This window comes from Delphinapterus leucas, chromosome 1 (assembly GCF_059928025.1).
Source record: "Delphinapterus leucas isolate spDelLeu-1000000601 "Yukka" chromosome 1, BTC_Dleu_Yukka2, whole genome shotgun sequence".
Taxonomy (NCBI): domain Eukaryota; kingdom Metazoa; phylum Chordata; class Mammalia; order Artiodactyla; family Monodontidae; genus Delphinapterus; species Delphinapterus leucas.
This window is the reverse complement of record NC_143129.1, coordinates 85341571-85413046: the sequence shown is the minus strand read 5'-3', so window position 1 is coordinate 85413046 and position 71476 is coordinate 85341571. Positions and strand designations below refer to the sequence as shown.

At 45.6% G+C, this 71476-nt stretch overlaps 2 protein-coding genes across 2 annotated transcripts; both read left to right on the top strand.

The window, feature by feature from the left end:
• Positions 1 to 26636: 26636 nt before the first annotated feature.
• On the top strand, positions 26637 to 41976 carry HAO2 (hydroxyacid oxidase 2). The gene is made up of 7 exons (XM_022583943.2): positions 26637 to 26775; positions 28494 to 28645; positions 30359 to 30642; positions 31873 to 32082; positions 36362 to 36520; positions 36892 to 36961; positions 40859 to 41976. The coding sequence occupies exons 1-7, from the start codon at positions 26645 to 26647 to the stop codon at positions 40912 to 40914; spliced, it is 1062 nt and encodes a 353-aa protein (XP_022439651.1). The 5' UTR covers positions 26637 to 26644; the 3' UTR covers positions 40915 to 41976.
• Positions 41977 to 51814: 9838 nt separating this feature from the next.
• Positions 51815 to 59848, top strand: LOC111179902 (3 beta-hydroxysteroid dehydrogenase/Delta 5-->4-isomerase). The gene is made up of 3 exons (XM_089917008.1): positions 51815 to 52614; positions 56248 to 56478; positions 58815 to 59848. The coding sequence occupies exons 1-3, from the start codon at positions 52470 to 52472 to the stop codon at positions 59624 to 59626; spliced, it is 1188 nt and encodes a 395-aa protein (XP_089773134.1). The 5' UTR covers positions 51815 to 52469; the 3' UTR covers positions 59627 to 59848.
• The last annotated feature ends 11628 nt before the right edge of the window (positions 59849 to 71476 follow it).

Genomic DNA, 71476 nt, shown 5'->3' with positions numbered 1-71476 from the left:
GTAAGATGGGCTTCTTGTGACTGACGTTATCCATGAGCCCTCCTGAAGTTACAGATGGAAAATGGAGAGGCCAGAGTGAGGAGCTATCTGACCCTAGAGCAAAAAAGCTTGAAAGTGCACCATTTCTCTTCTCTACAAAATACAGAGACTTTTAGGGTTATCCCCCCACCACCACCTAATTGGGTTCCCCGTTGGGATATAGGAAGAGCAGGAGCAGATACAGCTGAGAATTCTGCCCATCATCCAGGTCACCTTTCACCCTCCATGCCACCATGTTTGATCAGTTCCCTGACCATCCAGGATTCTCCCAGGACTGCTGCCTGACTGGGATTGGATGAAGCCCGTGTGGGGAACTAGGGTCTCAGCCGGCAGTGAAAGGGACCCTCTCCATGTCAGCAACCTCTTGAGGAGTGAGTTGACAACCTGGATGCCGCAAGTAAACAGATGCTGTCAAAGAAAGACAAATATCACATGATATCACTTATATGTGGAATCTTAAAAAATGGTACAAATGAACTCATTTACAAAACAGAAATAGACTCACAGATGTAGAAAACAAACTTACGGTTACCAGGGTGGAAAGCGGAGGCAGGGGGTATAAACTGGGAGATTGGGATTGACATATACACACCACTATATATAAAGTAAATAACTAATAAGGACCTACTGTATAGCACAGGGAACTCTACTCAATACTCTGTAGTGACCTATATGAGAGAAGAATCTTAAAAAGAGTGGGTATATGTATATTTAAAACTGATTCACTTTGCTGTACAAGCAGAAACTAACACAACATTGTAAATCAACTCTACTCCAATAAAAATTTAAAACACAAAACAAAAACAGATACTGTCTTCTCACTAAGCTCTGCACAAGGGGATTTGTTTACGTGATCTGAAACAAGCTAGAAATCTTTTTCTCAAAACAAGATGGACTCGAGATTGAGGACATTTTTCACCAGAATTCTGGGCAGAAGCTAAGACAGAGTGGGAGAGAAAGCCTGAGGAGTAGCAGACTGTCCCAGCAAGACCTCTCCCCATGAGAAATGATGCAGCCAGAGAGCAGGAAATGGACGGCACTTTCCAGGGTTGTGGTGTTAGGAGCAGGGTCAAGTGGAAAAAGTGTTGGAGTCCAAAAAGTCCAGGGAATGTGGTGGAGACTTGGCGGGGTGGGGGCAGGGGAGGTGAGTGGGTGCCATTGACTTGATGTAAAATTTCAGTAGAATGACCCACTTCTGAAAAGGCTAAGTATGGTTGGATTTCTTGGAAATATGGATCTGATATGGGGTTCTTGGAGGGGAATCAAGAGGGTCAGGAAAAGAAAACAGTAAGAATGTAAGGACAAGAAGCAAGGAAATTCTATGGAGAGATCAAGATTACTCAGTTCTGGAATTGAGGTATAAGCCACATTTTACTTAAATCTCCAAAGAGCGTGGAGGCTCAAGTGACACATGTGTTATCTGCTTATAATAGTGCCGACCTGGGGAATTCCCTGGTGGTCCAGCAGTTGAGACTGTGCACTTTCACTGCAGGGGGCACAGGTTCAATCCCTGGTTGGGGAACTGGGATCCCCCGTGCTGCGCAGCACAGCCAAAAAATAATAATAATTTAAAAAAATAATAAAAATAAATCATGCTGACCTGGCAGGATAGTGGTGAGGATCAAATCAGCTCTCATTCACTCATTCATTCATTCACTCATTCATGCCTTCACTCATTCTCTCATTCATGCATTCACTCATTCATGCCTTCACTCATTCTCTCATTCATGCATTCACTCATTCATGCCTTCACTCATTCTCTCATTCATGCATTCAGCAGTGATAGTTAACACTTACTGAGTGCTCACTCTGCGTCACACTCTTCAAATCACTTGACATGCCTTCCCCCAGCATCCTGATGAGATAGATGGTTGTTGTCATTTTCCCCAGTTGATAGACACCTCAGAGAGGTGGAAGGACTCACCAATGTCACATATCTAGTGGGCTTTGTATCCAGACCTGTCCTAGTTCACTTTTTTTTTTACATCTTTATTGGAGTATAATTGCTTTACAATGGTGTGTTCATTTCTGCTTTATAACAAAGTGAATCAGTTATACATATACATATGTTCCCATATCTCCTCCCTCTTGTGTCTCCCTCCCTCCCACCCTCTCTATCCCACCCCTCTAGGTGGTCACAAAGCACCGAGCTGATCTCCCTGTGCTATGCGGCTGCTTCCCATTAGCTATCTATTCTACGTTTGGTAGTGTATATATGTCCATGCCTCTCTCTCGCTTTGTCACAGCTTACCCTTCCCCCTCCCCATATCCTCAAGTCCATTCTCTAGTAGGTCTGTGTCTTTATTCCTGTCTCACCCCTAGGTTGTTCATGACATTTTTTTTCTTAGATTCCATATATATGTGTTAGCATACGGTGTTTGTCTTTCTCTTTCTGACGTACTTCACTCTGTATGACAGACTCTAGGTCCATCCACCTCACTACAAATAACTCAATTTCGTTTCTTTTTATACCTGTCCTAGTTCACTTTTAACCACTGTGTGTGTCTGACACTGGGCCAGTCACTAGAGATGCAACAGTGAAAACAATAGACATGGGGTTTGCCCTAAGGCACTCACAGTCAGAAGGGAGCAGAGTGTAGGAAGCTTCTGCAAACAGTACCCATTTACCAACAACAGGGATTATCTCTTTAAAAGAGAATGTGCTATCAACATGGTGGTCACAAGAGATGATACTCAAAATCTTTCATAACCATTAAGGTACAAACCTCAACCAATCAGATTGAAGCCAAATCTTCAGGTGTGTCCAGGCTCACCATGATGAAACCAGGGACAGCCCATCACTGTCACCGTCCCAGGCAGCTAGTCTGACAATGAAATGCTTCCTCCTTAGGCCTGAAGGGGCTTCCCTGGAAAGGAAGAGGGAATGTATATTCCTAGATACATAGCCCATGTCTGGTGGTGGCGGGATGGTTAGGCTGAGGGGAAGCAGGGAGATTTAAGGGGATAGGAAGACTGGAGAATGTTAGGAACTTGGAAGCAAGACCAGCTTGCCAAAAAGCAATTCACAAAAACCAATCGGCTGAAAACAAATTAACCAAAAATGCAGCTTTGTAAAATCATTGATTTGTTAAATGATCAATTTGCCAAAAAGCAGGTACCAAATTCTCGTTTCTGTTAGCTACTGGTAGGGTTTATAGCCATTCATGTTGCTTGTGATAGTCCCAACAGACTTCATGGAATTTCCCTCAGTTTCATTTCCCGGAGGCTTTGCCACAGCCAGAGCCACTTGGTGTGATAAAAGAATTCTGCGTGTGAGACCCTTGTACGTGTACACCCTTGATAGAAGAGTGGTCTCCTGCTCTCTGGGATGTTTGCACAGGTTTGGAGGGCTGCCTGTGAAGCAGTGAGGGATGGCCATGTAGCCAGCTAGCAATACCAGCTCAGCCAGGATCGTGTGTACAGGGACAGACGTGGCTGCCCTCACAGGCAGAATGAGGCTAGATATAGAAGAACCTTAAATGTCAAGTTCGTGAATCTGAAATTCTGAAATTCCCAGGAGGTCCTGAGGAACCACTGAGCCCTGGAGTGACCAGAGTATGGATGACACCCGCAACAGTGCCTGGCACACATGAGGCATTCACTAGATACCTGTCGGGTGAATAGCCCACCTTACCATTCTCCTTGTTTCTTTGCTTCACCTTCAGTGATAAGGCTGTAAGCAACTTCCTCGTTAAAGCAAAAGCCAAGTACACACAACAGCTTTTCTGCTTTGGTTCGGTAGAGGCCACAGCTGCACCTGTCTAATCAGGATGTAGGCCTGTCAAAGGTTATGTTATTATTAGTTAAATATCATCATTATTAGTATTTGATAAGTAGCCATGCTGCAGAATGGAGCATGGAACGTGCGGGCCTTCCACTCAGATTGATGGCTCAAAACTACCCTCTGCTACAAACACTTGAAACCTGGGGCTATTTAGTACCTAAAAGGTAAGGTATTCAAGGGATTATTAAAAAAACAATGTCTTCACAATATTCTTTGCCCATCATCTGTCTGTTTGGTTATTACAAACAAGAGTATGAACGTGTTCAGAATGTGTTTAATTCCATTGAATTTGAACACTAGACACGAAGTGCTAAGATCTCGGTGTAAAAGTGAGGTCTGCCTCTCTCTTCCTAACGGATGACGCAAGTAAGCCCCTTATCTTTTCAGAACCTCGGTTTCCTCGGCTGTAAAACCCATAATACCAACCACAAAATGTTGATCTGGAGATCAAGTAACACAATGCATGTGACATTTGATTGAGCTGTCCTCCTCTGATCACACCGAAGGATTCTCTCCCAGAGCACCTTAGATACAATTTGGAAGAGGTGCGACCCAAATGCCTTGCTTACCCTCTTAATAAAAATTATTTAAGTAAGTAAAAATTAAAAGGAAATTGCATGGGAGAAGTATTAAACCAGCAGATTTCAATGGTCTTTGAAAATTCCTCTGGCTATCCAGGTATCATCGTGCTCACTGGCTTCCAAGCTGCATGCCTTTCTTCTCACTCATGAGCCAGAGGAGTGGACACCTTCATGCTGCAGCTTCCACGGGTGTCTGTGCCAGCGATCCTGGCTCCCAGCCACTCGCGCCGCACCCGCCTCCCACCAGGCTGAAGAAGTTCCTCTTCCTTTCCTGGACTGACCCCCACCAGGTCTTTTGCAGGGTGCTTGCCCCTCCCCTTCCTGATGGAGAGAAAGGGCCTTGATAACCTCCATAGTCTTCCCTTGGTCACCCTCCTTTCATTACTACTTTGGCACTTACACCTTGACTTCTTCGTCTTGGTGGAAAGGGACTCCTTTTCACCTCTTTGTCTTAGAAAACCTCTGGCCCCAATCAGTTGGCTCATCTTATTCTCTTATGGCAAGTTCTCCCCTTTGTCCACTCATCCTTTCCCAAAAACAACAGCCTCTAGTTCCACGTCCAACCTCAACTACCTCTCTGAGATTGTTACTCATTTACATATATTTAAATTACATGTAATCACACCTGTGTTATGCATCTGTGTGAGTTATCTATGTATCATACACATATACACATCTAGTGCAGGGCTTGACACTCTGGAGGCCTTTGATTAATGCCTTTGTCTCGTATTCTCTATCTACCAGTTCAGTTCAGTAGCCACTAGTCCTATATGTCTATTTAAATTTAAATTTTAACTAATTAATATCAGGTAAGACTTAAAATTCACTTCCTAATCGCACATTTCAGGTGCTCTGTAGCCGCATGTGACTGGTGGCTACTGTATTCTGTAGGAACATCACTAAAGCGCCACAGGGCGGCGCTCCCCTATATCATTTGCCAGTGTCTTCCTGTGTCTCTACATGTTATCATCAGATCCTTGCGAATTCAGAGGAGACATAGTTTTCCTTCGAGAGAGTGCTCATTTGTTTTCAAGTCTGTTCAGCAAAACCCAAGACCAAGATAGTTCTCAGCACAGACAGAGCCTTATCCTGGGTTCTCAGGGCAGAGTGCAGAGCACTGTTTTCCAGGGGTTGGAAAATCACAGGTTCGCTCTTTCCAATCTTGAGCTCCAGCCCCCCTGGCTTCTGTGCTGGTGCTCTTGAGACTAAGTGACTGGCAGTGATGACATGTTTAATGAAAGGTCAATATTTACGGTCAGTCTCCAGCAGATGTACTCTGTGGGTGGGTGGGTGGGTGGGTGGGTCAGAGAGGCCCTTAGCACAGGAGCTGGGATCTCATCCGTGGTTACGCTCTGGATCTCACCTGGTACGTTGTTATGTGCCTACACTTGACCTGTTGTTGTTCTGAAATCAGAGCAGGTAGGGAACCAAGTGATCAAGATGCCATCAGCAGCCCTCCGGCTCCAGGAGGGCTGCAGTGCACTTGGAGCCACTTTGCTTGTGCTGTTTTGTAAACTCCCATGGAGGCACAGCACAGCCAGCCAGTCTCCTGGGACACTGCTGGCATCTAGTGGAAAGACAGGGCAGTGGCTGGCATACAAATACTGTATGGGTCTCACAGACAAAGAGAGGATCCCAAGCAGACCCCACTCTGTACTGCAGGGTTTGCATCCAATAGCCCCTGCTCTAACAAGAGTGGTGCCTGCAAAAAGAGAAGCCATGGGAATGAAAAGATGACGCTCCAATTCACCCACAACATAGGTTCTCAACACCATCAGACCCAACGCCCTCTTTGTATTATATTAGTTTTTGCCCCCTTTACTACTCTAAAATTAAATTCATTGACAATAAAATCAGCTATGCACATTATTATGAAAATCAATATAATGTCCTAACTGTAATATAGAGGTGAAAACGGTGATTGTTTACTTTTTATTTTTATCTCCATTGATTTTTAATTAATTTATTATTTTTTAATTATTATTTTTTAACATCTTTATTGGAGTATAATTGCTTTACAATGGTGTGCTAGTTTCTGCTGTATAACAAAGTGAATCAGCTATATGTATACATATATCCCCATATCTCCTCCCTCTTGCGTCTCCCTCCCACCCTCCCTATCCCACCCCTCGAGGTGGTCACAAAGCACCGAGCTGATCTCCCCGTGCTATGTGGCTGCTTCTCACTAGCTATCTATTTTACATTTGGTAGTGTATATATGTCCATGCCACTCTTTCACTTCATCCCAGCTTACCCTTCCCCCTCCTCATGTCCTCAAGTCCATTGTCTACGTCTGCATCTTTATTCCTGTCCTGCCCCTAGGTTCATCAGAACCTTTTTTTTTTTTTTAGATTCCATATATATGTGTTAGCATACTGTATTTGTTTTTCTCTTTCTGACTTACTTCACTCTGTGTGACAGGCTCTAGGTCCATCCACCTCACTACAAATAACTCAATTTCGTTTCTTTTTATGGCTGAGTAATATTCCATTGTATATATGTGCCACATCTTTATCCATTCATCTGTCGATGGGCACCTAGGTTGCTTCCATGTCCTGGCTATTGTAAATAGTGCTGCAGTGAACATTTTGGTACATGACTTTTTTTGAATTATGGTTTTCTCAGGGTATATGCCCAGTAGTGGGATTGCTGGGTCGTATAGCAGTTCTATTTGTAGTTTTTTAAGGAACCTCCATACTGTTCTCCATAGTGGCTCTATCAATTTACATTCCCACCAACAGTGCAAGAGCGTTCCCTTTTCTCCACACCCTCTCCAGCATTTACTGTTTGTAGACTTTTTGATGATGGCCATTCTGACCGGTGTGAGGTGATACCTCATTGTAGTTTTGATTTGCATTTCTCTAGTGATTAGTGATGTTGAGCATCCTTTCATGTGTTTGTTGGCCATCTGTATGTCTTCTTTGGAGAAGTGTCTGTTTAGGTCTTCTGCCCATTTTTGGATTGGGTTGTTTGTTTTTTTGATATTGAGCTGCATGAGCTGCTTATAAATTTTGGAGATTAATCCTTTGTCAGTTGCTTCATTTGCAAATATTTTCTCCCATTCTGAGGGTTGTCTTTTCATTTTGTTTATGGTTTCCTCTGCTGTGCAAAAGCTTTTAAATTTCATCAGGTCCCATTTGTTTATTTTTGTCTTTATTTCCATTTCTCTGGGAGATAGGTCAAAAAGGATCTTGCTGTGATTTATGTCATAGAGGGTTCTGCCTATGTTTTCCTCTAAGAGTTTGATAGTGTCTGGCCTTACATTTAGGTCTTTAATCCATTTTGAGTTTATTTTTGTGTATGGTGTTAGGGAGTGTTCTCATTTCATTCTTTTTTTTTTTTTTTTTTTTTTTTTTTTAGTACGTGGGCCTCTCACTGTTGTGGCCTCTCCCGTTGTGGAGCACAGGCTCCGGACGCGCAGGCTCAGCGGCCATGGCTCACGGGCCTAGCCTCTCCGCGGCAGGTGGGATCTTCCCAGACCGGGGCACGAACCCGTGTCCCCTGCATCGGCAGGCGGACTCTCAACCACTGCGCCACCAGGGAAGTCCTCATTTCATTCTTTTACATGTAGCTGTCCAGTTTTCCCAGCACCACTTATTGAAGAGGCTGTCTTTTCTCCATTGTATATTCTTGCCTCCTTTATTAAAAAGTAAGGTGACCATATGTGCATGGATTTATCTCTGGGCTTTCTTTCCTGTTCCATTGATCTATCTTTAAAACAGTGATTTTTTTAAATGTGTTTCAATATGTATATATTCGCACATGAACAAAGTAGAACAGGTAATTGGGTCACATGTTTGCACTTACACAAAATGATTGTGTGAATTTAAGAAAAGTAAAACTATCAGAAAGCCACTCTATACAAGTAGTGCAGAAATGTAAAAGCACAGGTAGAGACTAGAATAAACCCTTTTATTCAGATAAGTAATAACAGACCACCCTGATTATTTGTATATGATACAAGATAAGAGGAAATGACCTTAATGAAAGAGAAAAGATGTGTTTTACATTTGGGTCAATGAAGAATAAAAAAAAAGGGAAACAGCTGAAACTGGGTTACAAATCACAGCCCAGGTACTATTGCTGTCACTGTGTGAGCTTTATCAGCAGGACGTGGTGCCTAGTTCAACAAAGGTTGATTGGCAAATGAGTAAATCTGCCATTTGATTGAGAAAACTGCCATCTGGTTGATGTACAACTTAAACAAGTAGTCTGCTTACCAATAGGTGCTTTATGTACATTACCTAATTCTTATAACAACTCTGTGAGGGATTGATTTATCAAATTCACTTTACAGGGATGAAACCCCAGATTTGGGAAGTTAAATACGTAACACAGTCAAGCTTTTGGTAGGATGTGGCAGGGCCAGGATTCAAATGCAGCTGTATCTCATTTGAATCTCAAACCCACACCTACCAGGTAGGTGGGTAGAAATAGGAATTGTTTCCACTTTGCTTTTGAGGGAACTGAAGCCAACAGAAGTGACGTGACTTGCTAAATACTCTGCATCTGGAGTGCAATGCCCCTGTCCTTGCTGCAAATCCATATCTTCTATAGCTTTTACATCGTATCTTGGGATATTTACTTCATATCTTGTTTAGGGATCTTAGAAATCAGTTGCAATCTTAAGCAAATCCAATTAAACTCTACTGGCAGGATATAAGCATGGTAATTTATCAGCTGTTTCATAATGGAGACCAGAAATTTAAACGTCACTTTGGCATTTAGTTGAGATCTGGGCTCAGTATGGGAACAATTAGCTAACAGCTTACAAATAAATTCTCTGATTATTCAGGGATGGGATAGTAACTTGTTACAAAGATCACTCTTGGAGATGAGGGTGATCTGGCTTGAACATCTGTCATCAGGTTGATTGTTGGGTTGATCCTGCATGGTGGGCTGAGCTATATTACCTTCCCCTTTCACTGCTCCTTGAGCATCCTTCCTAAGTTTGCGTGCTGGGTCTAAGGTCCCAATGAGTGGAAGACCTTTTTCTTATCGAGGGTATTCAAGTTCTTGGGAACAGAACACTCTCTGAAATCTGTTTGTAAGAACCAGTGTTATGGTTCTTTGACCTGTTTCTCTGTGTAGTGACTACAAGCTAATAGAATGAAGACTAGGTGGTAACCAAAACTCTCATATCTGGCGGTGGGAGTGTGAAATGGCATGACCACTCTGGAGAACTTTTTCTTACAAAGTTAAAAATGCACCCACTCTGTTATTCAGCAATTTTACTCCTGGGCATCTTTCCAAGAGAAATGAAAACATGTTCACAAAAAAGAATTGTAAAAGAACATTGTCAGCAATTCTATTCATAATAATCCCACAAACTGGGAGCAGCTCGAATGCCCCCCAACAGGTGAATGGATAAGCAAATTTGTATTATATTAATACAAAAGAGCAATACTTGGCAGTAAAAAAAAAGAATAAGCTACTCATACAAGCAACAACATAAATGTATCTCAACAGCACTTTGTTGGGTAAGAGAAGCTATCCATACGTAAACAACCATTTAATTGATTCCGATAATTTAAAGTTCTAGAACAGGCAGAACTAAGCTACAGTGATAGAAATAAGAGCAGTGACCTCTGCTGTGGGCGAGAGGGCATTGACTGGGGAGAAACAAGGACATTTTCTGTGGTGATGAAAACGTTCAATATCTTGACACTGGCAGTGGCTACACCAGTTGTGTCAAAACCCATCAAACTGTACACTTAAAACGAGTTTGTTTTATTGTGTGTAAGTTATATTCTAACTTTTAAAAAAAGATGAAACCTAAGATTAGTTCAGCTACTGGGAGACCAGAGCTGTGTTCTGTTTCCACTCCTGCCTTCTCTTCCACGTCTTTTTTTTTTTTTATGCCTTAGGTCTTAAATCATCAAGAATCATACAGTCAATCCTTAGTAGAAATAATTGGGGGGGACGCTGGGACAATGGGGTCAGCTGTAGTCTAGCGGTTAAAGGGATAGTCAACCCATGGTTCTAGGAAGTAGATTCAGTAGCTTGTGGATCTGAATTTTTTACTGGAGTAGAGTTAATTTATAATGTTGTGTTGGTTTCAGGTGTGAAACAAAGTGATTCAGTTATATATATACATATATACACACACACACACACATATATGTATATATTTTTTTTCAGATTCTTTTCCCTTATAAGTTACTACAAAATATTAAGTATAGCGCTATACAGTAGGTCCTTGTTGGTTATCTACTTTATACATAGTAGTTTGTATCTGCTAATCCCAAACTCCTAATTTATCCCTCCCCCCACTTTCCCCTTTGATAACCATAAGTTTGTTTTCTATGTCTGTGAGTCTCTTTCTGTTTTGTAAATAAGTTCACTTGTATCATTTTTTTTGACTTTACATATAAGGGATATCATGATATTTGTCTTTGTCTCTGGCTTACTTCACTTAGTATGATCATCTCAAGGTCCATCCATGTTGCTGCAAACGGCATTATTTCATTCTTTTTTGTGGCTGAGTCATATTCCATTGTATATATGTACCACATCGTCTTTATCCATTCAAAGATCAGGTATTTTTGAAGCACAGCAAGTGATTGCTGCCACCTCCCAGCAAAATATAAGAACAACCAGGCAGCCCATTCATGGAACCTGAATATGCCTGTCCTGAATATGCCTTGTTCAAGGAATGAGTCCTGAGCACCTGCAGAAGACTTTCAGGGAAGGAGAACCTACAAATTCAGTGTACGAAGGGGGAAGGAGAAGGGCAGATTCAGGCTGCTGCTTTCAGAGGCTCTAGGGACTCCTCTTACCCATAGTGACATAGCAGGCTAGTTAGTCCGTTTGGACCTGGTGCAGCTCATTCGGCAACCAAAACGTTGGGCTCTAACGGGAGTCAGCGGTACTGTGTGTGGGCAAGGGGCTGGAGGGCTGATCAGAATCTTAGGACCTCATAAAGCTACCACCTCATGAAGCCGGTTGTCCCAACATAACCCAGGGTGTTCACGTGGAGTTTGGCCCTAGATCTACTGAGGTCATTGCAGGTTCAGAAATGTGAACGTCAGTCAACAGTCCAGGAACGAAAGTTGTCCTGACCTTTGCATTAAATTGGCCGTGCTCTTCCGGTAAGACAGATGATGGAAAGGAGAGAGGAGGGGGACACTGGGTAGAGATGGGAAGGGATGATGCTGACTGCATTCTATACCTGCTTCTCTGTCTGAGATCGCAGGTTTTAATATCAATATCTGTTCTCTGATTCTACAACAAATACTAGTCATGTGCCTACTAGGCGCCAGGCTCTGCTGGGCAGTGGGTTTCAAGAATGGATACAACACGGTTCCTGGCCTCAAGGAACTGCAAGTCCTGCAAAAGCCACCACCATAATGGACCAACAGGAATACAGTGGGACGTGTTTCTCACACACACACACACACACTCACTGCCAGCTCTGCCTGACAGCACCGGGGGAGGCTTCAGGGTTGGGAAGACACAGCAACTGAATCATAAGGACAAGTCAGGAGTGATAAGAATATTCCAGGAAGAAGGAACAGCAAGTACAGGCAGAGGCATGAAAACATCGTGTTTTGGTGCAAGCAGGGGCAAAGGTCAGCCTGTGAGCTGTGAAGGCACAGACACTCCCTAGGAGTCCCTCATTAGCTGGCCCACTGGCTCTGGGTTCAGCAAGTCTGGGGCCTCAGCTGAATACCCTACCCCCGTCCATGTAGGAACAGGACCTGTGGGCTGAATTTCAGACCCAAGGACTGGGTTTGAGGGCAGAAAATAGAGTTGAATTTATGCTGAAGGACCAGCTGAAACAGCTGTATATTCAGGTCCCCCACTTCCTTGGTCACCCCAATCTCTTCCTCCTCTGGTCTCCTATAAGCTGCTCTCTGAAGTGTGAATTAACAGTATAATAATTAACAGTGTAGACTCTGGGGCCAGATTGTCTGCCTTTGAATCCTGGCTCTGCTGGTGGCCATCTGTGTGATCTTGGACAAGTTGCTTTTCCTCTGTGCGCCTCAGTTTCCTTATCTGTAAAACGGGGATAAAGATGATCCCTACCTCATGAGTTAATATATGCAAAGCCCTTAGAACACTGCTTGGCATATAGTAGATGTCCTCTAAATGTTATTGTTTATTGTTGAGGATAATACTGACTACCATTTATTGAGCATTTACTGCTCCTGAGCACAGCGAGAGGGCCTTTACACACCTTATCACAGGGCAGCTGTAACGAACCCTGGTGTCTGAGCAAAGCTATGTCATGAATAAGGTGTCTTTAGGGAGGACATTACTGATTTCTCTCCTGTGCCAACCGTCCCTCCCTTGTCACCTAACTCATATATAAGCTATGTTTGATCCTGGATCAACATAAACCTTCTGAAGAATACAAATTGTCCCCAAGATGCCAGTGGCTCTCATATCAATGGGCTGTTGGATCCCACATCATGTCCCATGTGGAGAGCCATGCTGGTGACCCCAGACACCCAGCAGATTCTGGGATCCTGAACTCTTGTCTGTACCCAGGGCCCGACTTTCTCCATGATCTTGGTAAGGTTCATAATCCCAGCTCTTGCTACCTAGCTCACCTCCATACCCAGAAGCTCCGTCTACTTCCAATCAGATCTGATCTATGTAGCAAACTCAGCAGCTGGAGAGAGAATTTTCCTTCTTACTTCAGACCCTATAAAACAAGGACAAACAATACAGCCCCACGAAAAAAGTCATTGGCCTATAACCACACTCTCCAGCAAGCCCTTCTTCGGGTCTTGTCCCTGTCCCTCCCTGTGACTCACTGCACAAGGGCTCCCACCGAGGGAGGCAGCCACACCGCTGGGCTCATAGTCTATAAGAGGCTCCGACGCTGCAGAAAGATGCAAACTGCCCCTCAGTTTGCCTTAGCCTCGCGCACGACTGGTTGGCTTCAGGCATCAACAATTCAAGGTTAATATTAACCTGACTGCAGCTCCAAAGGGTCAGGCACACTGGTGGGCTTGAGCCCAGACCTCAAAGTCCCAGGTTTGTCCAACTTCTGGAATCAGCTCAAGCATGACAGATGGCTGAATGGCACAGCAGGGACCGGGAGGGCCTGGATGCCTCCCATCATGATGAATTGCGGGGGATGCCTTTCTGCTCGCAGAACTACGTATGCTGTCTAAGAAACTGGGCCATGACTGCTCATGAATGACCCGTCATTTCTCTTCACCCCAGTTAAGCAGGAATATTGTTCAATAGGTACCCTGTAGCCACCTAAAACAAAACAAACAAAAAAAAAACCCCAACATCTCTTTACAACTTCATCTTGAAATGTGCTCCAAACCCACTGGCACTGCCCTGTCGAACCCAGTGTCAGATCCGAGGTTGGGCCCGTCATGAACACATTCTCTGGAATTCGAGGGATGTTGCAAAAGCACCTCAAATAGCTCTGCTTGTGCTCCTCTGTGCCCCCATGGGGATTAACTCACTTAGGCTACAGCAGTGAAGGCTGATATTAAAGAAGAGAAAAATGTTCCTTAGCCCAGTGAGTTCCTTAGCTTAGCTCAAAAGGCCCCCAGGACTTCATATTAGATTCAAACTTGAGAATCTAGTTTGAACTTGATTCAAACTATGAATCTAGCTATGAGAGCTATAGGAGAACCTCCACTGTTCTACCTACTACCAGAACCTTATAGATATTAACTCATTTACTTCTCATGAAAGTGTAGGGGATGTTGTGAGGAAACTGAGGCACGGAGCAATTAAGTACCATGTGGATGTTAGTAAGCGGCTGCAGGTTGGCGCTCAGGCACGAAGCTCCAGCATCTGTGTTCCTGCCCATAACACTGTAATGTCTCCTGGAAGGAAGGGACGCTGTCCAGGATTGGAAAATGGCAATGGAAAGTCTGGATCAGAGGACAGTGAGAAGGCCAGGTGATGTGAAAGCTGACTGTGGGCGTGGCCTAGAGGCTGATTGCGTGGGCCTGAAAACCACTGTGGATAAGGAATTTCCAGATCCCGGAGTCTGGCCACTTTGCAAGGGATTTCTGGGGTGATACTGCCATCTAGTGGTAAGACAACAGGTAGCAATTACCCTCCAAGCAAACGCAGAATGAGTCTTGAGCAGGGAAGGTATGACAAATCACCAGGAAAAGTTATTTTTCACTCCAACTACAGATTCTAAAAGACGGGCAAATCCCACTGCCATGATCCTTGAAATAGCCTAGAGTTTTCACATGCCACTGAATGGTGGCTACAAGCTAGATTCAAATCCCAACTCTGTGTGCCTGGAGATTACTCCTAACTCAGGAAAGCCTGTGAGATGACATTCCAAAAGGTGCTCCTCCCATCTTCTTTCATGTAAATATTGAGAGTCCGCCTGCTGATGCAGGGGACACGGGTTCGTGCCCCGGTCCGGGAAGATCCCACATGCCGCGGAGCGGCTGGGCCCGTGAGCCATGGCCGCTGAGCCTGCGCGTCCGGAGCCTGTACTCCACAACGAGAGAGGCCACAACAGAGAGAGGCCCGCGTACCGCAAAAAAAAAAAAAAAAAAAAAAAGTCCCATGTAAATAATTACAGGTTTCTTCCTCCTGAGGTCCTGAAAGAAGTTCCCTGTGGGGCAAAGTCCCTGGAGGGTGATCCAAGCCTGGCTTTGTTGATGTGAACTTGTACTTTAAAAGCCATCCTCTATCAATCATGTCAGGCGCTGGGACACGCTAGTGAGCAATTATTTCTCTATACCAAGAGAAAAACCAATAGCCACGCTCAAGAGTTGAATTGAGCTCAATAGTCTGGGCTTTCACAGTGGAGGAGGGAGGGTTCTGTCTATGCTTGTCTTCACTGAGGACCAGTGGAAAACTAATGGGTTGAAAAGGCAGTACGCGTCCCGTGGGCTGGGCGTTGCTGAGCCGTGGCTCCTTTAAAAAGTAAGGTCAGGCCTTCCCTGGTGGCGCAGTGGTTGAGAGTCCGCCTGCCGATGCAAGGGACACGGGTTCGTGCCCCGGTCCGGGAAGGTCCCACATGCCGCAGAGCGGCTGGGCCCGTGAGCCATGGCCGCTGAGCCTGCGCGTCCGGAGCCTGTGTTCCGCAACGGGAGAGGCCACAACAGTGAGAGGCCCGCGTACTGCAAAAAAAAAAAAAAAAAAGTAAGGTCAGCTTGCTCTTGTGGAGTATGTTAGATGTGCTCACAGAGGGAGCTGGGCTTTGGATAAAGTCTTGTGTTCCTTTCCTCCTTGGGCACCTCAGGACAAGCTAATGAAAGGGCAAGTTGCCATACCAGGGACGAGAAAGAAAAAAAAAAACCAACTCTGCTCATTACTGATGAAATCTTGGGCTAGTTAATTTTCATTTTCTCTTCTGAAAAATGGGGAAAGTAATATCTACCCATATGGTTGCTGTGAAGATCAAGTGAAATAATGCATGCAATGTGTCAGGTCTATTGTCAGCACTTAATAGCCGTTTATTATCGCAGTATGAGGACGTGGCAAGGCTGGCACAGAAGCACAGAGGGAAGGACCCAGACGAATTGGACATTAATTAGTGGCCTTTAGCGAACCCCACAGGACTGCCCTTGGGGAATTCTTTGTTTTTCACATGTACTCTTGTGTTGGCTTCTGCCTGATTACTGAGTCATTTTTCCACTCAAAAATATTAGTGGTTCTCCCTGCCTCTCATATTCCTCTCTGGTCAGGCCTGGAGGGCTCCACACAGCGCGGCCCTCAGTCCATCCCGGCTGGGTCCCCGCTGCTCCTTGCTCCCGGCTCCCAGGCTGTGACCGCTCTTCACCCATCCCCTCGCCACCTCCCCAGACAAGCCTTTCCTTTACAACACGGGGCTTTCGTAATTCTCCACCTGAAATCACCCACTCCCTTCCTCTAACCATCTTGGAAGAATTGGGAAAATATATGGTTTGGGAGAAAAAAAGCGAGTCTTTTATTTTGAGGTTGAATTTGGCAGTGAACGTCCCTTAAATGTGAGGTAACTTGGCAAAGCTCGCCAAGTTCGTTTCATGGTTAACCTTGCTCTGGCCCACTTGCTCACTGGCTTCCAAGCCAGTGATGTTGTTCCCATTAAAGATTAACTTGTAGCCTTGAAACTTCTCTGTCCTCAGGGGGCTGTGGGTAGGGAACTGCTATTCCCACCACAGCCAGCCGTGAGCCAGGAGTGGCGTGGCGACCCCTGGACACCGCTTTCCCCAAGTACTGGGAGAGGCTAATACCAGGTGTGTTGCTGCGTGTCTTCTGTGTGCTTGGAACTGGGGAGGGGGATGAGCTGGCAGGTGGGGCGAGAAGAAAGGCCAGAGATTTCGGGAGGCATCGGAGGTGCTCACTGTGAGTCTGTAAGGGAGAGTTGTGGCAGAAAAGGGTAACGTGGAGGCAGGTAGTAGGACACTGAAGGACCTGGCAAAGGGAGGCTTTGCTTCAAAGACACTACAGCTAGAGAAGGCTATGTCTAGAGAAGTTAAGTCTCAGAACCACCTGGAGGAGTATTTATTGGTGTCCTCAGGAAGGAAAATAGCTCGAAAGATGTCCACTTGCAAAAGATCTGGAAAATCTAAAAGGCACAGTTCCTGCCCTCGAGATATGCTTTGTAACTTGATCACTGCTTCCTGGCCATGGGCAGAGGAAAACAGTGACACTGGGACTGCTTCTAAAAGGCAAAGAAGTTAATGTTTCTCAAACAATCGGGCTGGTGTAGTTTCTTTGGGGAATAAGCTTGCTTGGAACGAGGTACCAATTCCCTCCAATGTAGAGCCTCCCGAGACTGTGATTGGGTCAAGTTGAATCTATAGATCAATCTGGGAAGAACTTTCCCCAAACAGTGATCAAGACAGGGTGGTATTGGTAGAAAGAAAGCCAGACAGATCAATGGATTTTAACAGAGAGTCTGGAAACAGGATCAAGGGAGAAATTGCTTTTTGTGATTTTCTACCTCATAACAGGAAACAAAACTCCCAAAGTATTTACTCTTAATCATTAGGCTATTCTGCATTTTACAAGCTCCTTTGATTCTCACAAGATCTCTGTGAGCTAGACGGCCGTATTCTAATTTTATAGATAGATGGGAATTGGAGCTTGTCTAGAATAGACGGAGCGGAACATCATTTATGGGATACCCTTTGAGAAACAATGGGAATATTCCCAAATTCCTGGGTAACTCTCCCTAGAAAAGGAATTCTGTTATACTCTATATCATATCGACTAACAGAGAATCAGCTACTGAAATCTGTCTTCTCCTTCGACTGTGAGCTTCTTGAAGGTGGATGTTGATATCATCTGAGTTTTTAAAAATGTCTAGTGTTTAGCGTGATGCCTAAATATATTAGTGAGGTTAGGTTTGGCTATGCTGTAGTAGAGGATAAACTCTGAATTCTTAGTGGTTAAACAGGCAAATATTTATCTGTTTCTCACGCAAAGTCAGCTGATCTCCAAGGCCGCTCCTTTCCAAGTGGTGATTCAGGGATCCAGGCTGTCTTTATCCTACCGCTATGCCTCTGGTGGATACGGCCTCCGGAATGTTGTAACAGAAGAAAAGGAAGATAGAGGGTCACATATCAGCACTTAAATTCTTGGCCCCAGAATGAACACATGCCACTTCCACTCATAGCCCATTGACCAGAACGGGTCATATAAACCCTGCCTACCTGTAAGCAACCAGGAAACGTCAGGGAGCACGTGCTGAGCAGTGGCTGCCTCTGCCTTCCTGCCTGAGAGCATGTACTCAATAAGCCTCGTGAGATGAACTAATGAATAAATCCAATGCAGGGTTTAAATGATACCACCATGGAATTACTCAAATCTGGAAGCCACTGTCAACCTCCAGAGCCTCCCAGGAGAATGCCATCAACAAGAGAAATAATGCAAACGGTTCTACCATTTATGGATGGTCTAGTCTATATAAGGCACTGCTCTAGAAACGTTACACGGGTTATAGTGTTTAGTCCTCATGAAGGCCCTATGGGATAGGCATTAACTGTCTTCTTCCACGAATAGCTTGTTCATGGTGAGCAAGTAGCAGAGCTGAGTTTGAGCCCATGTTTGCCAAGTTACAAAGCTTATGAGACTCTGTCATCCTGACTGAATGGACTACCTCAGCTACTAACGTTTCATGGAGTAACGTTAACAGCTGAATGCAGTGGCCTTCAGAAATGCAATCTGGATAGACACCGTGGTGAGAGATGCTAGAGGAAGGCAGAGAGACGTCTGCTCCATCTCCGACCTGGTGTGGTCCATCCCCACTGCTCTGCCTTCTCATCCCTCTCCTGCTGCCTCCCAGCGGCTGCCACTCCTACACATAGCTATGCCTATGAGACCTCAAGTCAGAAGTGAAAAGAGTAGAGTTCAGAGCTTGTTCTGACCCTTTGTGTAGTTTCTGACACTCTGCCCTTTCTGAGCAAATGAAGATGCAGGGCAACGATCTCCACACAGGACACCTTTCCCAGTGGCCTAGATTTTGTGGGAACTGACCAAGCTCACTTTATGCAGCTCTTCTGACCCTACAGAACAGAGACCTGAATGTATCCTAGCGAAACCACTAACAACCCGTACTGGCCAAGTAAAGAATATCTAGAGCAAGTCAGAGGGATTCCTGGTCAGGCCCTGCCAGTCTCATCATGTGGCTATAGATAATTCACTGGAACTCTCTGAGTTTTAATTTTTTCATATATAAAATGGGACTCTTGTACCTCTACTCTGTGATCGCCCTTTATCTCACTGGGTTATTATAAGCATCAAATGGGATAAAATATGGAAGAGTGCTTTGGAGACCATTAAGATTCATTTAAACTTGCCAGGGTATTTTTTATGACCAGCTAAATGACGAAGTTTTCTGATCAAGTTATGATTTTGTCAAGGGAAGGAAGCGAAGCTGCATCTGCCCAGGCCGTTTTCAATGCCAGCTCTCACCCTGCAAACCACACTTGGCTACATATATTTGCTTCTTTTCATGATGTTTAAGAGACAAGCTATGGTAGTCAGCCCGTCTGACTAGATGTGTGATGTTGGGCAAAGCATTTTAATCTCTCTGAACGTCAGGTTTTTCATCTGAAATGGGGATAATAATATTTGTGTTTGGGAATTACACATTAATGCACATGAAACAATTTACACAGTGCATGACGCATCATGAAGCACTCCATAAATGGTTGTAGTTTTATTGTCATTATTATTATTATTAAGGAGCCATCACGCTGTCTCCAAGGGTCTTTGTGTAACCAAATTATTCCACTGCTCAACAGAAGAAGAAAATTCCAATCTTCCCAAACACCCTATGAACCCTTGGGTCAGTGTCTCCCAGTTTGCCCTAAACGATCGCCAACACCCCACGGAAAGCACGCCATTCACAACGCGGCTGTGCTCCAAAACTGCAAACCTTGGAAGCCATTTGTTTGGAACTCAGCCCATATTTTCCCATAGAAAGAAGGCTAATAAAATAGTGGTTGGAGTCCTAGGTGACTGAAAATCCCTGCTTGATTTGCCAAGTAGCAGAAATTTGGCATATTTGCAATGAAAATGAGTGTAAAGTCATGTATTGTTAGTCTTAGGCTAAAACTGAAAACTAAGAAAATTGTGTAATAGTTTCTTTGGCGTTCATAAATGCTAACGATGAGGAAAAGAGGCTTAATTAGAGGAAGAAAGAGTTCAGTGGCAACGGAAGTAAATGGAATCTCAACGTGCCTCTGAGGATATTTTCAAAGGCTTTGGAGGTTCTTTACCCAAATCTAACGTGACTTCAAAACTTGTTTACTTTTTTGTTCTTAATCCAAGGGACTCTACAGCACTAATCTCATCCACGCGCGAGGGGGTTATTTTGGGTTTGCAAATGGAAAAGGGAAGGAGACAGGAGAGACTAGGGAAAGGGAAGAAGAGTGAGAAAGATTTCCTGAAAAAATCAACCAGTGGTTTGGAGAAATCAGCGAAAGAGGAAGCGGCATACATATGTAGGATGAGGGATTACCTGCTCGGCCAACAGGGAACCCAGGTTGGGTGAGAGCCCTCCTCCAAAAGGGAAATGGCGCCCTGACAGGCAGAGAAGCTCCGCTGAAGCCATCAGGTGGCGCCACAGGGCCAGAACAGCTGGTTAAAAAGGGAGCCTCGAGGCCGGTGAGGAAGAAAGAAGAAAGGCTGTGAGCTGCCAGCTATTTGGTGTTAGGAACCAGCCCAAATGATGGGCTAGTTTCCTGTTCTGTACTTTATCGCCACAAAGTGCTGAACGAGAATGCTAACGTGATCCATCTAAAGAGAGGTCTTTGCGTTTTTATGGGCAGGGGAAACACAGAATATGAGGGCCTGATGGACAACAGCCCAACCTTTCATTTCTGGTAGCTTCAAATCTGGTAGAGGGGCTTCCCTGGTGGCACAGTGGTTGGGAGTCCGCCTGCCGATGCAGGGGACGCAGGTTCGTGCCCCGGTCCGGGAGGATCCCACATGCCACGGAGCGGCTGGGCCCGTGGGCCATGGCCGCTGGGCCTGCACGTCCAGAGCCTGTGCTCCGCAACGGGAGAGGCCACGACAGTGAGAGGCCCGTGTACCGCAAAAAAAAATCTGGTAGAGATTATTCCAAAATATATAAAACTTTTAGTTTTTCCAATGAGGAGCTGAGGTCCTGAGAGAGGAGGTCACTTGCCTCTGCTCATAGAGCTAAGTGTCAGTAACCTTCCCTGAAGCAGGCTGCCTCTCAGACCCTCACAAGCACTGGTCCACTGACTACACAAGCAAGAGCTTATTCTGTTCCTCCAGTTTCAGCCCTTTTCGCCGATATTGGCTAACCAAGCAGGATCAGAGAGAATAGAGGAGGCGTTAGTGTGATGAAATCCAGTGTAGATAAGTCTCTAGAAACCTTAGGTCTATGCTGAGAAGCTAATTCCCAAATAAGGAGAATCCAATTCCAGGTTATTTTGCGAGGCTAGTCAGAGAAATTCTGAGAGTCACATACTATGTCAGAAAGACACAACATGGAGACAGGAAACCCGGGTTCGTTTTTAAATTCTGCTTCAGTGTAAACTTGTCCATATCTATCCATCTCTCTAAAGTCGCTCTCAGCTCCATCAAGCACAACTGTTTGTCTTCTCATCCTCGCCAGGCAGGATTGGCAGTCATCACGGCTTGTGGAGGTGGCACAGTGGGTCACTAATGACCTACTTAGGTCACGACAGCTGCAGAATGAACATTAATATAAATGTGCCTCCCCCACATTTAAGGAGTTTAAAAACTCCTTAAACCGAGCTCCTAGAGTAAAACAAAGACATTCCCCACAGCTACTGCAGAATTGGTTCTGAAGAACCCACATGTACTGCTCTTCGTAGTAGAACGTGCCTACAGGTCACCAGGGGAGCTTTAATGCCTGGGAAGGAAAACGGGCTAATGAGAGTGGGTGGTGAGGCAGTGGCTGGAGAGGACAGATTATTAGTTCACAAAACAGAATAAATTGAAAACATGGCCATCATGTCCTGGAAGGGGCCCTGAGTCCTCAGTTCAGTGTGGGAGGGCTCAGGGAAAAGGCCAGAACTGATCCTGGGCTGGTAGGACCCTGGGTCCGTTCTTGCGGCATTTGACTACTCGCGCCTGTCAGACCGACACTGGGCCCTCCGTCCCCTCATTCCTATACAGATGTCATCCTTGGTTCCTCAGACCACTCCAGTGTTAGGGACATTCCGGTCTCATCTTTACTCTGATATCTGACCTGATGTTCCTGGGAATCTAAGCCCTTTACTTTGACCTTGCTCGGGGGCTCCCTGGGGGCTCATCTGCCTCAGTCACGGGTGTTGCAGATTCCTGTCTTCCTGGTCCCAGCACTGTCTGTGGCTCCAGTAGCCCCAGGCCCCCTCCTTGCCCTGCCCCCATGCCTTCCACTACCAGGGCCTCCTCCTGCAGTAGCTTCTCCTGGGCCAATGCCACCGTTGCTATGGCGATGGCTCCAGGCTTTGCAGCCACTCTCCTTGAGATTGTCACCCACAAAGAGATTAAAGCACTTTCAGACAACCTTGAACAGGGTAATCTCTCAAACAAGGCCCCCAAAGTGTAGCCTTGGCATTATCTCTACCGCTCCATTGGGAAACTTGACATAAGTTCCCAGGGGACCAGGCCAAAGGGTCCTAAAGTAGACCAACCACCTGCCCCTGAGATTCCCCCTTGAATCTCAGTGACCTGCCCCATGATGTCCCCCTGAGATTTCTTACAGAACGCCTAGGTGTTTTTCATACAAGCGGAAGTGTTCCTAAAGTGACATCAACATGAATCATATGCGCCATATGAAACTTCAAAGGAAGACAGGTTGTTATCTAGACTAACTGCGTTTGATCAAACAGTAATACTGAAGAAAGCAAAATCCGCCTTGAAGTTCCAGCCAGCGCCAGTCTATGTCCCTCCCCCTTCCCTCACTCCAGGAAAACAATTTGAACTTCAGATCGTTAGCAACAGGTAGCACTGAGTGCCCTTGCTCTTAGATTTTAGCTTCCTTATCACTGGTATACAAGTTGCACCTCATCATTTTTTACCCTAGACAAAAAGGCTAAACAGATTAAGTGAGCTAAGTTCCTGGTCAGTGAGCAAGAGATTTTCATCCTTTTCTCCCCTTTCTCTTCCTCTCTCACAGTTGGAGTAGAAGATAAAAGAAGAAAAAATACTGGAATGGAGATCAAATAAAATGGGAATACAAAAAACACTTACACGTTAGACAACTTGCACCCTCCCTTTAATTTCTGGTGGCTTTAAAGCCTGTATGGATCAAACTGAAATACATAAAAACATATAGTGCTTAGTTTCACTCCCAAATAGGAAAAACTTTGAACAACACAGTTGTCCTTCCCTTCAGTTATAAGCCTTGTATTGGACTGCTAGTAAAAATAATGGGCTCAGGACTCTACTAGGCTTTAAATATGCTATGAAATATTAATAGATATTAATACAAATATTCATGCAACAATTATGTTGCATTTTTCTTTATGAAAAGGAAAAATGCGACATAATTGTATTTTCACCCTACAAAATTCTTTTTGTTTTTACGCTTTGGCCACGCCACATGTGGGGTCTTAGTTCCCCGACCAGGGATCGAACCCGTGCCCCCTGAAGTGGAAGGGTGGAGTCCTGATCACTGGACCACCAGGGAAATCCCTTTTTTTTTTTAATGCTAACTTTTTTTTTTTTTTGGCCTCACCACGTGGCATGTGGGATCTTAGTTACCTGACCAGGGATTGAACCCACGGCCTCTGCATTGAAAGCATGGAGTCCTAACCACTGGACCACCAGGGAAGTCCCTACAAAATTCTTTTAAATTCAATATAACAAGTAATTTAGGTGAACCAACTACTTTGGTCTGCACCATGAAATTGAAAATGGAGAATGTTTACCTTTAGAAGCTACCAGAAGATATGATTCTGAGCCTTCCTCTGTAATAATTTACTGCCTGATCTTTCACAAGTTATCTTGCTTCCTAGGCCCCGTTCTCTTCAAATGCAAAATGGAAAGACTAATACCTTCTCTGTCTACTTCACAGGGAATCGAAAAGGAAATAGTAGGTGGAAGAGGAAATAGTAGATAGAAATTGATAAAACTGTGTTTGGTATATATATAAATATGCTGGGTTATTTATTTATTTCCAAGCAGCTTTCAGATGATATAATTCACCCTGTTCCAGGCAAGTAATTCTGAGTGAAGCTGTGTCATTTCCCTTGGATTAGAAATAAACATTGTTGAGTTTTGTGGGGGGTTTTGGTTTTTTTTTTTGTTTTCTTTGCGATACCCAGGCCTCTCACTGTTGTGGCCTCTCCCGTCGCGGAGCACAGGCTCCGGACGCGCAGGCTCAGCGGCCATGGCTCACGGGCCCAGCCGCTCGGCAGCATGTGGGATCTTCCCAGACCGGGGCACGAACCCGTGTCCCTTGCATCGGCAAGCAGACTCTCAACCACTGCGCCACCAGGGAAGCCCCCACTGTTGAGTTTTTATGCTAGAAATCTGCAGAAGAACATTTCTGTGAGTGTGTGATGTTTAGGATATGGGGATTTGTTGAGACATCGGGAGTTGAAACTGGATGGAGTATTCTCATCGCACAAGGCAGAGGGATGACACACAGGGGAATGTTAAATTCAAGTAATGAATATTTATGAACAGCAACTCAGTGTCCCACACTGTCCTACTGCCTGGAGATGCAAGGTGTGCTGGGGCGGGGAGGGTCTCAGGTTCAGTGATTCACGAGGAAGACCTAAAGGACACAGCGGAGAGTTGAGGCTATGATTTATTACAGTGAAAGAACGCAAAGCAAAACCAGCAAAGGGAAAATGCTCATGGGGCAAAATCTAGAGGAAACCAAGTATAAGCTCCCAAGAGTCCTCTCCCAGTAGAACTACACAGGCTGCACTTAATTCCTCCAGCAATGAGTTGTGACGACACGTGTGAAATGTTGTCTCCCAGGGAAGCTCGTTTCAGAGCCTTGGTGCCCAAGGTTTTTTGCTGGGGGTTGGTCATATGGACAGGCTCTGCCAAACCCATACCAAAATTCTAGACTCTCAGAGGGAAAGCAGATGTTCAGCATAGAGCACATTGTTTGTACAAATAGTTTAGACACAGAGAGACATTCTTATCAGAACACGGTGGGAACTCTCCTGAAATCCAAGGTCCCAGACTCCAGCCAAGGGCCAACCTTGTATGCAGGCCTTTTGAAGACTAGCATTCTCAGGCCTGCTATATTAACTCTTTTATGCACACAGAGGTTTAAATAACTGATTGCAATACAGTTGGATAATTACAATGATTAATTCGTTCGATTAAAGTTACTGAGCCTTTGAAGGGTCAGATAGGAATGAGATAAGTTAGACATTGTTGCTGTATTTTGTCAAACTCAACTCAGCACCTCAGCTGCTCCCTGCCCACCCACTGACAAGGTGTGCTGCTATAAAAAGCTCTGTGGCTGTGCTCCAAAGTCCACCTCCCGGCCTCCTCTCAGAATCCATGGCGCATCCTGGGGGCTGTTTCTCGTCTGTCATATAACTTCTTTCTGCTTAGCCCTTTAGGTGGGTATTTGGGACTACTTTCCTGTATGACTTAACTAGATTCTGGCACAGCCATACCCCTATCAAGATTCCCAGCACCCCACATTTCATCTGGCCTCCTTGGCCCCCTCGTTCATTAGAGGAGCTGCCCCATTCGTATTTGAAGCCCTAGTCTAGTCCCTGGGGCTTATCCCTATTCCTCAGACAATAACCTGGAAATCACTCAGTTTCTACTCAGAGCCTTTGGCTAATTCTTACCCCATTGCCAACTGCTGGGAAGACACGCAGCACTGTGAACTACAGATTTCCTCACCCTTCCTAGAGGAATCCTCTTACACAGAAGCTCTACAAGCTGAGACTGACTGTTACCAGTGCCTTCAGCATCTCTGTAGCTACTGTGTTCCCTCTGCCCTTGTCCCTACTGGAAGGATGTACCCCACAACACTGCCCTCTTCCCTCTCTCAGGGGCAGTGGTAGCAGAAGCTCCAGGTTTACGGGATTCAGACTGGGATGGCAATGAATGGAGGGAGCATATGTTGTTTTCTTGGTCTCAAAATTAGCCATGTTGAATGACCCAACCAGGGAGTTGCAAAAGTCAGCCTCATCCCTGATACTCAGCTACAGCCCCGTATTCACACATCTGGAGATTCCTGAGAACTTCCAGGTATTAGTATCTGTTCAGACCCAGTTTTCTCACCCTGATGGATGTCCTTCCAAAAGAGCACAAAAATATGAAATAAATCTCCGGTATGCTCAGGAAATGCTCATAGTGACCCAAAAGACAAGGAAAAGCCACAAAGAAATGAAGATGGTGAGCAGAAACCAGGTCCTGGAAGGCTGTGAATGCCATGCCATGGGCACTTGAAAGACATGAGCCATGATCAGACTTGCATTTTTAGAAAGATCCCGGGCAGCTGGAGGGAAACAAGATGGAGAGTGAATCTGAAGGCTAAGAGACAAAGATAAGAAATTTTTGTAATAATCTTATACGAGGTGGCAGGGCCTCACCTAGATCTGAGGCAGTGGGCCTAGAGATGAGGGGACAGACCTGAGGGATATTTAAAAGACCCAATAACCAGGATTGGGAGAGGGGCTTGGGACAGTGGAGGGGTGCAGCATGACTACCTGCTTTGGGGCTTGGAATCAGCATCTTTGGCAGCACCTCCTTTGAGATAAAGGTTACAGGGGGTTCATGTGGAATCCAAACAGCTTCATGCTGTAGTCCACCCTGCCGCCACCCTCTCCTCTATATCAGAAGTATTCTTATTGGGTTTTGTTTGGTCAGTTTTGGCTTTTCCTTTAAAGGTCCAGAAATGCCCTTGGTGTGTTTGACAGACTTTGAGGCCCATGCACGGGAGCAGCTGTCTAAGTCAACTTGGGATTTTATTGAAGGAGGAGCTGATGACTGCCTCACGCGGGATGACAACATCGCAGCATTTAAAAAGTCTGGTCTTCTGTATCCTTTCTATTGCTAAGCTAAGGTGTACTGGTTGAGAGCTCTTTGGAAGGTAGCAGTTCTGGTTTCTGTCTCCAAAGAAGATAGAGTACTCAAGACATAATAATGGGTTTCTGTTGTTGTTTGGGATTTGGGGGGATTTTCTTGGTGGGAGACAGGTGACTGAGGAGAGCATGGATGGAGAGACAATCTATCTCAGTGCCTCTGCAGAACTACCATAAGTGAGTCGCCTGAGTGCTGATCACGGCGGCTTTGCCCCTGACAAGATATGACAAGAGTCCCAAGGTCTCCAGCCACCTGGGCAGGGAGGAGAAGCTGGCTGGGTAAACCTAAATCTCCTGAGCTCCTGAACTTCTGGCTTGGAGGTAGAACAGGAGAGAGGGCTCAAGGCTGGAGGAAATATGGAGACCCAAGGAGTCTTGGGGATGAAAGAAGATTGATTCAAGGGAGAAGAGTTGGGCGGCACAGCAGCGGGTAGAGCAGGGGTCAGTAAAGAGCAGCCTACAGGCCAGGTCGGGCCCATTGCCTGTTTTTGGATGGTGCACAAACTAAGGATGGGCTTTTTTTTTTATTTTTAACTGCTTGAAAAAAATCAAAAGAAGAAGAATTGCAATATGTCGAATTATATGAAATCAGAATTTCAGTGTCCACAAGTAAGTTATTTTAGAACACAGCCATGCTCAGTCATCTACATATTGTCCATGGCTGCTTTGGCATTACGACAGCAGAGCTGAGTAATTGTGATAAAGACCGCATGGCACAAAGCTTAAAATATTTACCATCTGGCCCTTTACAGAAAATGTTTGCTGACCTCTGTGATACAGAGGTCAGGAGAAAACTGGAAAATGGGATGCATGGCGAACACTATCTGTATTTTCATACTTGTTTAACACTATACTAGGCACTTCAATTGCTTTATCTCATTGTGTCTTCACAAGACTATTAGGAAAGTTGGATTATTATTCCCATTTCACAGATGAAGTAACTGAGGCTCCTACCCAAATTTGCACAATTAGCATTTCCAGAAAAATCTTCCTCAGTTTACGTATAGAAATAATAATATGTTGTGGAAAATAAGCACTTTTGGACCCTGAAGCTAAGTATCTGTTCGACTTAAAAGTTCGTTTCATATAATTATTATTTGTTAATTTCCCTACCTTCTAAAGTAGTGTTTAAGTCAAATCTTCAAATGAATTAGCCTCTAGCAAAAAAAAAAAAAAAAAAAAGTCGTGGTCATTCTCTGGGATTCTCTTTCTATGACCTTTTCTTGCTTTATAGAGATTTGTTTCCAACCTAAGAGGGAAGAGACTGGAACTCCGTCCTGCTTATTCCTTCCCTTTCTAGTCCTTGTTAAGATGGATCAATCAAAGCATCCAAGTGCCGACAGTCTGGTCAGGGAGGCACAGCTCCAAGACACAGTCCTCTGACGGAGAAAGGCAGGGAACAGCGTGGACCATATGTGTACCGGGAGTTCAGAGAAGGCGGGGTTAATGTGGAATAGGGGGTTGGGAGAGGCTTCCGGAGGAGCAGAGCCTCTAGCTTGTCTATGCTGCCTACTCAGCTACCAGCCAACTGACTCCGCCAGTGGTTTCTCGGGACCCAGTGTGGTCTAGATCTGTGTCAGGAATCCGGACACAGCGCTAAGCTGTGCCTCCGTGCTGGTGAGTCATCCCACCGATAGAAAATCTCTTTGTTGTCCAGCACAGAATCCGCCTCCGTCCCCGGTACCTGAAAGATGTGTCAAAGGTGGACACGCGGACCACAATCCAAGGGGAGGAGATCAGCACCCCCATTTGCATCGCACCCACGGGTTTCCACTGCCTTGCCTGGCCTGATGGAGAAATGAGCACAGCCAGAGGTGTGAACCCAGCCCACCTTGAGGCTCCCTTCCCAAGGGCCTTAAAGTGTGCAGAGGTGTCCTTCAGAGCAGGGGCAAACAGCTCCAGAATTTCTCTAGAGAAGGGGCTTAGGGACAGCAATCTGGTTGGAATTAAGGGTAGGAAAATGAATGCTTAAAGCTACATTTGCATAACATTTCACCTAAGATTGAGAAAATACCAATTTTCCATTATAAAGAATGGTTGGGGGGGAGGGAGCTACAGGTGAATAGGAGGTGAAAATCCCACCAAGCCATCCCAAGGAAGAGGGGCACTGACTGGCCCCTCTGACACAGCATCTGGGGGGAAAGGGCTGCTCAGTGTGGCCCCAAGCGTAGGGCTCTCTTTGAACCCTCATGCGCCAGGGCTGGGACTGAACAGTGTGCCTCTGAATTTAGGATGAGGAGAAAGTCATGACGTTAAGCCCTAACACAAGGCCCTGGCAGGTGCTCTTGTCCAAATGTTCCATTTCCCTTCTCCTCCGTTGACTTGATCATCTTATTTGACAAAAAGTTTTTCACTGGGTTTTGTTTCCTTCCTAGTACCCCTGAGTTCTCTTCCCTCATCTGCCACCACTAAAAAATAAGAAGAGAAGAGAAGGAAAGGAGAGGAGAGGAGAAAGGAAGGGCAGGGGGTAAAAATATTCCTGTGACTCATTTGTAATCTTCACCCGAAGCCAAATCTGTTTTTGCTCAACTTGCCCATGGCTTCCCTGGGGTCTTTTCCTTTGACTCTGTGATATAGGAAGCAATGAATCCATGGATTCTAGAGCTGAAAGTGACATCCATCAGGTTAGGAACCAAATTTGGCTAAGTTGAAATATGAATACCCTGTATGAATATGACTGCTTTACAAAATCTTCATGGTTGAGTGTGCTGTGTTGTTTTGGGGGTGGAGCAGGAGAATGGGGTACCTCCTGTTGACAAGAGGAATTGAAAATATTCATTGTGATTAGGTCAAATTCTCTGCCCATGGGTTGTAGGATGGTAGTGACATTAACCTGTTGGGGAATCCCCTGAAAATGATTAAAGTGAGAAATGAGAAAGATGCGATCAGCACATCATTGTCACCATCGTCATCATCCTCATTATCCCTAGTATTTGTATAGTACCTCACTTCATAATTTAAAAAAATGCTTCCATAGCTAGTATCTTATTTAATCTTGCAACAACCCTATAAGAGAGGTATTATTATCCCCCACCCCGCCCTTTTACAGATAAAGAAAATGAGACTCAAGGCCACACAGCTAAGAAGTGGTAGAACTCACATTCTTCTAACTCCAGATAGCATGTTTTTTCTGCTGCAAAGCTCATCCCTCTCCATTGGAATTACGTTTTCTCATCCTTTGCCTTCTTTAATTCCCTTCTGCTTCATTGATGAGTTCACAAGAAGCCCATTTCCTATCTGAAAGCCGCAACATCTTCAAATCGTTCTGGGGACTCAACGTCATCTCTAGCCTGAAATATTTTAATATGCAACACAGAGTTTGTTAGACAGGTTATACAGAGGAGGACCCAGACAATCTGATCAAACACGTGCAATGCCTGCCTGCCTGACAGGGAAGCAGAATGAAGTCAAGCTTTATCTTCACTCACAGGGCAAGCTGGCCAGAGGCAACACAGACTCCTAGGGCATCTCACCCCAGTTCAGAATGCCTCTGCCCTCCAACCTGAGTTGTGTCCTTTGCTTTGCAGCTGCGCAAGCAGCCGGTATCTGCTACATCACCAGCACGTATGCCAGCTGTAGCCTTGAAGACATTGTTGCCACTGCCCCCGGGGGCCTGCGATGGTTCCAACTGTACGTGCACCCAAACAGGCAGCTAAACAAACAGCTGATCCAAAAGGTAGAATCCCTGGGTTTCAAAGCTCTGGTAATCACTGTGGATGTACCCAAAATTGGCAACAGACGACACAACATTACAAACCAAGTGAACTTGATGAAGAACTTACTGCTAAAAGATCTCGGATCACCTGAGAAGGTAGGAAAGATACCAGAGCCAAGCGGGCAGGCGTTACAGGAGGTAGATTTCCATCCCTCTTTCCTCTTTTCTTTCTTTCCTCAAGAAGTCATTGGGTACCTGTTCTGTGCCAGGCACTAGGGATGCAGCAGTTCAAGAAGCAGATGTGGTTCCTGCTGCCCGGAACTTCCAGACAAGCAGAATATAAGACAAAATGTTCTTTCCCATCCCTGGCAGCCCAGAAATGTTCTGGGCAGGGCTGGGTTCTGGGAAGTAGGAGAGCTAGGGAGAGGATTTTTTCATGAAATAGGAGAGCAAACTACAAAGTTCTTCCAACATTTTCTACTTTATGCCACATTTAGAAAATGCTCAGTCTGGATGGCATACTTAGATAAATTGACTATCTGAAGAGGATGCTCATACCCAAGGTGAATGGCCCATGGTGTGTAGTCAGCCCAAGCCCCACCCTCCTCCCTTGAAAACTGGGGAGGAAATATCTCTGCACACCTAGAACTCATCCACGGGGCACCAGAGTGCTACAGCACACTTGTTTAGACAAGGTGACTACAAAGGGCACTTCTCCCATTAAAATCCTGTAGTCCAATGGGATGGAGTGCCCCAGAGAGAGAAAGCCATGGTAAAGTTGGAATCCCTTGGCTACATTAGAGGTAGTGATATCAGCCTTTTCAGCCAACGGGCAGCTCTGATACCCAGCCAAGTGACTCAACAGTTCTACTCATTAACCACAAATTGGCCTTGAGGTTTTCTGGAATCTTAGATTCCAGGGACACATTGGGATCTATAGATATTTGACTCACATGGTGAGCCAAGATAAATATTGGATAATATCTGACTTAAGATTGTTGAAGTATTGCTTAGTTCTTGTTACCCTGTGCATATCTCAATCATAACACATCGCAATGGCCTATAAATGTTTTTGCTTATCTATCTCACTTACTAAACTCTGAGGTGTTTGTTGTTTTTTTTTTTAAGTGAGGACTGTGTCTTATTTGTCTTTATGTGCCCAGATCTTGGCATAATTATTGAGCAGGGACACAAGTAATGGTTAATGAATAAGCAATGGAAGTAAAAGTCTTTTACACAAATTTTGTTAGGAAAAGGAGCTAGAAGAAGTGTTGGGTTTTGTGGGCCCTCTTTTCAAGCTTTTGGTGGCTCTCCAAATGTGTCCCATCTTTGGAATGGGAGTCTTGAAGGAGTTCAGGACTAAAGTTCTCTTTTATTCCCCCACAGGGAAATTTAATGCCTTATCTCCAGATGTCCCCCATTGACTCATCCATCTGCTGGGATGATCTCTCCTGGTTTCAGAGCATGACTCGATTGCCCATCATCCTTAAGGGGATCTTGACAAAAGAGGATGCAGAGTTAGCTGTGAAGCACAATGTCCATGGCATCATTGTTTCCAACCATGGTGGGAGGCAGCTTGATGAGGTTCCTGCTTCTGTAAGTAGGATGACTTCAGCCTGGGTGTGTTTGTGAGTGCTCTGTTGTGTGTGTGTATATGTGTGTCCACAGCAAGGTACTCTGTGCAATTTGGTGCACATTCCCCTCCCCCTAACCACCTGTGCTCATATCTACCTGCGAATTGTTAAGGACTTCGAATCATTAATAATAGCCTAGTGTGTGCCAGGCTATTTTTACAAACTCAACGTATGTCATCTCTAAATCTCAAAACAGTCCTGCAAGATGGGCATTAGTATCCATATTTTACAGATGAGGATACTAGAGTTTAGAGATGTTAAGTAACTTGTCTGAATTCACACAGTAAGTGTTTAAGGTGAAATCTGATAGAAGAGTTGTTCCCAAGGCATGGAGGTCTCCTGCCTTCTGGAAGAAGCATTCAGCTGGAAGCTTGCCTGTCTGCATGGATTGGAACCTCATCTTTTCTCATATGACACATCCCAGGAAGAAACAGTGCCTAACTGAAGCTAATAAATAACTGTCTTTCACAGTGAAACTTAAAAATGCCCTATGAATCCTTTGCTAAAAATCTGGGACAGTCTAATTTTTCCCCTAACTTATGAATTTGTCCCTTATAGATGGAGTTTGGGGAAAGAGAAAGAAAAGGAGGGAGGAAGGGGAAGAACTTTTTAAGGGAGTTAATTGTTAATTTATTTTCTTTTTTTAAAAATTATTAAAAAATTTTTTTTTAATTCTTTTTTTTTTGGCTGTTTTGGGTCTTTGTTGCTGCATGCAGGCTTTCTCTAGTTGTAGCAAGGGGGGCTACTCTTCATTGCGGTGCACGGGCTTCTCACTGCTGTGACTTCTCTTGTTGCAGAGCACAGGCACTAGGTACACAGGCTCAGTAGTCGTGGCTTGCAGGCTATAGAGCACAGGCTCAGTAGTTGTGGCACACAGGCTTAGTTGCTTCTCAGCATGTGGGATCTTCCCGGACCAGGGATTGAACCTGTGTTCCTTGCATTGGCAGGCAAGTTCTTAACCACTGTGCCACCGGGGAAGTCCAATTGTTAATTTATTTTCATGGAGATTTATAGCTTATATTTTTCAAGAGATTCTTCTATTGCCACTTGACCCATTTTGAGAAAGGGAAGTGGGTTTTTTTCCTCTAAAGTCTTTTTTGGCCTTGTTATTATATAAGTAAGACATGTTCACCACAAGTAAACTATAAAATATACATAAGCAAAAAGAATAAGATAAAAAGCACTATCATACTGACAACAGTTTGGTAATCAACTTAATGTGGCCATAACATTTTAGGTTTGAAAACTATACATGATATTATGTAATTTTCTTCTTTCCATGTATTAATATATCGAACTCATTTTATTTCAGTAGATATGCTTTCTTGGTTTTTTTTGTTTTTGTTTTTGTTTTTTTGTGGTACACGGGCCTCTCACTGTTGTGGCCCTTCCCGTTGCGGAGCACAGGCTCCGGACGCGCAGGCACAGCGGCCATGGCTCACGGGCCCAGCCGCTCGGCGGCATGTGGGATCTTCCCGGACCAGGGCACGAACCTGTGTCCCCTGCATCGGCAGGCGGACTCTCAACCACTGCGCCACCAGGGAAGCCCGCTTTCTTGTTTTTAATGTTGCGTAATATGAATAGACAATTTATATGACCAGCTTCCTATGGTTGAACATCTGGATTGCTTCCAAGCATTCACTATTTTAAACAACACATCAGTGACCATCCTTAAATCTTTAGCACATATTCAATTACTTCTTTAAAAAAAATTCCAGGAAATAGAAAAGCTACATCAGCCAGTTTGTACATTTCAAGGCTTGTGAAGCTTGGGGGTTTCAAGTACCAATCACTGGCCTTCTCCTCTCCACCGGGCTCTACCTGATAGCAAACAGGCATACGAAATGATGGAGAGCAAGGGGCACACTTTACTATGACTCTCCGTAAGAGCTGAACTGCAGGGAACGGTCAGGCCTCCTACTTTCCATCCCAACTCTTGACCTAAGACCTTAGAAGAACACAGGTCTTCAGAACACACGCTGAGCTCTCTCACCCAACTCCTGCAAGGATGCCCACAAAGCTATCTCTCACACACCTCGTAACTGACAGAATAGAGGATGCAAAAGAGCTTAGCAGGTCCTGAGCTGTCCCAACTGTGCTGACAATAGGAGGAGAAAGCAAAGAGGCCCTCACCAACTAGCAGCAAACAGGGTAGAGTATTGACTTTTGAGAAAATGCTAATAAAATATAATACAATCGGCTTTCCCTCACTAATCAGTTTAGCTAGTCTTGCCCCCTTGGGGAGGACTGAGTAAGGAGTGGGAAAAAGTGGCCAACTAATTTTCCCACTGCACTTCCTCAATAGAGAATGAGTGTTGGCAAAGGCAGGCGCCAGAACAAGAAGAATTTCTCCTGCCCCATTACGTTGATCAGCATGTTGTTCTCCCAGGCCATTTGACCTAACAACCAAACCCAAGGTCCACCAGGGACAGCACCAAGATTAGTGTGAGGCTAGTGGGAAACCCACCCTTGGCTCAAAATTTTAGAAGGTACCAGAAAAACTGAGTAAGGTATATAATAGTTTCATACAGTCTTTGAAAAACTGAAATTTAATGCAAAAAATCTGTGGTGAACAAAATATCAACATTTTTAATAAAGACAGGATCCGTCCCTGCACTTGCATAACACTGCCTCACTCATCTCACTGTAATCCTGGCCCTGGTTCCAATAAAACTTTATTTATCAAAACAAGCCCCCAGCTCACAGGTCAAAGTTTGCCCTTTGATTTTTTAAAATTTTGTCTTCAAATATTATTTATATTTTTGGCACCCCTTAAATTTTGTGCTGGGGTTAATTTCCTCAGTCTTCTCAACCCAGTTCCCTCCTTGTGAGGGATGTGACTCTCTGAGCGAAGTTCCATCTCTATAAGATTCCATATCTAAAACCCCTGTACGTCCTCCTGGAACCAGGGAAAAGGATCAGCCAGGTTTTATCACCAGAAGGCTCCAATGAATGCCCTGTTTTGGATTATCAAAAATTAATTCTCAAACCACACTGAACCCTAGGCTGAAATTCACTCCCTATTCTGTTTCTCAAATTACTGTCAGCTCCGTTGTGCACTATGGCTCACTAGAAGAGTCCTTGCACAAGTATATTTATTCATTTCTCGCAATATTTGTAGAAATAGTTTGTAGAAATATTCCAAATAATACCATGGTGGGACTGTAAAAATACCCCTTATTTGGATATGAATTCCCTCCAGTCTTTGCATGTAAGTCACGACGTATTCAATTCTCCTCCACTTGTAAATTAAAGTACAAAGTTCTTTCCTCCCTGATTTCATACTCTGCTCAGTCTCAGTGAAGGATCTTGTTCAGGTAGAATTCCAATTGATGCCTTTGGCAGCACAAGTCCTCTTAGGGGCCCAGTTTCTACTTCTCCTCTCTGGTCATTCCTCAGTGAGGCACAGAACAGGAGCCCCCGAGGCAGTTCCAGAACCTTTTCCTCCAGGACCCTCCTCCTAGACTCTGCAGCCACTCTTCCTTATAGACTTGGAGGAACACAGCTTGGTCTGCGGCACCTTAGGTGCACAAGGCCTGTTGACCAAAGATCATGGAATGAAAGAGACAAGGTGAGAGAAAAGGTCCAGCGGAGCAACCAGGCCAGAGTGATCAGCTGTTTCTATTTTGTCTTTCGAAGTCTTCAACCCTAGTTTTACAATGTTCCTGCTGCATACCTATCCCATGTCTCAGGTAACCCCCAAAGGAGTCAGGAACAAGTTGCTCAAATGTGGTGTATTAGGAATGATGTACAGCGCAGTTACACTGAACAGGCTGTGGTCCAGACGCTAGGGTCATGGCCGATCACACTTGTTTCGCCAAAAAGACTTAGGGCCTTAGCAATGGAAAGCATTTCTAGCTGTGCCGCCTTAGAAACAGAAAAAGTGGAAGAAAATCAAAAGTCAAAATGTTCTTTAAAAAGAAGAGCATTAAAGTGAACACCACAAATGGAAAATGTCCCCTAGGGGATGTGAAGAGGAAGAAAAAGGTTTCTGCTCTGTCTCTGTTGGAGCAGAAAATGGCAGAACGGGGAGCCTGCAGAAAGTCCCTGGACCTTGGGAATGTGGCTGCACTGCTTTGATAGGCACCTGCAGCCTCAAGCACGGGAGGGGAGGAAAAGTTAGGCATCGCCCCCGCTTGGACCTCCTGGTACCAGCCCATGCTGAGGGGGCACTGCTGTCCCCTGACACGCTGAGAGTCAAAAGGGAAATCCCTTGACCCACACTTGTCTGTCCTTTTCAGATCGATGCCTTGACAGAAGTGGTGGCTGCTGTGAAAGGGAAAATTGAAGTGTACCTGGATGGTGGCATCCGAACCGGCAATGATGTGCTGAAAGCTCTGGCCCTCGGGGCTAAATGCGTTTTTCTGGGGAGACCCATCCTATGGGGTCTTGCCTACAAGGTGAGAGTGGCAAAGTGAAAACCATCCGGAAGGTACCACGCTTCTCATTCGTTTCCATGCATTTCTGTGGTTTAACCCCCAAGTTTGGCCGTTTGTTGGAAGGTGCCACAGATTCTGAAGGACAGTGACTCCTCTCCAGCTCCACCATGCTTCCTCGGCAGCATGTTGCCCATTTTCAAGAGCTGTCACCCTACATTTTCCTCTTTGCTTTCCATTATCCCCAACAAAGTTCTAATTTCACAGGTAGCCCCATCCTCCCCAGCACAGCTCTGAGCTCACCTAGAATTTATACTCAGCACATAGTCAGAATGTTCCTTCATGCCTCTTTTTGTCTCTCCTTTTCTCTCTCTCTCTCTCTGTCTTGGGAGCAGGGTGAACATGGTGTTGAGGAAGTTTTGAACATTTTAAAAAATGAATTCCACACTTCCATGACCCTGACAGGTAAGTTTTTACAATTCTTTTCCTGATTCAGAACTGAAAACAGGCCGTCTAAAGAACAGGAGCAGTGGCCCTTCTAGCTCGCCTTTCCCAGACCGAGTGACGCCCAAAGGAAAGAACAGGGAGGAAATGTGCCAGACAAAGATTAAGCACGAACTCAAAATGTGATACATCTACTACAAAATCAAATGCAATTTCTGATTTGGGGAAAGAGGGTCCCGTTTTACTCTAGCCTGCTCAGATCCTATCAGGCTTGTCAGATGTGGTTCTGTGTGTCATCTTTTAAGTAATATTCATGGGCTGTGAAGAGTAGAGAAATTATGTCATAGGGGAAGCATGGAGGAGCTGGGGAGATAGAAACAAACAGGAGGACAGAACGGGGAGAAGGAGACGCATCATCCTGCATAACCACAGACAGCAAGACAAGCATGAATGTCTCGAAGTTACAGGCAGGCTATTTCAGTCAAAAATGAGATGACTGTAAAGCAGTGCTCATAAAAACATATGTGCTGGGCTTCCCTGGTGGTGCAGTGATTGAGAGTCCGCCTGCCGATGCAGGGGACGCGGGTTCGTGCCCCGGTCCGGGAAGATCCCACATGCCGCGGAGCGGCTGGGCCCGTGAGCCATGGCCGCTGAGCCTGCGCGTCCGGAGCCTGTGCTCCGCAACGGGAGAGGCCACAACAGTGAGAGGCCCGTGTACCGCAAAAACAAAACAAAACAAAACAAAATAACATATGTGTTTAGCAAAGCCTGGAATCCCAGAGAGTAAAATAGTGGCTCTCAACTAATGATGGTAACTTCTCTCTTCAGGGGCGTTTTGTTCGGGGGGGTCAGTTTATTTTTTTCTCATCGGCACAATGATACAGGGTGGGTACTGGAGGTATTTAGTGCTCAAAGACCAGAAATGCTAAGTATCCTAAAATGCTTGGAGCTGTCTCACAGAAAAGAATTGTCCCGCCCAAATGCCGATGGCCAATAGCTCTGTCTTCGACAGTCTGCTATAGATGGTAATCAATTGCAATGTGAGAGACAGACAAGACGACCCCCAATAAGACCTCCACCCACGCCTCAATTCTAAAATATGGTGATAACAGAAACCTCCTCCAGAAGTAAGGAAATAATGAATTGAGAGCTCTGAAGTGGAGTCAAGACTGCTTCCACGTCATTAACTTATTTCTGTAGATGATGTGACTGAGCACCTGACATGTGCTAGGCACAAGGCAAGACGTCCAGGTCTTTTCAAGTCTGGTTTTGATCTGATATTTAGACAAGTATCTTGTACTCAGCGTCCAAGTTGCATGGTGTCCACTGGGGCTGCAGACTCACCCTTTTGGGCTTGAGTAGTACAAGCTAGAAAACTTAGATCGGCATTAATGCCAGCACCAGCCCCTTTCCACTTAGCAGTTTAAAAGAAAAAAAAGGGAACTGGATTAAGGAGTCAAGGACCGGGACTGTCCATCTTGGGCCAAAGCCTATGAAGATAAGGCAATAAATGACCCAAGTCGCTCCCTTGAGGGAGGGGAGAACACAAGTGTGAACAAATATCGTATTGGTGCGTTTTGCCCCTCGGGGGTGGGGGGGTTTGTGGGGAGAGGGATGGGAAGACCTATGGTTTCTGCAGATTCCAGGAGATTGAGGTGACTTCTCCTGCTCCCCCAAATATTTTCTCCTGTCCTTGTGAAATGATATCTGAACTTCTTTAACAGAAGCCTATTGGGGGAATTCACAATAACAAAGCTTTTTTATTCCACCAAAGGTTTATATTTAACAACCATTGGGGGTGGAAATGGTGGCTGGAAAATCTTTTTCTGAAATAGAGCATGGAGAGCACCCTTTTTTAAAGGGGGCAGGAAAAAAAGAAGGAAAAAACAGGATTATGAACACTTTTATGCCTGACTTTTTATATTTCTTTCCTTCTAATTGTTCTACAGTGAGAATGTATTGTTTTAAATGTATAGAAAAATTACTAATCAACAACCAAATGTGGGGCGGAGAGGAGGGTTTGGGGAGGAAGAGGAAGAATAGAAAACCTAGGCCGACGGCCATCCCTCGGCATCCTCTGTGTGTGTCGCTCCCCCAGGAAAGACACCCCACAGTCTAGTCCCCGGGGAGAGGGGGTCTCAGCTGAAGGGGGCGCTGTGTTTTTGGTGGAACTCACTAAAGTGCGAAATCATGATGTGAAACCCCAGAGATTCTGTCACCCCTTAGCTTTTCCCTGCACACTGCATCTCAGATGCCTTAACACAAACCTGGCACCCAGGAGGTGATCAGTCAATATGACTACTCTTCCCTAATTCCCCTAGAAATGTGTGATATTCTCCCCTTATAACCCTGAGACATCACAGACCTGGGAGGAGAACACTATTTGCACTACGGTTGAAAGCAAAAGAAGTTTAAAATTAACGTTTTTCTAACTGTGAGACCAGTTGCTGAAATTATATTTATAGAAAGGGTAAAACTGTGATTTGTCTTAAAAAACAAAAATGTGCACATATAAATCATATCAGCACAAGCCTGCACACACCTTACTCAGTTCTCATCCCTTGTAAGGCGAGGGGGCTAAATCAGAAGAGTATATGAATCTTCTTCAGATTTATTGCTGGGAATTAACCACTTTGCTTTAATTTAGCCAAAGTTTTTAGTGTGAATATCCACATAATTTACAGTAATGAAAAAGCAGGAATACATTGTAATTATGCATTCACTCTTAAACTTTTACTGAACCTCTACCAAGAGTAAGGCAATGTCCCTGGTACCTTGTGGGACCCTGACCCATTCTGATGAGTTTACACTGATAAGTATAACAAGTACACAGATATCACCAGGGCTTAGATGTGAACAGATACTTCACATCTCAAAATGGAATCGCAACACTTTGATGCAACTACTGAGACATTTTCCCATAATTTAAATATTTATTTCTACTACAATATATAAGCAGAGATTATATATTGGCATCTCTGTGCTCCTTGAGGAGGTCTGCCTGCTCTGACGCTGCACTATTCTGTCTGCCCTGTGGAAACCCAGAGCTCTCAAACTCATTGTCAGTTCTGACGAGAGCACCTCTGGCTCTGAATTCCTGCTTCTGCTGACTTAATTCATTTTACGGGTTATTTATGTATTGCACACCTGCTGTTTCTGTCCCTTATAATCCACGCGGGCATGAAGCTCAACCATTTCCTCCGCTTCCATTTTTGGGAAAAGACCCTCTCATTAGTTATACTTTTGTGAGTAATACAATTTGCTAGTTAGGTTTTGGGAGGTGACGGTACATACACCACAGATGGGGAAAGAACTTCAAGTGAGACGTTATACATCCTCTTATCACCAGTGATGTCTCACTGTCTTCTGCGCCTACAGTTCTCCAGCTCGTGTTCTCTCTTTTTCCCTTCTCTCTTGACATTTGTCTGGAGTCACTGTCTCCAATCCCTGTGTCTCATCTCAGCGACAGTCCCAGTTTTGCATTTTAATGAAGCTCCTCCACCGAAGACGGGTGTTGCGTTTTACAAAACTTTTTCTTAGAGGGCAGTTGTATGAAACACTCGCCCTATCTTGTCTGCTTTCCCTGAGTCATATGCCTCCGTGACAGATACTTCCTGTGTCCTTATCACGATGGAGATAAAGGTCAAGTGTATCCACTGCACAGAAAGTGATTTTTCAAAAGGCCGAAATATGGTTTTTGCCATGCCGTTTTGACATGGCTGTTTTAAAAGAAGACACAGGCACAGGCTCACGAAATAATTCCCAGTGCAATCAGAATTAGATGATTACATAACATTTAATCAGGGTGAGCACAAGGGTCAAGTCAAGCTTGTTCCCACTAGACCATCTCTTCCCCACAGTGGGGTAGGTGACTGGGGTTTTAGAGAAATGAGCTTTTTAACTACATGGTTCTTTTAGGCTGCCGGTCGGTTGACGAGATCAGTCGGGACCTGATCCAGTTCTCCAGGATGTAGAGAAAGAGAGTGAAGGGACTGACTGCTGAGTTCGCCCACAGGAAGAAGACAAAATCTTAATAGGGTGTGTGATGCCATCCTGCCTCGGTCCCATCCTGTCCACAGGCTCATCCCCTGCACCCTCAACCACTCCACCCCCAATCCCTCATATTCCTCAAATGTGCCGATGCTCTTCTTTGCCTCACTGCCTTGTATATGCTGTTCTCTTGCCTAAAATCCTCCTCTGAAAGAAGACTTCTGAAAAGGGCAGTTCAATAATGACTGAAGTAGCTAGTGGATTAAAATTTTTGAATATACTATGTTTCTATGAAACAGCTATGTAAATATGCACTCTAGACAGAAGAGCTATACATATAAAATATTCCCCAACAAAAATTATACTCCTATCTGTAGATAATAGGGAAATAATATAGTTAAAAGCATAGGCTTTGGAGTCATACAGACATAGGATTGACAGGACTGTGACTTGGGAAAGTTTTTTGATCTCTCTGTTCTTCCATGTCCTTGTCTATAAAATGGGGATTATACTACCTAGCTCGCTAGGACGGGAGAAAGATTGAGATAATGTATGTAAAGTTCAGAGTTCTAGTGTGTTTAAGAAATAGCAGCTTTGGGACTTCCCTGGTGGCACAGTGGTTAAGAATCCACCTGCCAACGCAGGGGACACAGGTTCGATCCCTGGTCCTGAAAGATCCCACATGCTGCAGAGCAACTAAGCCCGTGTGCCACAACTACTGAGCCCGCGTGCCACAACTACTGAGCCCGCGTGCCACAACTGCTGAAGCCCGCAAGCCTAGAGCCCATGCTCCGCAGCAAGGGAAGCCACCACAATAAGAAGCCTGCGCATGGCAATGAAGAGTAGCCCCCGCTCGCTGCAATTAGAGAAAGCTTGCGTGAAGCAACGAAGACCCATCACAGCCAATAAATAAATAAATGTTCCTTTAAAAAAAAAAAAGTAGCTTTTATTATTATTATTTGGCAAATTCCTATTCATCTTTCAAGACCTTGTTCAAACGTCACCTATTCTTACCTGGCTACTTGTTAAGTGTTTCCTATTGTGTTTTGCACATTATACGATTACAATCCTTATTATAATGTGTTATGTTTATTTATTTGTATCTCACCACTAATAGACTGGACATGGCTCTGAGCAAGAAACTATATACTTGGTACCGGGCTTGGCATATAGCAGCATCTCAATAAACGTTTGTGGGATGGACAGATGGATGGATGGATAGGTGAATGGATGGATGGATGGATGGATGGGTGGGTGGATGGACTGAAGATACGTGGGTGAAAGGAGAGATGGAAAAATGAATAGATGCCCTACCAGAGTAAAAATTCCCCAGACTAGTAGTCAGCAAAAATAGACTTCTAGAGCAGGGGCATCCAGCTGGATAAGATCTGACGCTTGAAGTCAACAAGAAAGTTAAGGATGAATTTCCAGTGCCCTAAATAAATAACTTCATAACTAGTTTCCCCATGTTCTCTCACTCCTTGTTACATTCTGTTCTCTATACAACAATCTGATAGATTTATTAAGTACAAGCAAATCCTATACCTCACCTGTTTAAGGCCTTTCTGCGGCTTCCCATTCCACTCAGTATCAGTTCTACACTGATCGTCAGCTCTTCGGGGCACTGTAGGATCATGTTCTTGCAAATCCTTTATCACTCTCCCCTTCGTTCACTATGCCCCAGCCATAATGCCTCCTTTCTATTCCTTAAACAAGCCAAACTCTTTTTTGCCTCTAGACTGTCACCTTTACTATCCCCTCTACATAAAATGTCCTTCCCCAATCTCTTTCTATGATTGGCTCTTTCTAGAAACTTAGATCTCAGTTTAAAAGCCACTGCCCCAATCAAGTGAGAGTTCCCTGACTGTCCTATCTAGAATAGGCTCTACTTCACTCATCGCATTACCCTGTTTTTTTTTTCCCCTCCCAGCACTTACTACAATTGGCAGTTAACTTATCCTTTGTTTGTTTATTGCTAATCTTCAGCTGCACAGCCACATTTATCAGTTGTGGTCACCTCTTCATTCCCAGCACATGGAACCATGCCCAACACCATGGAAGGCTTTCAGTAAATATTTGTTAAATGAATTAATCCAAAAAGACAAAGCTGGATCGAACTGCACTGCCACATATGGAGAAGTATAGAAGTCCCAGAGGGAAAACAGTGAGTTAGGACAGAGCCAAGCCGAACTGGTCACTACCTAAGCCAAAAGACATGAAAAGTCTCCTATCATTCCTGGGTCGACACTTTGCTGCGTGAACTCACGCCATAGTACAGTTCCACTTTTGCCCAGCTTATCCCACATAACCAAGGTCAAGAGAACATTAGATAGCATGGGAAACACAGAGAACACAGTCCTGCAGCAGCCTCTCCGGTCATAACATTTAATGCTATAGCCATCTGCCTAACCCAAATGTATGGACTATATGCCACCTACATATTTATAAAGAGAAAATAAACTATGGTGGTATTAGACAGTCCTGTTTGCCTATACTGGGGTGTATTCAGAACCCAGAATACAGGGGAAGTGAACACCCAGACTTCCAAATAATCAGCTCCTTTGATTCTTCTCTAAATAAATGATCTTTAAAGGGAAGATCAGTAATGACTTAAATAGCTATATTTTTTTACATTCTCTATATCTCTGTGAGATAACTATGGAAATTTGCACTCTGGACAGAAGAGCTATCCATATAAAATATTCCCCAACAAAAATCATATTCCCTATCTATGAGACAGGACAGAGCAGGCGAACCGGATAAAAGAAGGGAAGTAAAGCTAGTGTAGTTAGAACACTTAAAGAGTAGTAGAGGCTGTTTATAGGATTGTGGTGTTTGAAAAGAGGCCCGGGAGGCTAAGCTAGATGTCATTGTTAATGGGTTGATAAAAGGAAAAAGATAAGTGACCATGACCCTTGTGTTAGATCCTAACTTTTTATTCGGTTAAAAGTTAAAATTGGCTCCTGCATTGTTGGGCTGATGGTCATTTTGAGGCCAAGAAGGGGTCTTAATTTGGCAGCAAGGATGGGGTGCTTATGCTAAAATTTAGGGACATGCTAAGGAGGTGCCATGTCTAAGGGCAACTGCCTGGCTGACACAGCAGTCACAGTTGCACTGTGGGACAGGAGGCCTAAGTGAGCAGGGGTGTGAAGAAGGCCCTCAACACGCTGATTGGAGTAGCAACAATGTGCCCTGGAAAAGATGGCAGCTTCACAGGATCAAAAAGGGTTATGGGGCGGGGGTGGTCCCGGTATAGCCTAACTCATGCGCCACTGCAAGGGATCTTGGGAAACTAATGTTAGTTCACAGAGCCAATGCCAGAGACATGAGAGAACAGAAAAACAAATGAAAACCTAAAGTCTGTGACCTAGGATGCCACAGCAGTGTCTATTCTGTGTAGTGTACTGACCTCCAGGAGAGGTAGTGAAAAGAGACAAGAGATTCAGGAACTCTGGAAACAAATTAGACTATACCAGTCTTTGACCAATAAATGAGAAAGGAGACATCTTTATTTCAATCATATTGGGTAGTTTTACTAGATAGATGTAGGCTTTCTCAATAAAGCACTAAAGAGCTCATCCAACTGAAGAAATTAAAGTCTGAGAAATATTCTCTTACCCAGGGGTCTCCAAGAACATGGACTCTGACAGTGGGCAGGCTTCGGGCAGACTCCTGAGAGAACTGGACAACCCAGCCACCTCATGTAGCATGTGACGGCACCTAGATAGACTTTGCTCTTCTCTTCCCTGTTCCTCAGCCCTCATACCCCTGTCTCCAGCTAGGACTCAGCATGACATCCACTGGGGCTTGGTGAACTTCCTAGAAATTCACTCTCTGGAATTCCACTTCTAGATCACAGAACTATGCCTCAGGTACCACGTGTTGAAGGCTCTTCCAATTTGTGTTAAGTCCATGACTTTGGTCTCGTTATTCTCTTATGTCAGAGATCAGATAAGAATATCTCAGAACCTCATTGTCTTTTGTGGTGCAAAAGAATAAATAAGCAGCCTTGAAAATAAGGTTTGAAACCAGAGGAATCATTGGTAAGATAACATCCACTCTCCTAACCACCCCACCACCATCTCATAAATCAGATTTTTTTTGCATGCTCAGACTATCTTGCTGGCTGATGAACATGCAGTAAAATTCCCCAAGTTTCTCTGTAATAACTGTACTTATTATAGGGACTTCTAAGTAGGCATGATGGCCAGGAAGTCTTTTCAGCCCTGAAATCACCAGGTGGCAGCCTGACTGAGTCATTCCAGACTGGTTTGGGGTAAGAGAAACAAATCACAACAGCATATGGCAAGAAGGCAATTGGGGATGTAGATAATGGAGTTAGCTTACTTTACAAGAGAATCTAGTATAAGTTCTCCCTGTATACATCTACCTGGGTGATAACTGTACTCTTTTTTTGGTCCTAGACACATTTGTGTCATTTTTTAAGTTGCCTTTTCCTTCTGAACTCAGAGGGCTAGATCCAAGATCCAGGATCCCAAGGGAGATGAGCAGGGATGTTATAAAGATAGTGCCAAAGGCTGTTCTCATTGCATCAGAAGTGTGGACAGTGGAATGTCCACAGTCACATGAAGAGATACATATGAAACCTCAGAAGGGACTTCTCGGCCCCTAAAAATGTCCTCCATTAGAATGCATGGATAAAGAAGGCAGAGAAATCTTCCCCATTGGAAAGTTTCAACAATTGAACAGAACACTGGGTATCTAAAAGATAAGCTTTGTTTTCTGAATAAAGAGGATCGGCTTTGGAGTCACCCCAGGGTCAGGTTGTGTTGATTCAGATTCTGACTCCACTGTCCTCAAGATGTTTGGCAAGACTCAAAACATTGTTTGTTTCCTCTACTAAATAATAATACCAATCTCCTTGGATTCTCATCATGAAAATTAAACAATATGGGGGACTTCTGTTTCCCAATCCAGGAGGTAAGGATCTTGGAAGTTGCCGGTCCATTCCAGCAACAAGTAAAAAGTTGAACAAACTGAAAAATCAACAACTTCTCTAGATCCTTCAGAAAAGTGAGGTCACAGGGCACACCACCCCCACCCCCCCAAACTGGAGAGACTGGCAGATACAGAGAATCACAATTTATCTGAGCAGAAATCTATGAGCAGAAGCCTCAGTGAAAACCAGCCCTGGCATCAGAAAACCTGAACTGTAACTGATGAATTGCTGGAGGCTAGGTGTGGACACGTCTGAGAGTTAAAAAACTCTGGGGGCACCCAGTCAGAGGAGGACCCCCCCACCCAATACTTTTGTTTTACTTACAGGAACTCTACTAGGTTCTCACAGTGAACATCAGAGAAAAAAATCCCTAGAGCTTCTAGCAGGGGGAGGGGGACAATAACCATGTTGATATACGCCAGTGCATGCTGTTCTTAACAAGGCCTGCCCTCAAAAGAAACCACTTTACCAGACCCTCACCTACTAGGGTTTTATCAGAGCCCAACCAACTTGGGAGACCGGAAATACCCAACTCCTGCCCCCTCTAGCAATCCTGTCCCACTTTAGCGGGGAAGGGGGGATTGAGAAGTAAAGTTCACAGTCCAGGGGCACAGGCTCACCAAAAGACCAAGATTAATCATAGGACTGTAGAACACTTCCCCAACACACACCCTTCCACCACATCACTACAGGCCTATGGACCAGAGTTCTTCTAACCCAGTACGTCGTGTCTGGCTTTAAACAAAAAATTACAAGGCAAAAAAATACAGTTTGAAAAGACAGAAAAAGCCTCAGAACCAGACTCAGATATGGCAGGGATGTTGGATTTATCAAGCCAGGAATCTAAAACAGCTCTGATTCATACACTAAACGATCGAATGCGCCAAGTAGACAACATGCAAAAGCAGATGGGCTTTGTAAACAGAGAGATGGAAATTCTAAGAAAGAATCAAAAAGAAATGCTGGAGATCAAAAACACTGTAATGGAAATAAAGAATGCCTTTAATGGGCTCTTTAGCAGAATGGACATGGCTGAGGAGAGAATCTCTGAGTTTGAAGATATGTCAGTAGTAACTTCCAAAACTAAAAACAAAGAGAAAAAATATTGGAAAAAAACCCAGGACAGAATATCCCTGAATTGTGGTACAACTATAAAAGGTGTATTATATGAGTAATGTGAATATAAGAGAGAGAAGGAAGAGAGAAAGGAAGAGAAGAAATATTTGAAGCAATAATGATGAAGGATTTCCCTCAAATTAATGTCAGACACCAAACCCCAGTTCCAGGAAGGTCAGAGAACACCAAGCAGGCATATTATCTTCAAATTACAGAAAATCAAAGACTAAAAAAAAAGTCTTGAACGAAGCCAGAGAGAAAAAAAAGCACACTACCTATAGAGGAGCAAAGATAAGAATTACATCCTTCTCAGAAACCACGTAAGCAAGAAGAGAGTGGAGTGAAATATTCAAGGTGTTGAGAGAAAAAAAGAACACCAACATAGAATTCTGTATTCTGTGAAATTGCCTTTTTAAACTGAAGAGAAATAAACACTTTCTTAGACAAACAAAAATTGAGAGCATTTGTTACCAGTAACCCTACGCTGCAAGAAATGTTGAAAAAAGCTCCTCAGAGAAAGAGAAAATTGTATAGGTCAGAAACTTAGATCTACACAAAGAAAGAGCATTAGAGAAGGAATATGTGAAGTTAAAAACTCTTATTTTTCTTATTCTCAGTTGATCTAACAGATAAGATCCTGTTCAAAATAATAAAGTAACAATTATATATGTATATTTTATGTATATGCCTATATATAAGTGAAATGAATGACAACAATGATAAAAGAGATAGGAGGGAGGAACTAGGGATATTTTGTTATTATAAGATACTCACACTACCCGTGAAGTGGTATAGTGTTATTTGAAAGTGAACCTGGATTCATTGTAAATGTATATTGCAAACTCTAGGGCAACCACTTAAAAGAGAAGGATGATTGACATCCTAAGAAAGGAGAGAGACGTTCACAGAAAGAGAGACAAAATGAAAAGGCAGAGGACTTTGTACCACATGAAGGAACAAGATAAAACCCCAGAAAAACAACTAAATAAAGTGGAGATAGGCAACCTTCCAGAAAAAGAATTCAGAATAATGATAGTTAAGATGATCCAGGACCTCGGAAAAAGAATGGAGGCAAAGATTGAGAAGATGCAAGAAATGTTTAACAAAGACCTAGAAGAATTAAAGCACAAACAAACAGAGACGAACAATACAATAACTGAAATGAAAAATACACTAGAAGGAATCAATAGCAGAATAATTGAGACAGAAGAACAGATAAGTGACCTGGAAGACAGAATGGTGGCATTCACTGTCGTGGATAAAGAATAAAGAAAATAAACAAGAATGAAAATAATAAAGAAAAAAATAATGAATAAAGAAAGAAAGAAAAGAAAGAGAAAAGAAAAAGAATGAAAAGAAATGAAGACAGCCTAAGAGACCTCTGGGACAACATTATACACAACAACATTCGCATTATAGGGGTCCCAGAAGGAGGAGAGAGAGAGAGAGAGGACCTGAGAAAATATTTGAAGAGATAATAGTCGAAAAGTTCCCTAACATGGGAAAGGAAATAGCCACCCAAGTCCAGGAAGCACAGAGAGTCCAAGGCAGGATAAACCCAAGGAGAAACTCTCCGAGACACATAGTAATCAAATTGACAAAAATTAAAGACAAAGAAAAATTATTGAAAGCAATAAGGGAAAAAGGACAAATAACATACAAGGGAACTCCCATAAGGTTAACAGCTGATTTCTCAGCAGAAACTCCACAAGCCAGAAGGGAGTGGCACGATATATTTAAGGTGATGAAAGGGAAGAAACTACAACCAAGATTACTCTACCCAGCAAGGATCTCATTCAGATTCAACGGAGAAATCAAAAGCTTTACAGACAAGCAAAAGCAGAATTCAGCACCACCAAACCAGGTCTACAACAAATGCTAAAGGAACTTCTCTAAGTGGGAAACACAAGAGAAGGAAAGGACCTACAAAAACAAACCCATAACAATTAAGAAAATGGTAATAAGAACATACATATCAATAATTACCTTAAATGTAGAAGGATTAAATGCTCCAACAAAAAGACATAGACTGGCTGAATGGATACAAAAACAAGAAGCATATCGCTGTCTACAAGAGACTCACTTCAGACCTAGGGACACATACAGACGGAAAGTGAGGGGATGGAAAAAGATATTCCATGCAAATGGAAATCAAAAGAAAGCTGGAGGGCTTCCCTGGTGGCACAGTGGTTGAGAGTCTGCCTGCCGATGCAGGGGATGTGGGTTCGTGCCCCAGCCCGGGAAGATCCCACATGCTGCGGAGCGGCTGGGCCCGTGAGCCATGGCCCCTGAGCCTGCGCGTCCGGAGCCTGTGCTCCGCAACGGGAGAGGCCACAACAGTGAGAGGCCCGCGTACCGCAAAAAAAATTAAAAATAAAAATAAATAAAATAAATAAAAAAATAAATAAAAGTTGCCCAGAGCTGGGGAGTGGGAATGAGGAGTGGCTGCTAATGGGCGCAAGAGATCTTTTGGGGGAGATAGAAATGTTCCAAAATAGGACAATGGTGATGGTTATACAAGTCCATAATTTTACTTAAAATAGTTGAATTGTATGCTTAAAACAAGTTAATTTTATGGCATGTAAATTGTATCTCAGTAAAGATGTTTGGAAATAAAAGAAAGGTGATGTTGTGGTCCCCATCTGCCTTCCCCTTTATTTTATTTCTCACTGTCTGTAGAGTTTATTGGTTCCACTCAGAGACGCTGAACTCTTGTTCTGTTGGCTCTTTGGCTGAAGGCAATTCCCAGAGAGATACTAGCTGAAATCTACCAGCCTCCAGCATTCCCAGCAGCTGGGGGAATGAGTACAAACGCCAGCCTCGAAGAGGACAGGGGATGTATATGGCTCACTTACAGCATTGCTAGAGCAGGCAAAGCTGTATGATGCACTTTAGTGGCCTCAGATAGGCTCTACGGGTCTCAGCAAGACAAGGGCCTTTAGTTAGTGCTGATAGCTTCAGAGGACAAGATGCTATAACTCAGTGACTAGGGTCAACCTTTCCTAAGCAAGTGTGTTTGAGGCATTGGGAGTCAGGTCCCTAGTGGGAAGAGGAGAATGTCTATAACATGGGGAGAGGGAGAGACCTGGAGTAGGGGGTCAAACCCACTCTTTGTAAAGCATTACTCCCAACAACTGATGGAAACGTGAAGAATTCTTTTCGAGAGCATGCGGCATTTCACTAAGATAGACCATTTTTGCCGGACCACGAAACAAGTTTCAATAAATATCTAAAAATCAAAGTCAAACAGAGTATATGCTCTGGCCACAATAGTATTATATTAGAAACTGATAACAACAAGATACCTAAAAAATCCCCAATTTTAGAAATTAAACAACATGCTCTGAGTAACGCACACATCAAAGAAGAAATCACAGGTAAGTTAGAAAAATATTTTTACCTGAATGATGACAAAATTCTAATACATCAAAACTGTTGGATGCAGCTAACACAATGCTTAGAGGGAAATTTGCAGCTCTAAAGGCAAATGCACATTGTCAAAAAGAAGAAATCAAGTATCCAATCTTTGACCATAAGAAACTTGAAAAAGAAGTGTAAATTAAACCCAGAGTAAATATAAGCAAGCAAATAATTAAAACAAAAAAAAACTGATGAAAGCAAATGGATAGACAGTAAAGGAATACAATAGTGAATTTTTCTGTATTCAGTGTACAAAAGTTAATTTTAAATGGATTCTATATTTAAATACATACCCAGAACCATAAATTTAGAAGAAAAATTAGGAGAGTATCTATCCACTAAATATCAGAGTGTCGTTTCTGGGGTAGATTGGAAGGATGGGAATTGACTGGAAAGGGGTAGGAAAGAGTTTTCTGCAGGGAGGAAAATGTTGTATATTTTGTTTTGGGTGGTTTATTACATCGGTGTACATAATTGTAACAGTTCATTGAACTAACACTTAAGATGTAGATATTTTAACACACGTAAATTACACCTCAATTTTTTGACAGTATCTTGCGAAGCTTATGGCGGTGGTATCTGGGCATCTCTGGGCACAGGCTTCTGAAGCATACGGGCATCTTCAGTTCAAGAATCTACTGAGAGTGGTTTTGCAGCCAAAATCTGGGGTGAGTGCAAACATTCCTAATAAAAGCTACGGTGGCCCACAGCTACAGATCTCTACTGTTGGAGGACAGAGGGAAGAAAAAGTGCCCATCCAACTGAGAAGACATCTTGAAAAGGAAAAATGAGGCAGGCAGCTCCATGTAATCAATGGATCGGTTTATTAGATTGTAACTTACAGAGTAGGGTTTGGTAAACAATGATCCAGAGGCATTCACAGCTGCACTGCTGAGGGCCATCAGGACAACTTTATAACTAACCTAGGGCATGAGGGTCAGCGCTTGGAAGCAGGACGTGCATTCCTACATTAATATTTATGAAGGGGTAACTAGTCTCATGGGCACCGAGAATACATCAGCAAAGGTTTTCATCATTGTTTGGGGACTAACAGAGCATAGAGGCCACCTGGCTCTAATAGTTATTAAACAAAATCTATTAATATCTATTACAAAGCCCTTGAGGACAGAGAAGTAATTCACTGCACAGTTCTGAGTAGGGTCAGTGAAAGGACAGGAAAAACTGTAAGGGACCAAGATGGTGTTAGTTAAGCTAACAGCCATACACCTACTCTCGTTGTACAGGTCCTAGAACTAGGTGGTTATCACCAGATAGCTTCCCTTCAATGGTGCTCTTCCTCCAGAAACCCAGAGCTCTCCAGGGGGAAGTCGAAATTGAGGCTCCAGATATATTGGGTGGGAAAGAAAATTGCCTTCCATAGTGAAGGCACCCTCCACCGCCCCGCCCCGCCCTGCCCCGCCCAGATGTATTTACTGCACAAGGCAGCAATTCACACTGTGCTGGGAGATTTCTCCCGGTCAGGCTTAACTTTACAGACTGTGGATCCCAGACAGTGGACACTGACCTCCACGAGTCCTGTTGAGGGTAGAACCAAGAATCTTTATCACACTGTGGCCTTGAAGCTTGCTTTCTCTTCTTGTGGCCTTGAAGCTTGCTTTCTCTTCTTGTGCTTTGGAGGAATGAGAGATACAAGTTAAAAGTTCACCACTTTTTGATGAAGTGACCAGGGGTGAGCAATGAGTATGGAGTAAGAGTTCAAGGTGAAGTGGGCTGAGTCAGAGGCAACAGCACATAAAGGTCCCTCCAGTCCTGTCTTTGGGAGATAAGGAGACCAGAACCCCGCTCTCTCATCTGGCTTGCAACAATCTAACAGGTTAGAGCTTTTTCATTTTCTTTCAGCTACTCCTGGGAGGGGGTGCATGGGATTTTTGCAAAAATGGAGTAGAAGGAACAGTGGGTTTTTATGAGCAGGTAATCACTTGACATTTCTTTTAGGCTCTCTCCTGTGTCAACCTCTCATCCAAACTGCTCTCCAGGGTTTTCTGGTTCCTGGCAAGTGTTTCTCGGTGCCCAGGTTTGGCCATGGCAGGGTGGAGCTGCCTTGTGACAGGAGGAGGAGGGTTTCTGGGTCAGAGGATCGTCCACTTGTTGGTAGAGGAGAAGGAGCTGCAGGAGATCCGGGTGCTGGACAAAGTCTTCAGACCAGAGGTTCGGGAGGAATTTTCTAGTAAGTGAACTTGAGTCGTGGGTGTGTAGCTCCATTTTAAACCCTGCGTAGGTGTGGGGAGGGGGTTCTTGTCTAGCAATTTAAGGAAAGTTGTAGTCAAATCAAGGCTAATCCCATGTTATCAGAAAGGGGATTACAGATGGGGTAATACCACGGTGTAATCACAGATGGTGTCAGGAGATGATTCTGGTCCTGACCCAGGATTAGAGAGGGTGGCTGTAGACCAGCCACTTCAGCCTCTGTTCTTCTCATCCAGAAAGTCATGTTTCAGTTTTCTCCCTTGTCAACAAGTCTTCAATGTTCTGATGATTTTTGACTTGTCACTTGCTATATACCATCTGCAAAGGGCGAGCAAGTGCCATTAACCTGGAGACCCCACAGCGGGTCCCTGCCCCTTGATTGCTCTGGTCTTTCTGTGGCTTCACTGAGCAACTCCAGTGAAGGTGAAATAGAAGGAAGAGAAGGTGAAGCGAGTGTGTGTGTGTGTGTGAGAGAGAGAGAGAGAGAATTCGAGACGGAGCAGGAGAGAGGGGAGTGCAGAGCATGCACAGGCCTGCAGCAAGGAAGCCAGAAACAGAACAACAGGCAGCATGAGCACGGACACACCTCGCGTGGATTCCCTGTACATCTCTTTTTATCATTCGCCTCTCTCCTCATCACCACAAGGAAGTGACTGCAGGATCTGCTGTAGCACCTCACGTCTCTCTTTCCAGATTGCTGCCCATGGTGCCAATGCAAAAGCTTGATTTATAGTGTATTTTCCAACCTGTTTCGCCCCCCAGATCCTCAAAATAACCCTGTGAGGAAGGTAGGAGAGGGGTAACACCCATCCGGACAATGAGGAAATTGAGGTCCACAAAGGTAAAGTGACTTGCTACCCGGATTAATGGGTAGCAGAGCTTAGACTAGAACTCCAATCACATGGCCCTAAGGCTGACTCTTGGCAAAGTGAATCCTCAGTTTCTGCCATTTCCCCCTTATGCGCCCCCAAACCAATTCTCTGTCCTCCTCCCCAGCCCCAGTGGACTGGCCGTCTACATGCAGGCCCTGGCTGCCCAGAGGACCCCTCTCCCCACACAAAGCCCCCCCTCCCCAGCCCGCTCTCCTGGACCCTGCCCATCGCTCTGTTCTCCTTTCCTCTCCCCTGACCTCTGCAAACATCCTATTTCCTCTATCCTCTGCTTCAACAGCGTCTCTGATTTTTTTTTTTTAATTCACAACTGATCAACATCAACCCTTTGTAATCCCTACATCTCAGCAATATTGGCAGTCTGACAACTTATGCCCAGAGAGGGCGATGATCAACCTAAGAGGAACATCTCCCCAATGTGAATAAGTCAGGCGCTGTCATGGGTGGGGCAGGGGCCTCTGTCAGGATAATAACAGAGACCGCTCACGGTGTTCTTTCTGTGCCAGGCACTGCGCTAAGTGTTTTACATGTGTCAACTCATTTGTTCCTCATCACAATCCTCTGGGATGGGTAACAGTGTCCTCCTTTCTTTAAAGATGAGAATACAAGCACAGAAGAATCCAGTCCATTCAGGCTGCTGCAACAAAATACCACAGGCTGGGTAGCTTATAATCAGAGATGTACTGCTCACAGTTCTGGAGTCTGGAAGTCCAAAATCAAGGCAGGGTCAAGTCCTGGTGAGAGCTCTCTTCCGGGGTTCATAGCCTACACCTTCTCACATGGTGGAAGGGGCGAGGGATGTCTCTGGGGTCTCTTCTATATGAACACTAATCCCATTTGTGAGGGCTCTACCCTCATGACCTAATCACCACCCAGAGATCCCCCCAACTCCTAACACCATCACATTGGCATTAGGATTTCAACAAATGGATTTGAGGGGACACAAATATGCAGACGTTGCAGAGGTTCATTAACTCATTCAAGGTCCCCCACCTGGAAAATGGCAAAGCTGGATTTGAACCCAGGCGGTCTGGCTGCAGCGTCTGTGCTCTTAACCACTAGTTTGTCTAGTAGCTTCTCTCTGGGCCTCCCTCCAATCCAGTTCGCACCACGTAAGCGACTGCATATTCAGTCTATGCAAAACACTGGCCAAGTCCCACAGAGCCTTGGAGGAGGAAGCCAGGGCTCCACCGCCGAGGCATACACAGCGCCCTCTGCTGTTCTCTCTGCGGCGCTGCATACTAATGGGTAAGAGGTCTTTCCTCCCTTGGCCTTGGGCTTCAGGGCATAGCAATTCCTTTGAGCCACTCTGCTGAAGTTAGCCTTGAAAGAGAGGCAGAGTAAGGGAGGGGCAGGGCAGACGTGCGGACACAATCAGAAAATTCCACTCTGCGGCTAATTCCTCTGCCTTTCTCTCACTTCGTGGCCTTTTTGGAGTGGAAGCATTGGGGCGGAGCTAATTTTGCAGAGGCTTAAGGAGAGCAGGCTTAAGGTTCTTCCAAGTTGTAACCCCAGGAGGAAATTCTGCAGCCCTGAACTTTTCACTCTGAGTTTCTCTCTCACTCTTCTCTGCCGTCCATTGCCAATTTCATTTAAATTGACGTCCTGCAAGCGAGGCTTGAAGCCGGGGCGGGGTGGGGGGGGGGGCGGGAGGCGGGGCGGGGGGCAGGCTAGAGTCTTCATTAGAAGTGTGACTTGGACGTTTCCTCACCCTCTCTGAGCCTCGGTTTCCTCGCCTGTAAAGTGGAAATCAGAATCCCTATCTCATTGAGACAGCTGTGAAAGGAAATCAGAAAGCTGAAGGTCGTGTGCAAAATAAAAAGCACAAAATAAGTGCGGGGTATTTATCCAAACTGTATGTAGCGTGGCGTTTATGTCATGGGCTCATCTGAGGTGATGATGTTACCAGTAGTGCACGGTAGCTCCACTTCCCGTGGGCTTCAGAGGAGCCAGAGACCCTGATGTTGTCTCTGCAGCCCTTGGCTAGATGGCCGGAATGTTAGTCCCTCGGTGGCTGGCTCATTTTCAGCATTGATATCTGCTTTTGATGATATCTAATAAGAGCTCTTTCAGTTAAATCCATCCTTCGGGCCCACCCTAAATTCCTGTTAATAAGCGCCACTATCCTTCTGATCACTCAAGTGGGAAAAACTCAGGCTGCCTTTGACTCTTCCTCCCAGCCCATCACCAGTAAGAACCAGGACCTGGCAAGGTAAGGTCTGAAAGTTGAACCTTTTGTACCTCTCCCCTTCTCGTCTCCCACTCCTGGTTCCCCGGTTCCAGTCTTCCCCATGTGAACTGTGGTTCAGATGGTGTAATTAATCCCTCAATCACCTTGCTTTCTCTTATATCCACTAGACTGATCCACGTTATAATACTGCAGCCAGGGTTCGCTTCCTACAGCACAACTCTGTTTACATTTCTCCTTTAATTCCAAACCTATACCGGATTCCCCATTCCCTACCGAATTAAATGCAAATTCTCTCCTTAATGAATTTTATAAACTCCCCATGAGTCTCTTTAACAATTTTGTGTTCCAGGCACTCTTGACCCCTCACTGCTCAAACTCTCTTTTTTAGAATGAGATGGGACGGAAAGAGATGTTTGCTGTTTCCCAAGAAATGCTACACATTCTAATTTCTGTGCCCTTGTTTAATTGGTCCTTCCATGGGATGTTCACCCCTCCCCACTCCTCACTCCCCCCAATCTACCTGTCCTTAAAGACCTGGGTCATCAGGAATCTTCCAGATCCAGAAAGCCTTCCAGTGACCTGACTTCTGTTCACACAGAGCTCCAGAGCAAGATCAGGCTGACCTTGCTGGAAGGAGACATCCTGGATGAGCAGTGCCTGAAGGAAGCCTGCCAGGGTGCCTCGGTGGTCATCCACACCGCCTCTGTCATCGATGTCATGAACGCCGTTCAGCGAGAGACCATCATGAATGTCAATGTGAGAGGTACAGGATCCTGGGGAGGAGCTGAAGGGAAGTGGGCAAGTGAGAGTCAGAAGCTGGGATAAGTGAAGAGGAGGCTGGTAGACACCTGCTGGGTGGGCACCAAGTATTTTTCCTCATCACCACCAACAGAGATTCAAGGCCATCATCCTCCGTATTTCTGATGAGGAAACTAGGGATGAGAGGCTAAGGGACTTGTCCAAGGCCCTCTGGGGAGGAGTGAAAGGGCTAGAATTTAAACCCACGCCTGTGTGAGTCCAAAGGCCAGGAAAACCCTTCTGCTGGTCCAATCAAGTGTTGACTCAGCTCCAACCTCAAACTCTTGCTATCCAACCACCTCCTGTCTCCACTGGGCTGGAACCAGATGCTTCCTTGGTCATCATGCTAGCTTTTCTGTGTGGCTCTAAGTTGAGGGTCACCATACAGCCAAGAACTAAGAGCTCTGTGGTATGAGGTACCCCCAAGTCAGTTAGGGGTGACGGGCCACAGCTCTGGGCTGGTTTCCTTCGGGCAGGACTTCTGCAAAGGAAGGATAATAAGGGTAAAGAGAATGCCACCCCCCAGAAGGATTCCTCATAAGAGAACTAGCAAAGCTGGTTCACAGTGGTCTGGCAGTACAGAATTAGCCAGCACTTGTCTTCCTGTAATATTTTCTTAACAAGAATAATTTCCCATTATCCATAATACCATCTCTTCAGCTCACTACCAGATCTATTATTGAAGAGTAGCTCCTAGCCAGGTGCCCAAAGTACACCATCTTTAGATCCTCATCCCATAAGTGCTTGGTGGCTCTTTCTGAACTGTGGCTTTCCAATTTACTTTAAATCTAGACACAGTCACTCAAGGGATTAGCTTAAATCCCTTATTAGCTTGCTGTGTAGTATCCTCCCTCTGACCCCTGGAGGCCAATCTCTCTAGGACCACAGCACCCCAGAACATCTGCCTTCCACGCCCTGCCCGCCAGAGTTAGTCTACTCAGACACTCCTTTTCTAAAGCAACTCATTGTTTTTGCATCTCCAGCCTAAAATTGCACTGTTTCAAAAAAGACCATTTCTAGTTTCAACTTAACCACACCCCCGGTCACCCCCATATTGCCAGGAGGGTGCTAAGATTAACCAGTCTTGAGTTTTCGGCCCCCCTCTCATAATTTCTACTCTCCACGGCTCCCAACAACAGGGGATTTGAAATCCCTGAGAAGTGTTAGAGGCCTCCATTGACTAAAACTAGCATCACTGACAGGTTTAGAAAATACTTCACAATCATGGCCATTTCTCCCTCTGCAGGTAAATTAGCTCCGAATTTTCTCTGCTTCTAGATTTAATTTTTTAAAAAGGAGGCTGTCTCTCCTGAAAAGCAAATTGCACAAAGACCTTAAAAAGGATTTTTTAAAATACCACCCAAAAATGATGCTTTGCCCAGGAAATTGCTTCCTTCTTGTAAGGGAGGCGCTCTGGGTGACCTCCATGAGCTAAAATTCTACCCAGATAAAGGGATTCTGCAAGATCCTCCCATGATAGATATTACCAGCAGAGGGTGCACTCCTTTCTGCTTCGTCCTCCGGCTCGACACACAAGGCCAGTGCTAGCTCCAGAAAGCTAAGCACAAGGAAGCTTTGCCACCCCGACTTTTCATACCTGGGTAAACAAGCCACAGCCACAATTAGCAGTGACCTTTGTAGGAAACACACAATCAGAAACAGAGTCTGGATCTCCAGCTTCTCCCCAGAACCCACCAATCATTTGCTCAATGACTCAAAAGAAAGTCCTTGTGACAAGTTTTTATTGGTCTTCAAAGAAAAAAAGGAGAAAAATACGAACAATTCAATGTGTACTTAAGAGTATATATTACCTATATACAACTCTGTGTGTGTGTGTGTGTGTGTGTGTGTGTGTGTGATGTGAATCCTTCAGCTGTCCTCTTTTGCCTAAGGACCAGAGCTGTCCTTATTCTAAGAGTATGGCCTCCTAATTTTTTAAGTTAAAATACCCTATCTTTAATGAGGTGGTAGAGATGATAAATGATCATTTTAAAATCTCTTTACTCCACAAAATATAAAGTGGCAACTCGTTGTCCTTTTCTGAAATTAGAAGTACGTATACTGGTCCATGAAATCCAAAAGCCTAGAAATGCTGGCTCTCCAGAATCCAAATCTTGGCCTCTTTTCATTTCTGCTTTCGTCCTGTGGCTTTAGCATAATCTGATCTCAGCCAGAAACACACAAGGATGCACTCCTCATGTGCAATAGCCACCTTCCTTGAGGGTTAGGGGCAGACATGGTCCATGGCATGGCTGGCTCTGGACTATTTCCCGACACTGACGGTGTGCTCCCCGTGGGCAGGTACCCAGCTCCTGTTGGAGACCTGTGTCCAGGCTAGTGTACCAGTCTTCATCCATACCAGCACCATAGAGGTGGCTGGGCCCAACTCCTACAGGGAGATCATCCAGGACGGCCACGAAGAAGAGCATCTTGAAACGGCATGGTCCTCTCCATACCCATACAGCAAAAAGCTTGCCGAGAAGGCTGTGCTGGGAGCTAATGGGTGGGCTCTTAAAAATGGCGGCACCTTGTACACTTGTGCCTTAAGGCCCATGTACATCTATGGGGAGGGGAGCCCATTACTTTTAGCCCACGTGGACAGTGCCCTGAAGAACAATGGAATCCTGTCAAATCACTGCAAGTTCTCCAGAGTCAACCCAGTCTATGTTGGCAACGTGGCCTGGGCCCACATTCTGGCCTTGAGGGCCCTGCGGGACCCCCAAAAGGCCCCAAGCATCCAAGGACAGTTCTACTACATCTCAGACGGGACACCTCACCAAAGCTATGATGACCTCAATTACACTTTGGGCAAAGAATGGGGCCTCTGCCTGGATTCCGGGATGAGCCTCCCGGTTTCTCTGAAGTATTGGCTTGCCTTCCTGCTGGAGATAGTGAGCTTCTTGCTCAGTCCAATTTACAAATATCGACCCCCCTTCAACTGCCACCTGGTAACCCTGTCAAATAGTGTGTTCACCTTCTCCTATAAGAAAGCTCAGCGAGAGCTGGGGTATGAGCCCCTCTTCACCTGGGAGGAAGCCAAGCAGAAAACCAAGGAGTGGGTCGGCTCCCTGGTGAAACAGCACAAGGAGACCCTGAAAACAAAGACTCACTGATCTGGGGGGTGACAACGATGTGGATGTGGGTATAGTTAGGAGATGTCTGTCACGCTCTCCCCTTCCGGCTTCATACGGCAAACAACACGGACACAAGCCCGGGTCCTCCTGCTTCCCTTTTATAAGATGATCATGTTACTGTCTTCCTCCCTCCACCAGAAACCTTTCCCTGTCACTGGCCCAACGGGAAGCTTTCTGCCCGACCCTCCCTCCAGGGGACGCGGCCAGACAAGGTGATTTGCTGCAGCTGCTGGTGTCACCGTCTCAGTTGCCGATTCTGAGCTATTTGGGCTTCTTTTAACTTAGAGTTTTGCCTGTTAGTTCCATTTCCTTTGTTAAATGCAAAAGCCTTTCTTTTCTTTTAAAAGTTCATATTCCTTCACACAGCTCAATGAACGTAATAAACGTTTTAATGACTAATCTGGAGGAAGTTGTGGTTTACGTGACTGCATGCCTTTTTATTCCCCACCCTGCCCAATCACCATCTCCTATTTAGAAAAGTAGCTCGGGACTGGGGTGGGCAGAAGTGTCGGGAGGGGGAACCTAGGATTGACTAAGCACTTACTACGTTTCAGGCATGTATTAGATGACTGACATATATCACTTATTTAACCCTCACCAGAAACCTACGAGGTAGGGATGACTATTCCTTTTGATGAATAAGGAAACTCGTTCACAGTCACACTAACTGCTATGAGACCGGGACGTTTAATCCAGATGGACTGACTTGAAAGCCCTTATCCGTCCGCTGAATTGTGTAGCCTGAACTGCTCAAAATTTATAGCAAAACGGGGACGGGGTGGTGGATGGTTTGTCGGGGGTGCAGCAGAGCACTGGACATGGGGTACTGATCCTTGGGAGAGCCCAGCTCCCTTGGGTCACCTACTTCTTGCCTGGTCCTGTGCAGGAGACACCCTAGGACCAAGGACAGCCCCTTGGGGGAATCTGGGAGGTTTTCATACCCTTGTCAGCTGGGAGGAGAGGGAGAAGCAGCGGTGCAGCCAGCCTCCACTGCCAATGCCAGTGTCCTTGAAGGTCCCTAGAAAACACTTGGATATATGTGTGTTGGTGACTCTGGCAACTCATAAGCCTATATTCCAACCTTTCAAATCACACAGTGAAGCTGCACCACGGCTTCCTAGGAAAGTCAAGGGGACAGATGCAAACTCTCCTTCACACTGCTTGCTCTCTTCCCTCACCTTCTTAGCCTCTTTCCCCTCCCTCCATCTTCCCCTAATCACTGGCCTTCTCACCCTTCTCAATGCCCCTAAGGAAGGGAGGCCAATCGAGACACGTTTGGGGACTTAAATGAGGACACATTCGTTAAGTGACTGGAGGACCCACAGTCAAAAGAAACACTGCCAGGCCAACAAGGACCACGTGACCTGAAGCAGGTGAGGGGGTGGCGTGGGGCTCAGTGCCAGGAGTGGGGAGCTCTCTCCTTCTAGACCAGGGTGTTGCCTATCTTTATGAACCACGGACACAACAAGAGTCGCGACCAGCACCCAGATGGCCTCTTTGCTCCCCAGGGAATTGGCGGACTGTGGATTCGGTTGAATTTGATTGCCACAGAGGAGCTAGTGTAAGCGTTCACTCTTAAGGAGAAAGGGGAAAAACACTCTGGCCCAAACGAACAGGTTTCCATCACCGTCAAAACCCCAAGAGACAGAGGATCTGGCACCCAGGGATCAGGGTGGAGCGGCCGCAGGGGGTGAGACAAGGGGACAGAAGAAACACTCCCGTCCTGCCTTCCTCCAGCGCACAGAACACGAAAGGCAGCATCCGCCAACCCGGTAAGGGGTGCACACCCGCATGTTTATACCGACAGGGAAGGAAGGAAAGGAGGCTGGTGGAGTCTGGGACAAAGTCCCCTCCGTCCGTTTCTTAGCCCAGGGAAATCCCACAGCTATAAACCCGCCAGGGCTGTTCTCCCAGGGAAGGGAAGTGGCATTGTCACCAGAGGGCAAGCGGGGGTTGGTGTGAGCGGAGAAAGAGGAGAGGGGATCTGGCCGGCTGTTGGTCTCAGCTGAATAAGCATAAAGACCTGGGAAGCTTTTGGCCACCGAAGCCCCATCCTTACTGGCACCGGGCTCAGGATGGACCGCGCGGGGCGGTCCGAGCTCGTGCACAGCGGCCCGAGGTGCAATGCAGGGAAGCACCGCACGGGGGCAGCAGAGGCCCGGAGGGAAGAAGGAAGCCCCCGCCCCCGCACCCCCCCACCCCCACCCCGCCACACACACCTGGGGGACTGCTGAGAGTACAGGTGAATGAGTGAAGGAAAGCGCAGGCCAGTGCTCAGCCACCAGGTTAAGGACTGTGTATACTGACTCTGGAAAAAGGAGCTGAGCTGAAGTTACTGGGAAAAACCTCAAGGAGCAGGTGGGACCTCAGCTCGGCCTTGGAGGAGGGATGGGCCTTGGGTAGGAGAGTGAGGTGGTCGGGGGTGGGGGTGGGGGGGTGAGGGAGTAGTGTGAAGCCGGGACAGGGGAGGACAGAGGAGGGAAGAGACGGGGCAGGCCTGCCAGGTGAGAAGGGTTTGCCCAGGGGAGATTAGGCAGCTGAGGCTGCCAGACTTAGCTTAGACTTCAACGGACTTGAGGAAGCAGGCCTCAGAGGGCCGAGGTGGAGCTCGCAGCTGGGTGGCTGGCCTGGGGAAGGACCCGCAGAAAAGTGGCAGGGGGCCTGAAGCAGCAGCGGGAGGAAGGCCAGACAGAGCCAGCTGTGGTAGAAACCCCGGGGTGACTACAAAATTCTCAGTTACTTTATTAACAAACAGATCGAGACCAATGACAGAAACCAACCTCACGATTTCTCCTCTCATAAGAAAACCCAAATATCCAAGAAAGAGACAAAATCTGGGAGCTCTGGGATTGGGACCTGCCTTCTCCCTGAGGACCTGAATGCTTCTAGGCAGCCTGACCCACCCCAAAATGGATGAAGCAGTTTAAGTCTGTATCACACTTCACGTGTATTCTTGCTTTTTCTCCTGCAGAAATTTCAGTGTGTTTAATTCCAAGGTGCTAACCTGGATCCTGCCGGAATGGACTGTAATATATGATATATACACTTATTACCTTATTAAAATCCAAAAGAAATCTGAATTCCAAAAGACATCTAGCCCCAAGGGTTTTGGATAAAAGACTGTGGAATTTTAGCAGCAGAATTATGAGCCAGGTATTGCTCTAAATACTTTATATAATAATGCTCAATCCACACTCAAAACTAGGTACGCTTCTTATCCTAGTCTGACATATGAGCAAATGGAGGCACAGAGAGGTCCACAACCTGCTCAAGGTCATCCAGCGAGTTAGTGGCTCAGTTCCAGTAATAAAAAAGCTTTTTGACTTCAAAGATTTTACATGAAGATGGCAAACGCACATGCCTGCAGGAGCCAGGCGCCATGTATAAGTGAGGCGGCCTAAGCTAAGAGGCTTTAGGGAGTGGTGGGGAGTGTGGTGTGCTGGAGAGCACATACTTCGCGTCAGGGAGATGGCAGCTGCAGAGTCCCTGCTGACTCATGTGGGAATATACCCCAAGTTACCAGATCTTCTGACTCTTTGAGGAAAGCAAAGCTTCCTAATTTTTATGTGAAATCTTTTGATTTCTAAATACTGTCAACTAATTCTAAATTTTAAAAAGTGTGAAAACCAGCTCCAGGAATGGGATGGTGTGGGCTAGCACTCAGATTGCATGTGTAATAGTTTATTTCTTAAAAAATGGGTGGCAAGGTATCTGAGGCAATCTGTTCATTCTTGGTGATAGGTCCCAAGTACACATGATATTATATTCTGTACTTTTCTGTATGTTTGGTATAGGCTATAATTTTTTTAAGACATTGATTTTGATTTAAAAAAAAAAGAGTTCAAACTAACAAAACACATCTGCAGGCTGGACTGACACCTAAGCCTTCCAGTTTTCCTTCTCTGCTCCCAGTCTAGTGGGAGCAATAAAATATAAGGCATGGTAAGTTCTGTACACAGTAAAATGTACCAAGTGCTCTTAGAAAGGTGAAGTGCTTCTGGAGGGTCCCATCTGGGTAAGGGACTCAATAGAGCCCTTGCACTGGGGCTGGATATTGACAGATGGGTAGGATTTCAATGGGCAGATATGTGGGGAAATATATTCCAGGCAGAGGCGATGGAGTCGGGAAAGACACAGGGGTGGGAAAGGGGAGTCATTCCAGGCAACTATGAGACGAGTGTGGACAGACCAGGGAACACAGGTGTAGGAGAGAATGGAAGATACACCTGGAAAAACATGATGGGAAAAGACCAGGGTCACCTTGGGTCATCTCTGGGAGACATTCTGCCTTCTGCCTTCTTCCCCCTTCCAAAGACCATTTGACATTTAACTATGTCACATGTAACATGCCTCACCTTCTCTGGAAAATTACTCTTTAAGAATAAGGAGCATGTCTCCATGTCCCCTGCCCCCAGCGACAAATATTGGTAGTCAGGCTACAGAACTTAGAGATTATTCACTATGCAATGGGAAACCACTGAAGATTCTCATTTGGCTGTCCCTGGAAGGTTACTTTGGCAGCAATGTGTAGGATGGATTGGAAAAGATTAAGAGGATTCTTCAAGGATCTAGGCAAGAAATAAAGGCTTGATTTATGTAGTGTTAACAAAGAGGACACGGGGCAGCTGAGGCCAGCCTGAGGCAGAATGGACACTACTTCAGGCAATGCCTGAGTGTGACCACAGCACCCCACATACCCCATGGAGCCACTTTCTGAAGCCAGAAACCTGGATGTCCTTCCCCTACTCTCTCTATCATTCAGTCCTATCAATTTCACCTCCAAAACGCCTCCCGAATGTGTCCTCTCCTTCCCTGGTAACACAGCCTGGTTGAGGTCCTCATCACCTCTTGCCTTGCCTCCCTGCCTCAGAGGGTCACCCATGAAATTCATTCTCAGCAGTGTTGCCAGAGTTGTCCATCCAACATAACATCTGACCATGTCACTCTCTTCCATAAAACCATTCAGTGGAGCCCCAGGACACTTCGGATAACCCTGAGTGTCTTAGGACAACATGTAAAGCTTCTCAACAGACTGGCAGTTGCCAAGGGGGAAGGGAGAGAGGGAGGGAGGGAGTGGGAAGTTGGGGTTAGCAGATGTAAGCTTTTATATAGAGAAGGGATAAACAACAAGGTCCTACTGTATAGCACAGAGAACTAGATTCAATATCCCGTCATAAACCATAACAGAAAAGAATATTTAAAAGATGAATGTAATATATATATATATATGTTTGTGTATAACTGAATCACTTTGCTGTACAGCAGTGATTAACACAACATTGTAAATCAACTATACTTCAGTTTAAAAATAAAAGCTTCCCAAGATCTAGCCCCTGCCTACCGCACCAGACTAAATTCCCACCAACCCCTGCCCCATTTCCAGACTCTCCAACTTTAGGCTCCAATAATAGGCCAATAATACTGGGAACTGCTGGCATATATCACGCTCTTACACGCTCCCACGCCAATGCATGGTGTTCCTTCTGCTTCGAGACTGCCCACCTCTCCTGCCACCACATCCTTCTCAACTCCTTATTCATCCTCCAGAGCTCCCCACTTTCTCACCTCTGCACCGTGTGTCTATCTAATCGCCATGCATATATTCTGCCCCCCTGGCTGCACGGTTATGTTCTTGAGGGCAAGAACTCACCATTTCATCTCTGTGTGTCCCCCGTGCCTAGTCCTGTGCCTGACCCAAAGGGGTCACACAACGGACAGACGGATGGGGGTGGTGAATAGACAGACAGACAAAGCACAAACAAACAGCTGAATTGCTGAGATGGGGAACGAAGGGAATCAGGGAGGCAGAAGGAATGACAAAGCGAGAAAGAATTCAGAGATAATGTCAAGGCATTGATGAAGCTGAAGAAGCTGGATCTTCACTATGAGAATCAGGAGAAAGGGGAGAAGTGACCCTGGAGGTCAGGGCTAGAAAGATGGCTTCATGCTCTACATGAAGAGTGAGTGAGTGCTGAATGTGTGAGCAAAGGGGCAATGAGAGGGAAAAGGCTTTCATGAGGACAAACCTAGCAGCTAAGATTTTAAGGTTCTGGAAACTAGATACACAACCTGAAACAATGTCGTGCCCAGAGAGTTTTTATACTACAAAAATAAGGAAATCCTATTTTTAAAAACTGAATTCAGAAGAAAATCTCCCACTCCCTTAAGTGACTCAGGGTGAGGACAACGCAATCCCTCTGGCTGTAAGCAAGTGTTTCTTAGAGCATCAAGCGTCTCTGGGGGAAATTCGTGGGGAGTGCTTTTCCTTTGCCGTGGCCCAAGATCCCAGAGGTCTTGAGCAGGGAATGGACTCAGTGCTTCGAGGCTCATTATGACAGAGTGGAGCGGGGGAAGGGAGGACCAACAAGAAGTGGATTAGCCACTCTGTCCCCAAGGGCATGAAGCCAAGCACGGCCCCAGGCCTGTGAAGCTGCCCTGCCCACAATTACACCGGTGACTTCACACTCTGGCTGGTGGGAGGAGGAATCTAGATCCCGGCCCCTTAGCAGGCTCTTCCTACCTTAATGACCAGGGTCCATGCTAGCAGGGCCAGCAGCCCACCTCGTGGCCAACCCCTGCCACCAGCACCTGTTTTGGAAGAAGAGCTGACTTCACTGGTGCATGTTCTTCTGTTTCTTATGGAAAGACTGCGTATGGGGAGCTTCAGGTTTCTAGAACAGACTGGTGACTGTTCCAGAGTTTGCAGCTGACCCCAGGGGGATTGCGTTACAGCTTCCAGCACATCTCTACCCGTCGCTGGACCGCATTCCACCACAGCCGCCCCTGCCTGCAGCACATTCACAGTCCCCTGGCAGCCTTCCCTCCTCAGCTCTTCATGCTTCAGGCTGCACCTCCGCAGGAAGTCTCCCACCTTCCGGGGAGCGGGGGAGTGACCCTCCGATAGGCACCCGTCACTGTCCAGCATGGCTGCTTATTAACTTGTCTCCCCGCCTAGACTGTGGACTCTGGGAGGGCACCACGGGGACCCTGCACTGACACCTGTGCACACCTGGCCCCAAGCAAACACTCAGCCAATAGTTATGGAAGGGAGGGAGGGAGGGAAGGAAGGAAGGAAAGAAGGAAGGAAGGAAGGAAGGAAGGAAGGAAGGAAGGATGGAAGGAAGGATGGATGGAAGGAAGGAAGGAAGGAAGGATGGAAGGAAGGAAGGAAGGAAGGAAGGAAGGAAGGAAGGATGGAAGGAAGGAAGGAAGAAAGGGAGGGAGGAAGGAAGGAAGGAAGGAAGGAAGACAATGTTCTTAAAGGAAGGGACTCGGACTAGAATAACAGGATTTTAGGGAATGGAGTGAAGGTGGTCCAAGTATGAGTGTCCCCTAAGCAAGACAAACTTGGACTCCATACCCACCTGTAATGGTGACCTAATATTTGCTGCCCTGAGCTTGGCCTGGGAACGCAGAGCTGAGCAGGGGGTAGGGAGAAGCACAGCCTCCTGGTGGTAGAGAAGGCACAGAGCCAGGAGGCTGCCCTACCAACATGTTTGTTAAGGAAAAACAGTGGGGTGGGGGATGAGAGAGAGCATTTGGAAAGAGGGCAGAGGGCAGGCTTAACCAGCATACCAGCTGCCTGAGCTTTCTATGGTGCCCATACAGCGCCGACCCTCCCTCCTCAGCTTGTGGAATGGGGGTCCTGCGTGAATAAAGACAGGCAGGGGCTTCATGGTACAGGAACAAAAGTAATCGGGTGAGGGGGGCCTGAGGAAGGGGGAAGAGGAGGGCAAAGGGAAGAAAGGATTCTTATTTGAGAAGCAGACCATTTCCACAAACAAGAGTGAAAACTCTGGGTTCTCTTTCCATTTTGCCATGAAAGTTAGGCAAATCCTTTTACTTTCCTGGGTCTGTTTCCTTACCTGCAAAATGAAGGTTGTGGCCCATTTCTAAGGTTCATCACAATGATACTGGGCAGCTGTAAGTTGGCTGCGTGTCCCTGGTACCCTGTACTTCTGCAGCTAACCTTCACCATAACACAGTCCTCCCCTTGAATATTTCTTTGTTTGTGCAAAGCCAAGGCTGAGAACGTGGTTTCCTAGCCCTTCCCCGGCTCTCTTGGCACCTGGCACCTCATCTGTAAAGGGACATAATACCCTCCTAAATGCGGAGGTCCAAGGCCGGGGGCTGAGCAAGGTCCCACCCTCCACTGACATCCCATGAGCTGAGCTGCAGAACCTACTGCTGATTTAGACGAGTTCTCATGGCATTCTTGCATGGAGCTATGGATGTGCCCCGAGCAGGTGTGAAGCTCTTGGATAATTATGAGACACTAGAGTAGGGAGAATCAATAGAGGTAGTGCCTCCTGAAGGGGAAACAGAGACCCAGAAAAATCCAAGCCTTGTTCCAGACCGCAGCCAGTGAACACCAGAATGCCTTGCCCTCTCCCCAGCACCGCACGCCCTCCAAGGGATAGCAGGACTGGTTCCTCCTTTCTCCCTCTGTCCCTGGATAAGGGAAGGCCGTGGCCTCCCATCCCCTCATCCCTCTGCCTCAGGAGCTGGAAATTCAAGAGAACACAGACATGCAAGCAACTGCCTCTCTCCTCCTTCTCGGCTCCCAGGAGCTATGATACAAGCCCCTAAACCTTCCAAGAACCTTCATGTGTGTTATTTTGTAAGGTCTTCTCTCCATACCTCATACCTGCATCTTTCCACTGGACAGACAAGGCCAAGATCAAGTCCACCTGTAGTGCCCAGCCCAAGCTGCAGCAAAGTTGGACAGTGGCTCCCTCAGCCCAGAGGCTTTGTGGCCGTGAGGTGAGGTCCATGACCTCTACTATGTCCATTAGCGTCAACCCAGGGAGCAGTAGAGCTACCTCAGCCCAAGCCTTGAGGTGGTCCTTGTCTATCAAAGTCCTACTTTATTCAGACACCTCCTGACAGACCTGACAATAGAAACATCTAGCCAGATCGCTTAGCAGCCCCTTGCTTCATTAGCCTCTCCAAGGTCACACACTGCCCTGTTGCCCCACCCTCAAAGACAGATCAAGTGGACACTACCTGATTTGCAGCAGTGGTGTCCCCAACTTACAGTCACACAAGCCCTCCTCAGAGAATCTGCTCCATCCTGAGCCTTTGCTTGGAGTACCATCTTGCCTAGGCATAACATTTGAAGTCTTGATATTAAGAAGTTCCTCCTCCCCAACCCAACCAGAGGCGAAATCCCCAAAGTTATACTTACAGTTTGCAAAATGATCACCACAAAGAAACTGGGTTTGATATTAGGCAGGGGACAAAATCAGTCTTCCCTTCACCGTTGTAGAGTATTAGAACATGGAAGCTTCTCCCTCTCATACCTGTATCCCCAGCATCAAGCACTACCCAGCACATGTGCACTGAGCATGCTATGGAGTGAACTTCTCAGGGTCTCCACTCTTAATACGCCACAGCTTTGGGGCACGAGGGAGACCGACCGCCCATACACCAGGAATGTGTGTACAGATATTATGGGAACATCTCTGCAGAACTACTCCAGCCCTCATAGCTCAGGAAAAGCATCCCAAAGGAGTATCTTCTGTGAATAAATGTTTGCACTGAATTTCTTCCATTGAATCCCTAAGTCTCTAGCAACTGTTGGGGCCTGGAACTTTTCAGTCCTTTCACTCAGGATGAAATCCCTCCAAATATATATGTGAGAATGCTAGCTTGAGCACTGCACATACGCTGATACCTTTTTTCAACCTTCTTAAGCACAGGACAACTTGGTACATGGAACACCTTGCCACCTACCTCTTTGGTTTCCAAAGCTGAGCATCCTGGCTGCTGTGATGAGGTAGGTCACCTCATCACAAATGGATGCAGAGGGCTGTGAACAGTGTGACCTGGATCCCATCAGGGCAGTTGGAAATTGAAAACCATTGGAATGTGTTTTGGGTTAGCAGAGGTGACCTTGAAACAGGGGCATGCAGCAGGGACTGCTTAGCTCTGGCTGGAAAAGACAAGAGCACGACACTAGTCTGTTCAAGCTGGGACCTCCTCCCCTTTCCCTCCAGCAGCAAAATTTAGGAAACAATTCGACTGCCAAGCGCAGCTGAGAAAAAGAGAAATGAATGGAATTTTGCTTTGTTAAGTGAGTGGAGACAGGGAATGAAGGTCAGAAAGGAAGGAAGGCAGGCAGTCTGTGGTTGGCAAATACAGAGAAGGGCCAGTGGCAGCCTGAGATGCCCCTGGGGCATTATCTGATGAACAGCAAAGACAGGCACTTTTCCTGGCCCTTACTTATTATCTTTAACTATTTGGGGAAGGCCTGTGTGAAACGGAGGCCTACCAAGAGTAGACAAGCAACAGAGCCTGCTGCATCTGACAATACCCTTTGCATCTGACAGATGCCCTCTGACAGAGGCAGAGGAAAGGATTTGCGGCTTAGGAGTTTCACCTACCGTAATCCCCAAGAAAGAAAGGAGGTGCTTAATTCATCCTACAGACCTCTCAACCCTGGTTGAGATTCCCATTAAAATCACCTGGGAAGACTTTATAAAATCACAGGGTACTTGGATATCACCCCAGACCAATTAATCAATGTCTTGAACAGTGTTCTGGGGTGGGGTTGGGGGGGTTTGTTTTTAAAGCTCTCCAGGTAATTCTACTGTGCAGTTAATGTTAAATTAAGAAAATCTCTGTCTGAAACTAACCAAGCCTGGAGAATTCCGAGTTGACCAGATACACCTTCTCTACCTGGAACGTGGACAGGGGCTGCTCTAATTGGAAGTCGAGGTTGAGCATTCCCTCACGGTGCAGCACCAAAGGCCAGGTTTACTGCTGTGTCCCCACAGGACACTGAGTACTTCAAATGCTTGGTTTAATGTAGGTTCCCAGAGACTAGGAGTTAGACTAGGAGCCAGAACAGTCAGGCTCGGGGAGGAATGCTGCAGTCACAGAACTGACTGCCTTCTTCCAGAACCAGAACCCAGCATCCGTTGGCCCTGCTAGGCAGGGAAAGGGCTGTGGACATTCACTCAAGGAGGCAGCTGTGCTCATCAAAAGAAATTAAGGTGTTTTTATTATCATGCTTCCTCTTTTTTGTTTCTTGTGAACCCCTTCCTTACAAACTGCTGTCTCATTGTCTCCATGGGCAGAGACTAGCTAGAAATTTTTTTTTTTTTTTTTTGCGGTACGCGGGCCTCTCACTGTTGTGGCCTCTCCCGTTGCGGAGCACAGGCTCCGGACGCGCAGGCTTAGCGGCCATGGCTCACGGGCCCAGCCGCTCCGCGGCATGTGGGATCTTCCCGGACCGGGGCATGAACCCGTGTCCCCTGCACTGGCAGGCAGACTCTCAACCACTGCGCCACCAGGGAAGCCCTAGAAAATATTTCGAGCAAAAGGTCAGTCTAGCTGATAAGTTCCGTTCAGTATTATCTATAGTCATTAAGCTGCATTTCCGAGAACTGGGGGAGAGAAAATACTTTGTTATGTGATTCACGAATACATGTTTTATAGATCAGAGATGGGACCTGAGGCTGCCTGCCTTCTCCGTGACTATCTTCCCCCTGCCTACTGCCAAAATTCCCCACAGATTGCTTCTTACAAGGAACGAAGACACAGATCTTTGGAAATCGGTACAACAGTATAACATTAACACATTCCCAACATCCCAAAGCCACATTAGTGCAAAAGTGTTGCACTGAATTATGGGTTACAATGCACAGGCTGTTTAGACATCAGCCAGTTCCAGGATCTAGGATCCGCTGGAACATTCTAAATCAGGAGTCAGCAAACTTCTTCTGTACGGATCCAGATCATAAATACCTTCGAATTGTGGATCACGTAGCCTCTGTCACCACTACCCAGCCTTGCCATTGTAGTGCAAAAGCAGCCATAGACACT

Coding starts and splice junctions, on each gene's coding strand:
- HAO2 (XM_022583943.2), top strand. CDS start 26,645: ATGCCCTTGGTGTGTTTGACAGACTTTGAGGCCCATGCACGGGAGCAG. Junction 28,646..30,358: donor AGAAATGAGCACAGCCAGAG/GTGTGAACCCAG, acceptor TTTGCTTTGCAG/CTGCGCAAGCAGCCGGTATC. Junction 30,643..31,872: donor ATCTCGGATCACCTGAGAAG/GTAGGAAAGATA, acceptor ATTCCCCCACAG/GGAAATTTAATGCCTTATCT.
- LOC111179902 (XM_089917008.1), top strand. CDS start 52,470: ATGGCAGGGTGGAGCTGCCTTGTGACAGGAGGAGGAGGGTTTCTGGGT. Junction 52,615..56,247: donor GGTTCGGGAGGAATTTTCTA/GTAAGTGAACTT, acceptor CTGTCCTTAAAG/ACCTGGGTCATCAGGAATCT. Junction 56,479..58,814: donor CATGAATGTCAATGTGAGAG/GTACAGGATCCT, acceptor CCCCGTGGGCAG/GTACCCAGCTCCTGTTGGAG.